Raw genomic sequence first — 57213 nt, forward strand, 5'->3', positions numbered from 1 at the left:
CGAGGTGGGGGTTGGCCTGTTCTCCCACGTGCCTGGTGACAGGACGAGGGGGAATGGGCTTAAGTTGAGCCAGGGGAGTTTTAGGTTAGATGTTAGGAAGAACTTCTTTACAGAAAGGGTTGTGAGGCATTGGAACAGGCTGCCCAGGGAAGTGGTGGAGTCACCATCCCTGGAAGTCTTCAAAAGACGCTTAGATGTAGAGCTTAGGGATATGGTTTAGTGGAGGGCTGTTAGCGTTAGGTTGGAGGTTGGACTCGATGACCTTGAGGTCTCTTCCAACCTAGAAAATTCTGTGATTCTGTGATTCTGTGATAGAATTTATTATTGGTATCATAATTTGTGAGATAGTTTTTGATTAACATGCAGAAGTCTGCCATCTTGTCATTTATAAGTGCTTGCTAAATATGCTTACAAATTTGCTGGGAATTGATTAGAATAGCTGTAGGGAGTAGACAAAACATCTACTTGTATGGTGTATATAATTTTTTACATTGCAAGTCCTCCCCAACAGGTATTGGTACCAAGGAATAGATAGGACTTTGGGGTTTTTGTGTGTACTTTTTTTTTTGTTTGTTTGTTTTGTTTTTGTGTTTTGTTTTTTTTTTTTTGAACGTTGCTCAGGGCCATCTGAGCATCTTCTCCATCAAAAGGTGCCCCTGCCAGGCAGGGTGGAGCTCATTCCTGGTGTGCTGCAGGCTGGTGGCTGTGCAGAGGTGTTAGGCCAGGCTTTGCATGATGCTCCTTAGCAGGAGGATGGAGCCACTGGCACCTGGGTCGAGTCTGCTGCAGGAAAACCCACAGAACTCTGCAGTTACAGCCTGTGACTGAGTGTAGAGCAGAAAAGTGAGAAATGCTTGTGGGAAAAGTATTCTCTTGCAACACTCAGGTTTGAGTATATTTGAGATTGGGTAGAAATTGGTGTGTGCTTGCATTCGGTGCCACAGGAAAGAAACAAAAAGGATTAAACTCCATTCGCCATGGAGCAGAGCCCTCTGCTCGCCCTGTTGTCAGTCTGCTTCAAACACCCGCTCTGATGGAAGCTGCAAATTTGTTGTCCCTGATGTGCTGCTATGAGGGAGGGTGGCTGAGGAGGTGAAGATAAAATGGTTGCATGCGCCCTGAAGCCTCGACCCCTTGAAGAGAAGAGCAAAGCTCCACCAGACAGAGCAGGCTCAGCCTTTATCTTTGGTCCTGCAGCTCCCAGGCTGCCCACAACAATCCTTCATCCTTCATTGCTCTGCTCTGCAAAATGGGAGCAAAGGTTGGGGTGGAGCGTGGAGCATCTTCCAGAAGAAGTTTGTGCCTGTTGCTGGGGTCAGTGAACCTGCACCAGCCCTGCTGCCCATGTCCTCCTGAGGATATCTGCGATCTGCCTGCAGCTGTGTCAGCTGCCAAGAGAAATGACCTCTTGCAAGACGAGATTCGGGAGCTACTTAGCAGGAAATTATCCTTGTGATGTTGCTAAGCAATGCCAAGCTGTTGTGACTGCCCGAGATGATGCTCCCAAGCTGGAAAAGCCAGGAGAGGTTGAGAGGTGGCGGGTGGCCCTGCTCGGAGCAGTGCATTCTGGAGGCCAGCAGGTAACAGTTGGCATCCTGGGGCTGGCACGGCAGCTGTTGGAAGCGAGAAACATCTCCCCCGAGAGCAGCGGCAGCTGCAGAAGGGAAAGGACAAAGCGAGGACAGCAGGAGGTGCACCAAGGGGAGTGAGACCCTGCAGGGGGAGTACAGGGAGGAGAGGGGAGGGAGGAGAAATCACCCCCAGGGATGAGGCTTCTGCAACGGGGCAGCCCTGGGTGCCTTTGGGAATTGAAAGGAAGTGGGGAGCAGGGGCTGCCAGCCCATCCCCGGGCGCTTTGGAAACCTACAGAGCCCAGCGCTAGGGCTTGCTGTGCTGGTGAAGTTAAACTTTGCTTCAGCGAGCTTCAGCAAAGCTCTCGAGGTAACAGCTCTCGAGCTACCTTAGTAGCTGTAGTCAGTGAGGCTCCAAGCCCTGTAATCCTGTTCCCACCCCCAGATCTTCTCGCACTGGAGCAGTAATTTCAGCCCAGCTCATAGTGGCACTGGGGATTGTGGTCTTCCTCTCAGTTCTTGTTAACCAATTTCCTTTGGACAAAAATCCCCTCTTTGCTCTAGCCCTGCCTGATATTAAATATCTCCAGAAGTAGGTACACGTCAGTGCTGAATTAATCTATTTGTGCAGAAGGTATCATATCAATGTTCATTACAATTCTGCCCCAGCAGCATCTAGAAGAAGCCCTTTTTCATCTCTACGTTTTTTCTTTTTCCCTTCCATTCCCTTCCCTTCCCCTTTTCCACCTTTTTTCCTCTTTTCCCTTACATTTGCAGTCTCTTTTTTAAAACAACTTCAGAGGTACTTTCCAAAGCTGTTGAGTATATAAATGTGCTAATAGGACGTGGGGAGTGTGGACACTGCTCATGAGCACGTTTTTCACCCTCAGCCTGGGGACGCTGGGGGTGTCTGGGTGCCCCCCACCACTGGGGTGCCCCCCTAGGTGGGGACGTCCGGGGCTGCACAGCCCCCCGCGGCACACCCGCACTGGGAACCGGCCAGAACCGAGCAGAAACGGTGATGTTTGAAAGCGGAGAGGTGGCGCAAGGTGCCCTTAGGGGCCGAGAGCCTTCCTGCGAGCAACCGAGCAGGGCTGAACCGAGCCGCAGCGCGCCGCGCTCAGGCTGCGCGGTGCTCGGCGCTGCACAGCACCCCGCTGCCAGCGCTCCGCACAGCCCCCTCCCCGCCGGAGCGCGGCACCGCCTCCCTCATTAGCATCCTTCCTCCTCCTCCTCCTCCTCCTCCTCTTGCCGGCGGCCGGGCGCAGAGGGGTGCATGGCAGCAGCAGCCCAGCCGCGCTCCGCTCCGCTCCCCGCGCAACTCGCGCGCCGGGCGGGGGGGGCGATGTGAGCGCGCCCCCGGAGCCGCGCCCCCGGCTGGGAGCGGAGCGGAGCCCCCCGCGCCCGGCGGCGGCCGCAGCGCGGATGTTGCGCGGAGCCCCGCGGCCCGGCGGAGCCCAGCGCGGGGCCGGGCCCTGCCCGGGGGGGCGGCGGCGGCGGCGGCGGCGGGAGGTGCGGGGCGCGGGGGGATGCTGAGCCCCGCCGGCCGGCCCCGCGCCCCCCGCCGGGGGATGCTCCTCGTCGTCGCCCTCTGGCTGGCGTGGCAGGAGGCGCCCGCGGCGCCCACCCCCGCGGCGGACGACATCAGCCGGGGAGTTGTGAGTACCGCGGGCCCCCGCTCCTCTCGCCCCCTCCCACCTCTCGACCTCCCTCTTTTTCCCCTCTCCTCTTTCCCGACCGGCTCCGGCGGCTGGAGATGCTCCGGTGCCCTCCAGCTGGCACCCCCCGGCACCCCCCGCACGCCTCCTCCCTTAGCACCCGGTGTCCCCCTCCGGCCAGCACCCCCCAGAGGTTGCGGTCCCCAGGCACCCACGGAATCCGGTGTCCCCCCGCCTTGTGCCCGCTGTGTCGTGCCCCCCCCTTGTGCCCTGTGCATCCCCTTGCAGCCATAACCCCCCACGCCCCAAGTTTCCCCCAGCCCTGTGCCCACGGGGCAATGGCCCCAGCAGCGCTTCCACCCGGATGGCAATTTTTCTGGCACTAGGAAAGGGCTGCCCCCTCCCAAAGACTCTCCGCCCGTGGTGGTGGCACAGGGATTGGCAGCAGGTGAGGTGAAGTGGCACGTTTGGAGGCAATGCCAGCCCTGGGCCAGGGTCCGGCTCAGGGCTGAGGTAGGGGATGCTCTGTGCGGGCAGGGGGCAGAGGGATGTGGTGCTTCACCCACCTGGGCGTGCTCGTGGTTCCCCTTCTCTGCACGCAGGTGCCTACTCCGCTTGCAGGGAGAGGGCAGGTTTCTAGCAGGCAGCAAGTTTCAGCTCGTGTCCCTCGCACATCACGGTGGCAGCAGGTCCATGTGGCTTCATGGGGAGAGCCCGAGGCTTTTCTCTTGGAGGAAGAAAAGTTTCCTGCAGCTGAAGCCAGCCACAGCGAGAGGAGACCTCGGCGCAGGGAGGAGAATCCCCATGACCCCAGCACACCCAGCTGTGGGGAAGCCGGCTGCCGCTGGGCATGGGCAAGCAGTTCTGGGGCTGGACCCGCCTCTTTGGAGAAATTCCCTGAAATTCAGCAAATTTCAAACATCTGCCTGCGTGCCGCTGTGAAGGAGGGAGGGAGGCTTTTGCGGCACGGCAGGGTTACCTAACGAGGGAGGCTCGCACAGAGCAGTGCGCCAGGACGCTGCCGCTGCCACCGCCAAGCGTTGCTCCCACTCCCAGGCTGCTTCCCCAGCCCCTGCCTGGGCTCTGGGGAGGACAAAGGATGTCCTTCCCCCTCAGTTCCTGGCGGAATAGGAAATGTGGGGAAAATGAGGCACATCTGCATTATTACAGTGCATTTGCTTCCCTCTGTAACCAAATGTTAAAGCTGGGATTAATATTTAATGCAAACAGCACATAAATTGGTGTATTCTGCCCCAATCAATTTGACTCAAACTTCATCTTTGACCTGCTTTTACCCTTGCTACCCTCTGTGCTGCACGCAGCTTTAACAGGTTAAGTGTTAACACTCGAGGGGACTTATTAGTTACTGCTGACAACCCTCGGGCATCAAGGTACTTTTTGTCCTGGGCCAAATCTGAGCAGTTCAAACCCGTGCCAGAGAACTGGGCAGAGCTGGGGCTGTCTCGGGAAGGAAGGGTGCCAGGGACGGTGAGAGCTATGCGGAGGCGAATGTGGGTGAAGGGAGGTACCGAGGGCTGTGAGACCCAGCCCTGTTTTGGCTGGGCAGTAGGGACTGGATGATGCTCGATGCGCATCTCGGTGATTTCTCCCCTCCCATGGGTGTGCTTGCTGGGGCAAATCCATCTCTCTGGCTTGTGGCGGCATGGGAGGGAGTAGGACTGGACTGACTGTAAAGCAGGTCTGTGCTCGTGAGCAGCAGGGAGCAGAAAATGCCAGGTGTTTTCGGAGGTGTTTGTCAGGAAAATACCAATGTGGGGGAAGTGAGCACTTTCAGAGTAATTATTTGACATCCACCTTATGAAGCAACTAAGAAATTAAAGATCTGTGATGCATTTCATCCAAATATTTGAAAACTAGGAAGCATGAAACCATGGCAATCGAAAGCTCCGCTAACCTTTGAAAATCATATCCAGTGGTTCTCTGCAGCAAATAGAGCACAATGTCAACACAGCTCCTGCGTTCAAAATACCCCCCCAGCAGCTGCAACACTTTCTGCGTCGAGCAGGGCTGTGCCTCCGAGCTGCGTGCCCTGCTCCAGTCCTGCACGGCTTTGGGTTGGATGAAACAGCGATGCTGGGCCAAATTAAAGTTCAGCAAAAGGAACGAGGGCTATAATTCAATGGCAGCTCCTGTTAGAGTGCTGCCCAAAGCAATATAATCCTGACTGATTCTACAGATTTCATCACCAGTTGAATATCCTGCCCAGTTTATAAATCTAGCTTGATTATTAATATTTTTATTATTACCCATTAGCTGCTCTAACAAAGAGAGCATAAAATAGCAGGTGGAATGAAGCTTGACTTGAGTCTTTTCCTTGAATTTTAGCAGATTGGGTCTGAGATTTACTACTTTACTATTTGCACTGCTGCCTTTCCTACGATGAACCCCTCACACCCCCCTCACTGGCACGCTGAAAACCAGGGGTACCCGCAGCCGTCCCAAATTGCATCTTTTTATGGCTGTTTGACTCATGAGTCTCAGGGGCCCGGGCAGCAAGAACTTCACACACGTTAGCAGTAACCGAGTAATGAGAGCTCTGCCTCCGCTGGGCTTTGAACCAGGTCTGGAGGGAGGGCTGCCTTCAGCTTTCAGTTTTTGTAAGAGCCGGTGCAATGCGATCTGTGTTGACCCGGAGACGCGCCGGCTTGAAAACGAGCCTAATGTTGAACCTCCTGTAGCTCCTGTGGCTGGGCTGCCTTACCACTGCTGCGGGTCCTGGTGGGGAATGAGGTGTGGGTCGAAGCTGAGCAAGCTTTGTCCCGAGGGAGAGGCTTCACCATGGTGCTGGGGCCGTGGTAGTGGTGGTGGCATCATGAGATCAGCCTGCATGGATGCGGGCTCTGCAGGTGACAAGGGACGTGGAAGTACCAGGGAAGATTTAGTTTGGGTAGGAGAGCGTGGGTGCAAGGAAGCTGAGTGTGAGCCTCTTCTTCTTGACTGCGTAGCTGAGGGTGACAGGGAAGGTTTGCCCATGCTCCCCAGGCGTTTCCCCAGCTGGGGCTCACTGGGCATTCCTGGGCGCTTGCGTATGAGCGATGCCTCCCGCTCACAATGCTGGTCTGTGTTGTTACTGGAGGAGTTGCTCCCAGGGGATGGAGGCATTTGCATTCATCGGTGGAGGCCCCGGACCACGTCCCCCTGCAGTCCCAAGCAGCTCTTTGTTCGGGGCAGGGCCCTCGCCTTTGTGGCCGCTTCTTATTTGAATGACAAGGATGTGCTGGGGGAGAGCGGGGAGGCGCTGAGCCCCCCTGGTGGGCTGGGGACACACAGAGGTTCCTCTGTCCCCACGTCGGGGAGCGAGGCACGAGAGAGAGGGCTACAGAGCAGCCTGTGCCCTGCACCTCCCAGGTGCTGGATTTCAAAGCAAATCCCATCCCTGCTGGGGAGATGGGCCCTGGTTTGGTGTTTCAGTGGTGCTTGCTCTGGCTCTGGAGCAGCTGAGGAACCGGAGCATCCATTTACCCCATTCCTGATCCCACTCAGCTGGGAGCTTTCCTGAATTGCCCCATGGCAGCATCGGGGGCAGGGCACAGCCCCACCGAGGCACAGCGGGTGGTCTGGCTCAGGGTTTGGGACAATTAGCCCTTTGCAGCAAAACCCTAGTGTGGAGTTAAGCTGTTCCTTCTAGTGAGAAACTACCAGACGGGTAGTGTTCTGTTTCTGCTAATGGGGAAATTAAAAATTGATAATCCCAGTTGGAGCTTCCTTCAGCCTTCTGAAATGGCAAGTGTTGCAGGACAAAATAGTAGGTTCCCTAAACAACAATGCATTCAGGCCAGCTGCATAGGGACGAGGAGCTTTGCTTGGCCCCTCTGCCATAAAAGCACTGCCTTCCAGCACAGAGCTGTGCCCATCCCAGGTTCATGAATTCCCTCCAAGAAAGCTTAAGCTACCATGGAAAAAAAAAAATGCTGCTGGTTACATTTTAAGGTACCTCTTGAAGCCAAAGTACAATGCAAACTAAATTGGCTTGACAAAAGGCTGGCTGGAAGCTTCCAAATAGACAGGCTCCTGTGAAAGCATTTAATCTGGTATTAAAGCCCTGGCTGGTTTGAACTGCTATTTCCTTTTCAGATATGAGTTCCCCAGACCTTGAGATACAGTAATGCAATTTTGTCCCATGCTTGGCTGCTATTGTGGGCCCAGCCGTGTGAATTACCCGGGGTAGTTAAGCTAAATTACCCGCTTTAATGTCACTGGGGGCTTTCCCATGCCTGGGGGAGCAGTGCTGGCGATGAAGCAGGCAAGCCCTCGCCTGGCTGGGTGCTGCTGTCCAAACTGTGCCTGGTGTCCTCGGGGTGGGCCAGGATGTATCCAAGGGTCCTGGGACCAAAACTCTCCTCCCTGAGCTGTGACCCGGCTTGGTGGAGGGTGGGAAGGAGCTGTGCCCCTTTGCCATTCTATTTCCCCTAAAATCATCGTGGTGTTCATGCAGTGGAGGTCGCTGTCTGTACCTGACTCAGCCACATCGCTCCTGCAGGATTTTATTATACTCCCTCATTAAATTAACTTGCAAAGAGGTGATGCGAAGCATGGCATGTTCCCATCCCTGCTGTGTCCGGCCAGGGCTCTCCCAGCCCGGCGCCTGCGGCTGGCAGTGAGCTCCAGGAGCTGCCTGCCACAGACATGGGTGTGACATGGGTGACGCTGTCACAAAAGCAGGCTCTCGGATGTCCCCGACACCCTGCTTTGTCCCCGCGAGTTCATTAGCGCTAGCAGCTCGCAGTGAGTCATCGCTGGGCCGTGTGCTAATTTCTCATTATTTACTCATTGGCAAAACCGCTGCAGGAATGAACTGTGCGGCTCGGAAAGGTCACACTGCAACAGAAGAAACCTTTATTTCTGGAGTGCTGCGAGAGAGGGCACATGCCCAGCCGGGACCTTGGGGCTCATCTGGCCTCATGGGGGGGACAACGTGGGAGGGAAGAGCCCTGCTCCTAAATGCAGCACATCCTGTGCAGCCCAACAGCACGTGGGAAGCCTGGGCCACCTCCTTGTCACTCCCAAGAACCTCTTGGTTAGGGAAGAGTTGCACTCGAAAGGCAAGGAATTGCTTTCAAAATAACCTGAGATCTGACAGCAATAGTTCTCAAAATGCTTTCTTTAATCAAAATCGCTTTAAATGGGTAGATTTGGGAGTTTCAGAAGCTCTTCCCAATGCGCGCGTGCATCTGCATGTGTCTTCTTTGTCCCAGATTTTTATGAGGATTGTCTCTGATTTCTGGGTCAGAGAATTAAGAGATTTGATGTTACATTAAAAAAACACACCAAACCACATATGCGAAGTTAAATCCAGTGCAAAAAACAAAGCAGGCGTGTGGGGGCGAGGGAAGAAGCTGCTGAAGTCGAGCAGAACTGGAGAATTTTAGATGAGCGTCATGAGAAACTGCCTCAGACAACAGGTTTCTTCAGAGAGAAGTCCTGCGGTGACTGACACGGAGTAAATACCAGAGTTCACCAAGGAGTGTGGTCTTCAGATGACACTGACGGTTTGATTAGCCATGGTGACTTAATAGAAGTCATCTGATTAAATCTGAGGAATTTCCTGCATCAGAGCACACCATGGGCACAGAAAATCATTCTTCCAAGAAATCTGGAGATGATCTACAGTGCCCAGCAAGAACAATCCCAATAAGGTGATTTGGAAAGTGGCAGAATATTTGTGGGTGTGGGGTTTCTTTTTTTTTTTCTTTCTATTTTTTCCAGAGGGATTTTATGCCTGTTGACTGTCAGTGGTCAGGCGGAGTTGTTCACATCATCTGACATATTATTTCATCCTGACAATATTGATCTTTTGGGTGAAAAAAGCAATTTTACCTGTGTCACAGGGTCCTTGCTGGAAGGTGATGGACATGTTTGGATTATATTGTCTTGTTATTTAACAAACCCTGAATGGCATCCCCTGCGGCTCAGCTCCCAGCTGCTGAAGATCACCCAACAGACAGGCTCTGCTGTTACATCCTCAGTTTACTCTGCAGTTCGAGTTCATCTTTTGAAACCTCCCTATGCACATTCTTCTTTCAGGCGCCACACAAAATCTTTCATCATCCAAAATACAAGAAGGAGATAAGATGTCTTGACTGTTTCAACAGAGATCTGAAATACCCTTTGCAGCCGCTGTCCTGGGTTGTGTAGGTTGCCTGTCCTGCACTGCAGTGGAGGCACCTAACCCTTGTACAGTTTCCCAAGGGCCCCCATCCCAAACCATCCAGCTCTGGACTTTTTCCACCTTTCTTCTCACCAAGTGACCCTTGCTGGAGATGGCAGATTTTTAACAGAGCAAAAGGAAGCTTCTTGGGTTGTCAGCATTTGGGGACCTCACCATCTGAGGGTTTTTTGAGGTTCAGGGAGCAGATCTGGGAGCGCGGTTGGGACCAAGTGACTTTGGAGGGGCCTGAATGGGATAAAAAATGGGAGAGACGAGTGTGCAAGGAAGGCAGTCCCACGGGATCCTTTCCAAGCAGCAAGCTGGACACACTCATTTGAAGGAGGGTTCACGTGGCTGGCAGCTACAGGCTGTCCAAACCACCACACCTCTCGGCAGTACTGCTTGTTCTCAGACTTGGATGGTCGGTGTATCGCTCAACCCTTCATAACAACTCATGTTTATCAGCAGGATGTCACACACAAAAGTACTAGGGCTGGTGTCCCAACTGAATTGCACCTCAGAAGGCTGCTGCTTGCTTTTCATATCTTGCTGAGTGAGAGAGAAATAAAGCAGTCTCTCCTGGTTTTCCTGAGCCCACTGTGAGGGATCTTCTCCAGAGGCATTACAGCCACCCAGCAGTCCTTGTATCCCAGCTGGAGCCTTGCCCAGGCTTGGTGCATGGTGGGGACTGTGGTGAGGTCTCTGGTCCTGTTCCACCTCATTCCCTGTGTTTGGTTAATTGTCACTGTCCCTCTGGCATGTCTGCTACCAGAAGGGTGGCCGGCGATGCTGCTTGAGAAGCGTCTTTGCTTCTTTGAAGTCTTCTCTGCATGAAATTGGCTTTTGTTTGTCATGTTTGTTCTCCGTTTTGTTGTCCCTTGGCAAATTCCCCGTTGCTCTGTACCAAACCCATGTATTTTGCTGTTTCTACTTTTGCACCCTTCATGTCAGAGATGCTTTTCAGTGCAAAAGTAAAAGGGAATGGGAGCCCCCTCACAGACACACTTGTGAAATGGCAATGTGTTTGATAGGAAAGCACAGCTGAGGAGAGCTGGGTGTTTTGGGACTTTCACCACATTTTGTTTATGCTGAAGAAATGTATCCTCCAGGCCTGATCAATGAGACTCTGAAACGAGGAATAATCTTGCTTGGCCTCAGCCAGCACTAAAGTGTACAGCAATCCCGTTCCTCCTCCCGGGCTGGATGCATGTCATATTGCATGACAGAATGACAGCCCCGTCAGACAATCTGCTGCTGTTTTGGCGTTTCTAATACACCTCATGCTTTGGTATGTACTCACTCAGTGTCCAGCAAGATCAAGATAATCTAGAGGAAATCAGCTGTTGTGCTCCAGGGCCCCGACAGGCAGTGATCGGGGAGATCTGAGTAGTCTTCTGCAAGCTCACCTGGATTCAAAAACTCCCCCAAGAAGATCTTATATTAATTTTTCTGTGCTCAGAACCATGAGCGCCAGGTACCTGAGAGACTAGACGTGTGGTCATTGACCAAATTGTGTGGCTCTACAAAAGGCAACCTGGGCTCCAAGCACTGAGCAGCCCAAGAGCCCCTCTCACGTGTTTTTATGAAACCTGGGCTCTAAACAAGGGGATGAGTAAATTTGTAATGATGCTGCATCTCCTCACCGGTTGCACCTCCTCATTTCCTCACCGGTTTCACAAGAGGCCTGGCACCGTGTCTCTTGGTGTGGGCGCTGGCGGGCACTGCTCCCTTTTATCTTTTGTCTGAGTGGGTGCTATACATTTGCTGGTGTCGGAGGTAAAACAGTCTAAATCCTGGCTTGCAGCTCTCCCAGGTAATGCCCTGAAGTGGCTTCTGCCTCCTGGACACTGGGAGATGAGCTGGCTGACACCTGGGTCGGGGTAGGTGAGTCCCTTTGGGTCTGCTCTGCAAAGTCCATGGGCTGAGCCGGGCCTGGCCCTTCTCAGGCAGTGTTTTGTCACCAGGGGGTTTACTTTCCTCAGTCCCTCTCTTTCCAGCTGGGTCTGTCCCCACATCATGGTCTGCCTGGGGCACACCGGCACCCTGCAGACACAGCCGTTTGCCTTAGGAGCAGCTCTTCTGCTCCCTGCAGACCCTGCCTCAAGTAAAGCCGGGAGCTTTGCGGCCTGGCGCTGCGTGCCTGTGGGATGGAGGGGGTCAGCAGAGATAAGTGGTGGTGGCGGTGATGGTGCTGATGGTGATGGGTCACTCTTCCTATCCGAGGCCCCTCTCTGGAGACCTTCAGCACTAGCAGAGTACCCTCCTGCACCTAGGGGCTTTCTGGAAGCTTTCTACGGCAGGGCTTGGCAGGTGCTGCCTGGGGACACCGCTGTGTCCCCGGCGGTGTCGTGCCGGTGCCCTCTTGTGGAAACTGGGAAAATATCCGAGGAAATACGTGTGTGCTGTGCTGGGTGCAGGCATTGGGAACCTGTCCGTGGGACACAAACAGGTGCCTGCCCCTTGGTGCAGGCTTTTGGTCACTAAATCGCTGCACAGTGACAGCAGCCGTGCTTTAAGTAGGTAAAGTGTGCAAAATGATTTATGCACCATCATGCTCTAAGTCTGCAGTTTCCTCTCTGCCCCTTAGCAGACGTCTTCAGCTGTTAAAGGCAACCTGTCTCCTGCATCTCCTGGGCACTTGGCAGCTCCATTCTCTTCCATCCGTGGTTTCCTGGAAGGAAGCGTCTGTAAATTTCGGTGATACTGGTGGAGGTCATCAGTGCCAGCCCAAGGTGGGGGCCGTGCATTGTAGGAGTGGAAAGGGAGCCTGAGCTGTGGCAGCTTTGTGTCAAATTCATCTGGAGTCCTTGGGGTGACTTGCTTGCTGTCCCTGCCACATCATGCCTGTCTGTGCAATCACAGATAATCGTTTTTGCTTGTCTGCTTAGAGGAATTGTTTCTCAGGGCAAGGACATCTGCTTTCTTGTGGCTCTGGGATCATTTCTCAGCCTCTACGTTATCAAGACCCACATGGTGTCTGAACCCTGACAGTCCTGAGTGCATTTCCCTTCAGCTGTATTCCCAATGTTGAGTACAAGGAATTCAGTGCTGGGAGCCAGGCTTGTGCAGAGCCAGGTCTGAATGGGGGCAAGGAGCTGAGCCTATCTTCACGTGCTCACAGAGCCCGGATCGTATTCAGAGCCAATAGACACAACAGTAGAAATTTAATTAATGCTGCAAAAACCCTTTAAAGCAGAGTTTCTGGCAAGACTGCCAGCTCCACCATGCGAGCAGACAGGATGCCTAAGCAGCCTCTGCAGGGAACTGTCACAAAATAACAAATGTTTCTTTGCCCGGATGGTTGCGAGGACAATGGAGGCAATTGATATGGCATGATCTCCTTCTCCAGGGTAGCCTTGAACCCTAGAGAGAAAACGAACCGGCAGCCAGCTCCCAGCACATCACCCTGGGGTGCTCCAAGGAGCTGGGAGGTGTTGGTCGGCCACTGGGGGAGGCGAAGCGCCATCCTGGAACACCTGGGAAGGGCGCAGGGTCTGGGCATCATCTGTGGGTGCTGGGGTACAAACGCAGCAGAGGCTGTGCGCCCAGGCTTCCTTATCTTCAAGGGCCATAAGGGCCTATTAGATAGAAAAAGGGAGTTCCTGCTCTTCATTAAGGATCACAAAGGACTGAGTTGTTTCCACGGCATCCACCCAGCCGAAGGACGAAGCAGAGCCAGCACTGCGCTCTCCCCGGGCCAGGCTGGCAGGCGCAGGAGCTGACCTCGGGATGAGCAGCCACTGGAGCAGCTGCAAACAAATCCTTTAAGGACTCTCCTGACATAAATAAACATGGAAAATAAATGAAGTCCCCGGCATACTGCCCTCAGCTGATGGGAAACAAGCTGCATTACCATCGCAGTTCAGTAACCTGGAAGAGCTTCAAAAGCAACCTGCTCACCAGCCCTGGGAGCCAGGGGAAAGTGGAGAGCTGCTTGGGACTGTGCAAAACAGGATTAGGAAACGTGACAGAGCGCTAAACAGTGCGGGGAGAAAGTACTCAAACACAGATTTACGAGTGACGATGGTTTTCCTATGAGGACAAGCAGAAAGAAGAGGTGGTGGATGTGCAGGGTGAAGGCGAGGGGAGGGCACCGGGTTTCTATGCTCAGCTTTGCAGCTGTGACCTGGGAACACCGCCTGTGTTCCCACAAGCAGTAATCATACTTTCTGCAGGGAAATACACTGAGAGTTAAGATGAGGTCATGTAAATCCTCCTAGAGCACTCAGTGATGCAAATCCTATCCAAAACAGTGCAGAATTAGGTGCCCAGCAAGTTAAAGGCTTTTTTTTTTGGCTGCAGGCCTCCCCAGGGATACCTCTGGCTTCAGGGTACAGGCAGCTGGCATGGGTGGGGGAGACCACAGTGGGATCACCCTCACAGGCTGATGTGCACATGTGGGACATCCTCTGGTCCCTAATGCTCACTGGGTCTTCTCTTGGGGAAACAGTTGCCAAGGGACATGTCCCACTGTTCAGGGACCTGCGAGCACACAGCCACTGCTGGCAAGAGCGTGGAGAGTCGGGAGAAATGGCAAATATTCAAGCTCCGTGACCATTCATTTTCCTTGCATTCTGTGTAGCCACAGGCAGGCATGGTGAGAATGATATGGATTTTAGTTTTTAAAACTGAGAATTTGTCTGGTTGTTGGGTACAAATCTGCAAGAAGGAGAAGCTTGTTTTCATTGCAGAAATCTCCCGGGGCTTTTGCAAGTTTTGTCTCCCTTGCCCCATCCCCTGGAGCCGCTGGGCAGTGAGGAATGTCTCCCCATTGGGGTGTGAGCAGGGAACTTCTGCCTCCCACTCGCTCCCCACTCTGTGCCGGTGCTGGAGGCATCGCTGCACGCTGGGCTGCTGTGTCCTGCTGCGACCTTTTGCAATCTGTCTCTGCCCCACGTGTTTTACGGATGGGGAATCATCGCTTCCTTTCTATGGTGAAGTCCTTTGGCGGTGACAAATGGGAAGTGCGGCTCATCCCACCTTCTGCAAACCTCTGGCTCCCCTATATTAACCAGCGTTTTTTCAGCCCTCCCTGAAAGCTCATCCATCGTAACAGCATCCCAACAGAGCGGCCACATTGCCATTGCTATTATTTAGGCTGCTGCATTTCTCCGGCTCTTTTTGGAACACCCCCCAGCCACCCATCTCCTGGCAGTGCTGAGAAATGGTTGCCAGGCTCATTACTAGTGACCTGCTAATGAGCCAGGCCTCGGGACACAGGCACGCTCATCCCATGCACAACCCATGTTGTATTGGCTGCCCACAGGGATGAGGGGATATTTTGACCTGTAAATCCCATCTGGTTTATGACCTGCCTGCCTGGTTCCTTCAGGAGGGGTGCCAGAAGCTCCTCCTGGCACGGGTGGCATCGCTGGGACTGCTCCATCCAGGTCTGCATTAGCCAGGCACCAGAGACACACCGTTCCCCGTAGGTGAGCAGTGACACAGCTAATGGCTTCTGCCACTTGACAAATGTTCCCTGACACTGCCGGGGAGGTCATTGGATTTCCCCCAGAGCAATTTGTCTTCCCTTCCCTGCCACGCTTGCACTCAGCGCCGGTGAGTAGCGGGCAGCACAGCACCTGGTTCCTGAGCCATGCTGCTGATCCCAGGCACCGCCTGTCCCACAGCCCCGGGGGCGAGGAGCATTGAATCCAGCCCTGTTCACACCCTGTGTTTACAATTATGGTGGCACGTAGATGGAGAATAATCTTTTGGAGCAGCACTGGTGAGCGTGTCGCTACCGATTTGCCAAGGCAGGGAGCCTGATCGGAGGTGACAGCGGGGAAATTGGCAGAGAAGCAAGCTGCAGGCCCAGCGAGCATCCCCACGCTGCAAGGCGCTCGGTTCTGCTGCTGCCCTGCCTGCACTGGTGGGTGCGCAACGCCACGGCCAGCAGGACCTGTCCTTAGCAAAAGATTGAAACTGCTGCGAGCTTGGGAAGTTTTGTCCAGGAGTCAATACTTTTGGCCTCGCTCTCTAATGCTAAATGAAATGCTAACTTCAGCTGTTTAAAGGAAAAACAAGCAGATAAACAGAAATCTCTAAGCAACCACATAGCAAGACCTTGAAAATAAGTCTGAGTGAGATGGAAGAGTCTTGAATTTTAATGTTGGGGTCAATGCTGGGTTCATTTCCCCATGGGAAGGGGATCGTGCAGAGGGCACAGGGTGGGTGCAGAGCCCCAAGGCATCGCTCGTGCTTTCCCTGGGCTTTGCTGCCAAAGGAGCAGAGCGTGGCAATTCCGAAGCCTTCAGGAGAGTGGGAGCTGAGATCCAGGCCTGGAAGGAGGGTGCTGCTGTCAGCAGCACCACTTGGGTCCTGTTGTGCTGCTCTGCAGGGAGGTGCTTGGGCCTTTTCCAAATAGCTCCTCTGCGGACGGAGGGATGGGGTCTGCGTTTCACATCTCATCATCTGTGCGATGTGATTAATTCATCCGTCTGTTAAAACCTCCTGAAATTGGCCAATTTTGCTGAGGTTTAAAATAGATTATATCCATCTCCTAACATCGGTTTTGCAAATAACCACTTGGCAGCTTCTTAAAATGTTAAAGATAGGGGCTAGGCTGCACACTGCCAAGGAGAAGACATATTTAAAAGAGATAATATGTCTTCTGTGTGAGCCCAAATGAGGAAATAGATGTTTGTGAAGCTCTTTAAAGCATGGTTATGTCAAGAGCAAGAAGATCACATTTGTATGCAAGGTGAAGAAAGGACTAGCATTTTTATTTTCCTTCGCCTCTGAACACTTGCAATCTGCAACCAGAGAAATTGGTGGTAATTCCTGCAAACCGATCTGCCTGGGTCAAGGTGTAATTCTGAACCTTGAGTACCTTTCACTTCAAGAGAAATTCAAATGATTTGATTCTGACACCTTGGCAACCCATCACTGGAATAAACAGGGAGATAGAGACGGAATACGCAGATGGCAGCCGGAAAGCTGCATTGATCCGGGCTTCACACAGCCCTGGGAAAGGCCAACTGCTGCTTCCCCAGCACCTGGGAGCCTTTTTTCATTGATTCACCTCCGTTTTGAGTAATTGGCTTCTGCACATCAGGGCACGTGCATTAGAAAATCGGGGTTGGGTTGCTCTTTTTTGGGTGTGTGTGTTTTTTTTGTCATCTTTTTTTTTTTTTTCATTTCTTTTTGGACAATTCTCCCAGTTGTGAACAAAGGAAGAATTATGTTTTGGGTCAGGGCGTGAGGATGAGTTTGTCACAACAGGGTGGGTCCTGGCATTGTGAACAACCAGCCCCAAGCTCCTAACCCATCTCCTCACTCCCTAAACTCCTCTGTAACTACTGCAGCGTGGACTTTGACAGCCCAAATTTCTCATTGCTTTCTGAATCTTCAGCTTGCTGCCAGCCAGGACAATGCCCCTCAGCAAAGGCTGTTTGCTCCCAGGACAGTCCCAGCTCTACCGGGCTGGATTGGGCCCTTCACAGGACTGGGCAGGTGGGACTGGAGGCAACCCAGAGCATCCCCCTGCATTTTGAGGGGACACGCACTGGGTTTTGAAGGAGGGATGTGGAGGAACTTCGTGTTGCCTGAGCTTCACCTTGAAGCCATTGACTGCAAATCGCTGCTTTGCCGCTAGTTTGTTGCATCAGTTCAGAGAACTGCCAGCACCCAACGCGTAATGCCAGCTGCGCTTTCATCAGTGCCGCTGCAGAATCTGATGTTACCTTGGAGTAATGTCTTTATTCCCGGCCTGACTCACTTACAGGAGGCAGTTGCAGCGACTGCACTGCTTTCCGGGCACGGTTAGCCTGGGGGCAGGGGAGCTCCCTGCACCTCTCCCCTTCCAAAAGCAACACAGACGTAAGCAGTGCAAGCAGGTCTTGGAGAAGCAAAGGTTTCTCCCAGGTGGCAATCAGACCGATCCACTTCAATAGCTTAAAAACAGTGCCTCAGCAACCGGGAAAATATGCACATGTGCACTGTTCAGGAATGACTAATTTATTCACACACCTGGAACATAGAAACTTAAGCACCTGCTTAATTCTCATTGACCTCACTGGGTCTGGGACACAACTGCTTGCTGAAGCAAGACCGAAAGAGTGAGAGCTTCCACTGTGAGGCATCTTTTGTCTGACCCATGCATTTTTAATGCAGCCTCGCTGTGGGAATAACTGGAAGGAAGGGAAAGTAAAAGCCTGGCTGCACAGATGCCTGTGGTCCAAGTCTTGTTAGTTGTGTTGGGACAGACATTGCACAGGTGGGATTTTCTCTGTTTTTATGGGAAGGAAAAAGAGAGGTAGGCAAATGAAAAATTAAGGTGTTGTGCTGCTGTGTAATTAGGAAAGCTAGCGAGCCTTGTTAGAAAACTGGTCATTAAGCAGGTGCTGGCTGTGGGCTACAACAAGCTGCTTGCCTCTGGGGGTGAGGCTCTGCCTGCACCTCCCTGGGAGCTGTTTTGGGGGCACTGGCACTTAGCAGTTGCATGCGATCTCCCCTGTGCTGACACGCCGTGCTGGCTTTTCTCCATCTGACCCCGGTGTTGTGGTGCTGAAGGGAACACCCTTGCCCAGCTCTGGCTGTGCTGTGGGTGCCCAGAGCAGAAGGTACCAGGCAGCTGAAGGTTTCCCCTCTTTGCTGTGCAGCTCCTGTGCTGCAGGCTCGCTGCCAGGCTCTCCTGCTCGTGTGCTTGCCAGGGACCTCTCCTGGATATTGATGGTCACCACGAGATGCTCTTCTTGCACAACCTCCTCTGTTATGGCTTCTGAACGAGCACATGTGGCGTGGAGGAGATATATGGTGTTGTCTTCGGGGTACCCTGGTGCCCTATCATAGTGTCAGGCACCAAGAGGGGCTCCAAGTCTGCTGGTTTTGGAGGAATTGGTGCCTCGTGGTGCGTTAAATTATTCACAGGTAGTTTTGTTGGTGGATGGATTTAAGAGTTATGATGTACCTGTAAAAGAAAGGTTTTCAATAATGAAAAAAGGTAACAAAAAGATAAAGCTATTATAGGCACAATTAAAATGATGCATAACTATGTGTTCTCCGTGTAGCTGCTTCAGCTCTCATCCAGCTCGTTAGCCTGAGTAATCAGCCCCCAGGCTGGGTTTGCCCCTGTTCTTGCTGGAGATGCTGCAGAGCTGCCCGGAGCAGGGCAGTGTCAGGTCCCTCAAGGACAGTGCTCCTGCCTACCCCCCTTCCTCTGATTTCTGGGCTTGGAGAGTGGGCTGCTGTATGGAAAGGCAGAAGGGCAAAGTCTTAAAACTTTTTTTTTTCCATATCCTTTCATTAGCATATTCTTGGTTCAAGGCATTCACAGCCTTTGAAGAGGGCGCTGGGGGAGTTTTATACATCCTGTTATGGGAAACAGTAAATATTTCCTGCTCGCCTATTAACTAATCCACTTCTTGGCAGGGTGTAGGGAGCAGGCACAGCGCTGCAGTGCGTGACACTGGGAGCACCTCCCCCAGGAGCAGCCACCCCCCGGGAGACACGCAGTGAGCTGGTGGCCGGGGATGGAGGTAGCTACTGAGCAAAGCTGGACCAGAGCATCCCGAAACACCCTGCAGCAGCCTTTGTCCTGATGGACAGTTCAGTGTCCTGCTACCATGGGGCATATCATCTGCGAGGGATATGGGATGGGAGCCAAGCACCCTGCATGTGCCCTGCCTGGGCTGTGGGCATCCTGCTGGACTTGCACCTTGCTTGGTGGGGAGCCCTGGGTGATGGCCGTGTAGGACCTGTTGAGATCCACTCGGCCACGTAAGACCTGCTCGGTCCTTCCAACCAAGCAAGGGGAAGGACAACATCTGAGGATGCTGCCCCAGTTTTCACGAGGCATCCTGGAGATGCCTAGTTCAAAAAATGCTGCAAAAAGAGCTTGAATAATGGCATATTCAGCCAGCTCTTTAATTTAGAGGGAAAAAAAAAATATGGGGGGTGTCATCACTTCTGTATCTAGTCCCAGCTGGAGTCTGCATTGTGTTAAGTGCAAAAGTGCAAAGAAATCTCATCTCCTGCGAACTTCTTGTCTTTCCTTGAAGCCCCTGCAGCAGCCAGAGCCTGCGTGAGGCTGCGTCTCCAGTACCTTAGCAACATGAAAGGCATCTCTCGAGCCTCCCAGTTCAGAGAGAATAATTTAAGATTTTTTAACCTTTCCTTATCAGATGCTTTTCAAAAGGAGCCTGGCTGTAAAGTCCACCCATACGTAATATTAAAATGCACTCAGGGATGGCTCAGAGGAGGCTCCCTGCTCACCCGCGGCCTTTTTTCTCCCCCTCCCCAGTTTCTCTGCCCAAGCAGCAGAGGTTTGGGCTTCTCCTGGGACATCCCTGGAGTCAGGGTGGCTGGCATGTGCCCAGATCCTGCCCATAGCAGCTGCTTACCAGGGCTGTGAGTGGGGGAAGCCAGCAGAGCCCCCAGCAGTGAAGGGAGGTGGCAGCAGGGTGCTGAGGTGGCTGCCCTCGCTGCTGTGGGCGAGCACAATTTCCCATTTAGCCATGTATTCACCAGGGGCTCTCTTGCTGCTGCTCTCTGCTGATGCTTGTCCTCTTACCAAGCAGTCTGTGAGGTTCCCTATCGGGATGTGCAGTGCTTTCTTCTCCCCTTCTCCGTGTGTTTAATAACCTGCTTCCCCTGCTGCTTTTTTATGCACCGGTGCTGTGGAGGAACCTTTCCCCATACCACCCCGTCAAGCGGGTGCAGAAGCTGCCCTATCTGTCACTCATGCCGTGAGAGCCGGGGAGCTGCATGAGGACTTAAGTGTAGGAACTCGGACACGATGTGAACAAAGAGCCCATTAAAATGGTACCCGCTGAGCCAGTGGGCTGCTGTTCCCATCGGCTCCTGCTCGTGGCTTTTAGTCAGATTAAATGCTGTCGGAGCACTCTGAATGTGTTTTCTGCTGTTCCTCCCTCTCCAGCCATCCATCAGCAGCCATCCTTAGCTGCCGTGCTCGTCCTCAGAGCTTTGGGCTGGGTCTGGCAGCGGTGCCGCAGGACTGCGGCTCCTCCACCTCCTGGTGCAGGGCAGAAATCCCAGCCCCTGCTGAGCTGTGGGGTTTTGCCCTAGTTTTGAAGGAGCTGGGGCTTCACTTGTTCTTCATCTGCTGTGTTTCATCCCAAATTTACCATTCTTGAAAGTGGCAAATTGGAATGGATTTAAAGTTTAGGGGTTCTTTTGGCTTTCACAGAGGGCTCTGGGGGTGCTGGGATCAGCACATCTCAGTGCATTGTAGGTGGATGGGACAGGAGAGCACTGGGATGCACCATCCCGGCATCTCCTCTTTAGCTGTACCCATGTTTTGTTCATTTGTAGCCTAGTTGTGAGCCTCCCTGCCAGCCGGGGATGTGGGCTGTCTGCATCTAGACGGCCACCCGAGCGGTGTCCATCGGATGTGTGGGCGGCCAGAAACACGATGTCCTCGCAGCTGGCAGCAGCCTGGGTGAGCAATCCTGCCCGGCGCTGAGCCACCCCCGCTATCTGACGTGCTGCATCAGGGTCCCCAAAGAGCTGCCCTCATTGTAACTGCACCCACCAGGATCTGGTAGGGAAGCGCTGCTGGTGGGTTATTTCAGGAAGAGCAGGGTTGGATCGGACCTCTGCAGTGGTGGAAGTGCCCCCGGTATTTGGGGACAGGCCAGGTGGGACAGCAAGGGGTGCCAGATGTCCCAGTGTTCCAGCATGTCCCCTGGGAGCACGGCTCTTGCTGCTCCATCCCTGTGTCCATCCTGTGAAGGGCAAATATGCTCTGCTCTTACCAGCCGTGCGTCCAGCAGCATAGGGGATGCTGCTTCAGGACAGAAAAATTCCTTCCTGGCTGTTGTCAGTCAGTAATTAGGGCCTGATATATGTGGATTGATTTGATTTCTTTCTATTTTCCCCCATGTCATTATCTGGCTTTGTGTGGCTTGAAATATTCCTGATGATCATAAAATTATCTTGGCCTTTTTAAAAGTCAATACCTGCTACTTAGTGAAACCATGAGCCTACAGGCTGGAAAAGATTCAAGTCTTGCTAGCTTAGCTAAAAGGCATTAATTCACAGAATATATACATGACAATGCCAGCCTAACTTGCAACAAGTTCTGCCTGCAGGATTTCTTCCCTTGTCTACAAGACAGACTTCGGACGTCTTCTTTTACTGCTTGGAAAGCTCAGCCTGGGGGAAAGATTGTGCAAAGCCGAGCAAGGAGGGGACTCTGCACCTTCCTTTTGGTTGCTGAGCTGGGAACAAAGCCTCCTGGTTTTGATGCTCTGTGTGCAGGTGGAAAATGGGATGAGGAAGCCCCAGGATGAGGACTCTGCTCTGCAGCCTGGCTGAGCTACTTTGGGGTTTCCGGGTGTGCTGGGAGCTCTGCTGCTCCTGCCACCCACGCGGCCAGCCCACAGTCACGCACCCAGGCTAGCGGCTGGCTTGTGAAGCACAAAGGAGAGGGGAGAGAATGCAAAACGTATTAATTGAAGAAGAAACTAATAGGGAAAAAAGGAAAAAAAAAAGGAAAGCCTCGTGTGTCCCCATTCAGCTTGCCCACACAAACCTGGTTTCTTGCTGAAAATCTGCAGGACTTCTTGTGTGCAAAGCTGCCACTTTTCCCAAGGGACTTAAATACAGAAAAGCCAAAGCTCCCAAAGCAAAGCTGCCATGGGTTTGTTAACCATCACGGCCCAAATGTGCACAAGCTGACAGCACAGTTGCTACACCGTCCTGCTTACCGAGGTTTGGTGGTTGTACTGCTAGAAAAGTGTTGATTTGGGTGCTCCTAGATTAAGCTATTAAATAAGCATGTGATGGGCGATCGATGCAAAAGATTAAACTTGCATTAACTTCTGGTTTTACATTTTGATTTCTTGGTTATTTTGCCAAATAAAATTAACTGGGATTAATAGCTCCATCAGTGAAGTTGTTCTTCCTGTGCTTGGGAAGCTGCATCCCTTTGAGGAAGGGGCTGTGTCCTGCTGCTGCTGTGCTTTGCCTGGGGATAGCTCTGCTCAAGTAGGTTAATTGCACTGCTGCAGCAGATCTGCTCGCACCAAGTCTGCATCCCTGCTATGGAAGAAAGCAAGGGATAATGTCTCTGCTGGTGGTTGTGGCTTCTCGTAGGAAAAATCTGCATGAAACAAGCCTGGTTTGTTATCGTGGCTAGACTGGTCGCAGTAGCTGACCTGCTTAGAGCTGCATGAGTGCTCTCCATGCTGCTTCTGCAGGCTGGATGTAGCCCAGAACCCCTTCTAAGAGGCAGGTTTGTGTTTGTGGAAGGTTGCACAGGTATCTGGAAAGGTCAAATTGTTGTGTTTCCCACGTTAAAGAGCAAATAATGCTTATTTACTGGTGCTGTTTTCTACTGTGCTTGCTGCAGTTTGAGCACAGCAGTACTTTTCCTTTCCTGAGCAAAGCAGGAAGAATTAAAATGAGGACAATGAGGCCATCACCGCCCTACTCTGCAGGTCTCTTGCGCACTCAAGGCAAGCCTCGAGCCCAGCAGCCAGCAGAACCTGGTGCTTTGCTTTATTCCCTCCGAGGACATACCTGTTCCACCTTTCTCAACCTTTCTAGAGGGTTTTCTGGCCTCTTTCCGTAGCAATGTCCATCACCACGCTGCAGCAGAGTGTGGGACCTATGGACTTGCTCTGCAGCTGCAGGATGATGCTGGTCACCTTCTCACTCATGCTTCAGCAAGAGAGGACATCGTCCTCGTCTATGGGGCAGGAGACAGCAGGCCTGGCCAGTTGGCTTCCACGTAGCTAACAAAGGGCATGCTAGCCATAGGGCTGAAGTGCATGGCAGGGCACATCCCTGCTACTGCTGGGGGAAGGCTGCGGCTGGCGGGCTGTAGATGGTCACTCTGACATTTTCAATCAAACGTGTTTACAGAGCTTGTGTCATGGGGCTGAGGTAGTCAAAATATATGGGCCTTAAAGGAGAAAAAAAAAAAGAAAGAAAGACAGAAAAGAAAACAAAGCCAGTATGATTAAATGGATCCAATTTAGCAGATGGGTTTTCTGCTCTGCCGTGCAGGATGGCTGTTCCAGGAGTTTCTCGGTGTTTCACATCCATGCAGGAATGCAGAAGGCCTCTCTGTGTAATGAGTTTGGTTGGTGTCAGACATACCCCTGTGGTTCCTGACAGAACAGGGCTGGGGGGTAAATTTCCCCATAAATCTTGGGTAGTACGTCAGCTGCTCGGGGCTGTCCCTCTGTCCTGCCATCACCAAGCAGAAGCCTGCTTGTAGCAGTGATCTGACAAAAGACAAATGCCCATCTCCCTGCAGTGCTCGTGCAATAAAACCCAAGCCTGGTGTGCCAGAGATGTGGCTGGGGCCTAAGGAGAGCAGCCATAGCTGGAGCGATTAGATGGGGTCTTCTTAGCTCTGCCCCAGTGCGGGGTACTTGGCTGGGAAGCCCAGACCCCTTCACCTCGCCATCTGTCTGCAAACAGACCTAATGGGTATGTGAAGTCTGGCTGTTTACACCTAGGAAGGTGAAGGATGCCTCCAGCTGTGTCAGGCTGTATCAACACTGCAGAGAGGCCACAGAAGATTGGGGATATTTTCCCATTAGAGCCCTTTCAAATATATAAGTTTTATAATCTTTTCATTTCATCATTTGCCGCGCAGCGGGGGAGAGATGATCTCTGTGCGTAAATGTGCCTGTTTCCAGCCGCGCTGGGAAGGGGATGTGCGCGCACACAGGCTGGAGGGTGGGGGGAAAAAGGCTCATTTGTCACAAGCCTGGAGTGTAAAATTGCAGGCAAGGCTTTAATTTGCATGTTGGTGCGAGCAGGATGGCAGCGAGTGGAGACACTGCTGTAATTAAGATCAGCTGTGGATCCAAGATGTCCCTCGGGGCTGGGATGGCACAGAGTGCTGTCATGGCAGGAGAGGGCTCGTCTGTGTGTCAGGGCTTCAGATCACCCCCGCCCCTCACCTTGCAAAGCCGATGTGAAAAATTCCACAGGCTGAAGGGAAGAGCTCAGGGATCCCTGGGGAACAGCACCCCAAACTGCACGTGGGCACGGTGGGACGCTTAGTCCTTCAGCTCACGGCTACCGAGTCCCCTGCCCATTCAAATAGGCATGAGTCACAACAACAATATTTTGTAACCGTGTTCTTCAAGGGAACATTAAAAGCCACTGAAATATTATTTATTGTCCGCAGCCGGAGTCAGGCCATGCATAAAGCATCGCCTCTTGCGGGATGACTTACGCGCTGCCTTGCCGCTGCTGCTGCTCACTGCGACACGTCACAGGCTGCTGGCTGCTCCTCTTTGGGGCTGCGAACAGGGACTCCTCGTGAGGGACATTGCTGTTCACGCATGATGCTCAGCATTGTTCATGCGTAATGCTCGGTCAAACACAGACTCAGGCTGCCCTCTGATTTTTGGGAGCACGAGGATCCCTGCTTTGCACCAGGCAATTAACATAAGGTGCTGGCTTCAGCCCTGCGCGTGGTGCGCAGGAGCATAGAGGCGAGTGCCCCAAAACACCTCTGCTTAATTAAACACCCTTCTGTGCCCTGGCCTGTTTCTGCAGCACACCACCAGCATGCGCACTTCCATCCCCCTCTGATAAATGCAGCCCCAAGCTTCCCCAAGGACAGGCAGGGTTCGGAAAGCTGGATGGTTGTGTGCTGACACCAGCATCTCACGTGGCCCTGGCAGCACAGGGGAGCACCGAGGGCTCCCCATGGAGCTGCAGTCCTGGCGGGGGCAGAAAAGGCGAACAGACCTGGTAGTAGTACACAACCCGCAGCTCGTACCCACTTCTGTGGCCATCAGCAGCTGCAGGGGTCCTGTACGCACACAAGCGGTGCTGCATAATTTGGTGCAGCTCGCAGTGCCTGAGAGACAACTGTGTGTGTACCTCTGTATTCATTTTTATGCAGATTGGTGTTTTGTGGAAGTGCTGGTAAAAGCAAGCTCTGGGTTGCAGGGTTCAGCTCTTTGCCAAAGCCAGGTTCTGTATAATTGTAATCGCTCTAGGGAGGTGTGTGAGCTGTGTTTTCGTTCTGCTTCTGCTTTGTTTTGGTTGTTTTCTGCAAAACTGCTTTGGTCCCAGGCCATGATTAACACAAGTTCTCACCGAAAGCAGAGTCTTCCTGGTAGCCATGAGAAAATGCCGTGGACTAATGAGATCAAGTTAAATTATTCATTTCAGTGTGGTTGTTTAAATCGCTAAAGAATTTTGTCATGTTTTGCAAATTGTCCAACATTTTGTCATGTTTTGGGGGTCTTTTTTATCTCCCTCTGTTCAGTGGGCAATTTCTTACAGCTCCCACAGCCTGTGGTTGTTCCTGAAGTATTTCTGAAGAGTTCCTCCTGCCTGCTGTTTTCACCTTAGGGCTGGTCACCTGAGGACTGCGATATTATTGCTTCCTTTTGATTCAATAGCCTTGCTCTTGAACAGAAGGCTCTTTCTTTTCCTTTTTTTTTTTCCTGTTCAGCAGTTGCCCACAGCATCAATAATTGTTCGAGACACTCGTACAGCTAATAGAAAGAGCCTGTCAACAAGAAAAGCTCATTGTAATACTTCTGTTTTAAAGAGCTTGTGGGAAGCAACAGAGCCAGCCAGGTAGCAAAGGTGCTTTTCCTGCAGTCACACAGACCCAGGGATGTAAGTGGGCTAAATTCTTTCCCAGATGGATGCTCTATTTCACACTCCAGCAAAGCTTCGGATGTATTGATTTCTTAATGTCACAATATTTTCTTTGCTAAAAACTAAATGGGAAGGAGCACCTAAGACCCAGCCCGAGGGCTGCTGAAGTGAGTGCAGGGGCAGCATCTGCTGTCGGCAGGCCCAGCATCAGCCCTAGCACGCAGCAATCGGAGACTTTGAATTCCCAGTTTGCAGGGGGTGATGGAATTTCTGCAGTCTCTCAAAAGGAAAAGCAAGCCGTGCTGTGAGCATATTTGAACAGGCAGTCTGCGTCCTGAGGTTGTCTTGAAAACCAAGTGTACTGAGCTGGAGGGAAGCGCAATGCTACAAGGGGCAGGAAGGAAGCCACTGATCTCATAACTAGTGAATGGAGCAGCAATGTGCAGCTGGGAGGATTTATCAAGGGAAAATATTGGCTTCTGAAAGTAGGGGGACAGTAAAGCTGTGATGGAGGTGCCACTCTAAATCCTGGGGTGGAGGCTGCGAGGGAGGCTGTGGATGGCCAAGGCAGATGCTGGTGGTGGCGGTCGTGCTGCAGGAATTCAGGTGCAGAGCCCGTCCTGGAGGGGGCCCTGTCCTAATAAAAGAGCCAGTAAGTGGAGTTAGTGAGAGATTTGCTTTGCTGTATAACAGCCTGTTCAGTTAGCTACCAGACGTGGTTTGTTTAATGACTGAAACCGAAAGAGTAGGAGCTCATCTCGGTGAGACCAGGAGGGAATATAGATGAACGCTGTTGTGTTCTCGATGCGCCATTGACTTTCCCTATGTCCTGCGAGCAGACGTGCTCTTTGGGTCCAATGAGACGGGCAGGCTCGCTAAGCAAAACCAGGACCTCTAAAGTCAGCCCCCAGGAGAGCCTTGCTGCTCATTCTCACTTTGCTCAAGAGCGATTTGTTCTTCTTTTCAAAGAATTCATCATCCCCTCACTCACCTTGGTCCCGATCCAGCTGGAGGATGGAAGTGTTTGGGAGTTCGCTGCACAGTCTGCCACGATGATGTCAGTGGCCCACCATCAAATACTCAGGAGGACTGGAGATTTTAATTAACGTCCAAACAGCTGTGTGCGGAGAGGATCCAAGGAGAGCTGCCCTTGCAGGGTCACAGTCCTGGCTGGTGTGGGTGGAGAGGGCTTGTGGGGGCTTCCAAGGGGGGGAACAGCAGCTGCCCTCCCTGCCAGCCCCCTTGTTTTGGGGAGTAGATGAAGTGAAGGGCTTCAGCTCCCTGTTCCCTCGGTGCCTGTCCAGCAGATGTTTCCTCAGGAGCATTTTCCAGCTGGCTCTGCTTGCAGCAGCCCCTGGCTGCTCTGGACTCTGCTGAGTCTTTTGCAAAATTGTCCAGGAAACCACGGACGTTCCCGTGTCCTGTGCCCAGAAAACCCTGGCTTTGCAAAGTCCTGGCTTTGGTTTTTCTTCATACAGAGATGATGTGATTTCAGGGACAGAACCTCCTGCCTGGATTTATTTCCCCACGTTGAGCAGGGAGAGCTTTCCCTTGGTTACGTGCGGATATCAGCAGGGCACGTGGGGAGAAGGCTTCTCCTGGCTTCACAGCTGCTGGAAGAACTGCATCTGGCGACGTTTCATTTAACTCCTTCACACCACATCCGAGGCTCGGAGTGATCCGGCCGTAGCGGGGAGCTCAGAGCAGCCCTCCAGGTTGCTCTCTGCATCCTCCAGGATGGCAGCAACCATCCAGCCAAAGGGGATGCCCAGGAGCACAGAAGGGGCAGGGCTCTTTTCACGGGTTGCATTCAGTGACAGCTTACGTGCTTTGAGCTATTGCTGTAGCGAGATAGAAGAATGTTAATTCAGTCATGTACCTAGTATCCCTTTGCAGCTCAGTTGACTGTTACATGCCAGGACTTTTTTCTTTTCAAATAACTAATTAGTGACAAGGATGTTTCACCATGACAGGCAGCATTATGCAAAACTATTTGATTAAAAAATAAAATAATATATATAAAAACTATTCCCTGAAACTCCTGTTTTGATGGTTGTCTGGAGTTTCCATTACACAAAAATTTTTGCATCATTCATTGCCTTTGCATGGAAGTTTTTGGAACATGATGAAAAACAAAACAGTGTCTGAAACCCCTCCAAAATCCCTGGCATATTAAATCTCCACAAGGAATAATACAGTTTTATATTGAAAATACAGGAGAAACTGTATCTTGTTTTATGTTTTGTCAGTTTTTCTTGCTCAGGAAAGAAACATAAACCAGCTCTAGTAAACATTGCTCTGTGCTGTGCTATTCTGCCTGTCTCGTATGTATGGGAATTGATTCTTTGATCTGCAGTACAAAGAGATTGAAAACACTGTTTCTTTGGTCCACAGAGAATTCCTTCCTGCTTCTGCAGCATCCCTTGATTACCTCGGTGTTTCTGGGAAGGTGCTCAGAATCCATTCAACCAAAGAGATGCTGATACCTTGTGTAGCACCCACGAGGGCCTGGGGGACGTTGCCTTCCAAATCCCAATAATATCATTTCATGCACATGTTGCACGGCACGACACGTCATTCCTCAAATCCCAGGAGAGCAGCAACACATGCACAACCCTGCAAGCAAGTGTTTGAGGATACAGGGGAGCCTGAGGCATGTCCCACAAGGCCTGCAGGCAGCCAAGCTGGCATCTGGGTGCTGGCCGACAGCAAGCCTTGTTGGAGCAGAGATGCTCTCCTGCAGGTTCCGTACTGACCTGGAGGTGCCACGTCTGACGTCACCAAGTTGTACAATTTGTCTGCTGCAGACCGTGCTGTGGGACCTGCTGTCTGTGAGAGCTGTAGGTCATGGCTGTTTGCAACACCTCTGTTGTTAACCTGAGTGAGCATTTAAAGCAATTGGGAGGGAGAGGGCATTGTTAGCAGCTGCATTAACTTCTACCCTGGACTCTGCACACAGCCAATTAAAAAGCTGTTTGGATTCAACCGGCCCCTCCAGCATGAGCTAATGAAACCCTTCCCGCAGTTCAGCAGTGGCAGAAACAGGCATCCTGCTTCTAACCCAAACGGCACTTTTTCTTCTAATGAATTAATCAGCTGATTACGTGCATGCAATAGCTCATTAGAGAGGTGCGTGTCAACCTTTGGAAGAAAATTATTGGCTTTGCATGGCCCAGAGGCTGTTACATCACAGGAGCACGCTCCTTGGAGTATCGCAGCACCGTATGCGTCGCTCTAATTAATGGGCGTTGTTCCTCAGGTTGTTTGATCTCATGAAAATTACTGTAAAATTTGAATACTGTAAACCAGTGAAAGCTTGGAAGAAAAACTCAAACAGCCAAAAGCAATTTGCCTTTAATCTAGCTTTCAGTGGTGGTGATGTTTTGTTTTGTTTTGTTTTGTTTTGTTTTTTAATTTAAATAAATAAATAAATAAATAAGCTTCAACCCTATTTAATGGTAGCAACAGAGATAAAGTGAAGTGTAATTTGGAAATTAGTTCTGGATGTTTGAGTTGCAGCTTTATTTTAGTGATCTGGGCCATTAACATTGGTGAGTAGGGTGTTTGCCTTTTCTTTCTTGCCCAGCATGAAGCTGGCAGCATCCCATGCCTTGCATTTGGTGGTGCCCATGCCCCTCATCCTGGCAGAGGTTGAGCCGGGTGAAGCGGGCTGTTGTGTCCTGATCTCCCTAAGTATGTGGAAGGCATAAAAATTAGAAATGTATATGTATTTTTCCACATTGCTGAAGCTTTCTGTGTTGCATGGTGGCTGTCGCTGAGGCAGGGCTGGTGTTTTTGTGCTGGGGGTGTCCTGCTGGCGGCACCTCTGGCTCAGGCTAACGCATCAGTGTGGGAGCTGATACAGGGGGGAGCTGGTCCCGTGGTGGCAGAGACTGGTGCGAAGCTCAGGGTGCACAGTGGTGTCTGCAGAGTGCTGTGCTTTGGGGGATGCGACAACTGAAGCGGGAATAAAGATCTGCATCTCTGAGCAAAGGGAGTCCTGTCAACTCTGAGGGATTAAGGCTGTTTTTTTCCTGGATGTTTATGCAATATCAAGACCCTGATGTTTTTGGCTAAGCTTTAGCAACGTGGCTATTTTAATAATACAATAGAACTGGCAGAGTTTTTCTGTTTGTCCTGATTTTGCTGTTTATCCTGTTCATGCTCTCCTCATTATCCTGAACTATGTTGTCTTCTTGTAAGCACCAACCTATGACCCTTAAGAAGAAATCTTCAAGAAGAAAAACTTGCTGACTGAGACTTCTTTTTGCCTGTGGCAGTTGAACGAGCCCATCAGCTTATATAATATTAATATTTGTAAAAGCAAACTTACAGAGCTCATAAATCTTCCATAAAAGAGGGACAATATCTACATCTATTTCAAAATGAAGCAGGTAAGTAGGTTTTAGGACAAAAGGGTATTGATACAAAGGAAGTGGAGATATGAAAGAAATGAAATTGCCATTTTAATCTGAAAATTAGCTCTGTGATACTAAGGCTTTGCTGCTGCTGCTGCTGCTGCTGGAGCCAGCCTTTTACTGTGGCTCTGGAGAGCCCCAGTCCCAGATGTCTCCACAGCAGCATCTCTCCCTGGCCTTTGATTCAAATTGCCTAAGGAGCAAGAAAGTCTGAAGCTGAAACTGGGCTTGTTTTCAGAGCAGAGGACAACTTCATGAGCAGTTTCCCTAACTTTGTGTCTTAAAAAAAAAAAAAAAAAAAAAAAAAACACTACAGTTTTGGCTTCTGTTCCCGATTTTAAGGCATGAAGCAGACTTTTCCCCATTAGGCTATGCTCAGCAGTACGGGGAACTCAGACAAGAAAAACTGATGCAGCTTATTTTTAGCCAACAACACGAGCAAGCTGCCTGCAAACGTGCACATGGAGCAGCTCTGCGCAGGATGCTGCTGTTGTGTCATCATCACGGCAGCCGCTTTGCAAAGGAAGGTCGCTTTGAAGCAGGTAGGACATATTTTGCTGGGCACCACCTGCCCACCTGGAGGGGAGAGGTAAGAGCAGGCTGTTTGAGGGCCAAGGGGACCCTTCACTGCCCCGCATGCCATCGAGGCAGCTCTTTCTGTTTTTCTCCTTCCCGTCTCGTCTCGGAGCTGGGAGCAGCATCAGTTATCAGCTCCATCTGAACGTTCTGGGGAAGCAATTTTTTCCCCTTTTGAAAACAGAGAGTTGCTGAAGCTGCCTCTTCTCATGGGATTAGGTCAATTTGTTTAACTCAGCACATTTTTAAGGAGAAGTTTTTATCGTGTCAACTCAGGCAAGAAATATATTTAAAGAATTTTAGCATTCAGCTGAAATCACGGCTTCATTTAAACATTTTAACTTAATGAGAGTTGGAAAAAAAAAGTTTTTCTTTTTTAATTTAAAAAAGGTTGAAATACGTAGTGAATGTATTGAAGTTATCTCAGCGGAGGATGTTCTCATACTTTCTACTTATGAAAGTTCATCGGTTTAACTTTTGTCCTAATTAAGGACAAGAAAATATCTGAGAAGCTTTCACAGAGCACACCTAATTAGGCAGACAATTCCTTCTGGCATTTGTCATCTCCGAGTCCAGATGCTTTTTTCCCTAATGAAATTGTCTGCCCCAGCAAAGGTAGGATGTGAAAGTTCAGTGTTATGAATTAGTTTATTGGGAGAGAGCGAGCTGGCCATTTCCTTACGTTGGTAGTGAGATAAAGGAGAGTGGTATAGCAGAGGTCTGTAAAACTGTGGGGAAACCTGAGGCATGATAATCATGGTCTAGATGAAAAGCCATGTGCAGGGAAATCAGGTGAAAAGCCCATGCTACTTTCCTGTTCCTTGTGCCTTTTCTTGAGAGCTCTCCTTTTGCTCTGAAGCAGCCAGTGGTGTTTGTGCTCCCTCTGTTCCTTCAGATCAAGAAAGAGACAAAACCTTGCCCTCAGTCAGAGCAGGTCCTTGGCCTGCTGCTACCTCCTTTTCCAGGAGGCAGGGGCACAGCTGAGCTCTGCAGGTCTCATGTACCCATGGCTCTGCTGTCCTTAGAGGAGAAACGGCACCGGCTCCACGGCTGGGGGAGAAACCAAATTAAACCACACCATCCTCATCAACTGGTGGGCCAACCGCTGAGTTCCCTGTCACAGCTGATTTCTCAGGAGCAATCAGGAGTGAATTGTGTCTCTAATTTCTGTCACAAACATTTTTGCGATGCAATGGGGCACAGAAGAGCAATAAGAAGGGAAGCGAGTGCCAAACTTGGCCCTCAGCCTGAGGGCAACAGGAGGCTGAGATGCTGCTGGTGCTTCTACCAGGCACTCGCTAACAGGTTTGTGCCATGAATCAGCAAGAAATGGCAGGATACTCTGCCTTCAGTAATACACAACCTGCTGAAACAAGGCAGCCAGGAAAGGGGTGGGGAAGGAGGAGAACTGCCAGGGAGAAATTCAGCACAGGAGCCATGCTCCCCGATGGCGATGGCTGGTGCCACGGCCTCAGCAAGTGTTGGGAGATCTGTCGTAAACCTTTGTGTGAACGGTTTGATGGGGCGTGCTGGGGACATCTGGGAATGCTGTGGCATTTGGGATGGCTCTTGCAAGCGCAGAGTCTTTTGAATTTTAGTGGTAAGCAGATACAGCCTCTTGGCACTGATCTGACTACCGTAAATTTGTGGCATATTGACCACGGTGAAAGTCGGGATCAATAACAGTCTTCAAGAGGCTCAATGGATCGATGCTTCTTTGATACAGATAAAGCAAATAGAGGGTAGGTGTTTGTGGTGCTCTGCATGCAGTATTATTCTCTGCTGATCCTTCTGCTGAGGTAGGAGATATCAGCGAGCAAGAAGGCAAGGAAGGATTTAGGAAGATAATTCACCAGACAGTTAAAAAGCAGTTGTAAGAAGGAGATTTACTGTGTTATTTTCATCAGTTTTAGGCTGAAAAGAGGAAGAGAGAGATCCTTGTAAAAGCACGTGGTGCCTTGGATGACAAATTCCTATTGAACAGCGGTGTTGGTTTTAATGAGGCGCTCGTGTCAGCGTGACCGTGGGCACGCAGCCGTGCTGGCTCACCACGCAAAGAGGGGTGTGTGGGTCCTTCGCAGCCCCCCCTTGCTTCACCCACACCTGGCCCTAAATGCCTTAAGGCAACAGGCAGAGAGGAGCTAGGCTCACTGCTGGGCCTCCCCGTGGGAAGAGCCATCAGTCGCTAGGAGTGACTTCTACACCTCTGTGGTGTTTGCTCTGGTGGGCTTCATTTGGTGGCAGCTCCCTGACCACCACTGCTCAGAGTCCATCTGGGGGTGCCTCTGGACATGGGGATATTCTCCACAGGGTTTCAGCATGAATCTGTCTGCGGCTCTGGGACAGGGCAGGTGTTCATTTCCTCCTGTGAACTTGGGTCTCTGCGAATCTCAACACTCAGAATGTTGTCCCCATTTTCGGGGCCTCATGGTTGAGTTTGTTTCCAGTCAAAGCCCTGCTGAGGTTCAAGGCAAAGCTCTGCATCCTCAGCCACCGGGCTGCACTGAGGGGACTTCAGAGCCCAGTGCCTGTTCCCTAATGGGTGACAGCCCTGTCCCCACCCCACAGGGATGCTCGCATTCCCCTCTCTGTGCTCATCCCTGCAGCAGGTTCCCCCCAAGCACTGCGAGGCAATGGTGTGACCCCACGGGCAGGGCCCCGCTGCTGCCACTATCGGGGATGGTTTGCAGATGGATGAGAAAATTAGATGTCAACACTGGAATGCATGAAGGTCACCGGGTCCTGATACTTAAGCAATGTATACAGATCTGTTGTGACACCTTCATTTGTTAGCAGGGCCCACGCTGTTCAATAGGGAAGCCGTGTGTAAATGTGTAAATGGGGATGGTATTTCCAAGCAGAACGGGCAGGACCTTCAGCACTCCCCTTTTTATGCATTTATTTCTCTCCTTTCCCTTTCTCACTGCCCTTTACCTGTGTTGCAGGACTGGCTGATGAAATTTGGCTATCTGCCTCCGCCGGACCCCGTCACAGGACAGCTGCAGACGCAGGAGGAGCTGACAAAAGCCATCACGGCCATGCAGCGGTTCGGGGGACTGGAAGCCACGGGGGTGCTAGGTCAGTGGGTGCCAGGCCCTTCTGTCCCTGCTGTGGCAGAGGAGGGGGGATTGGCGCTGCCGTGCAGCTGGGTTGCAGCCCGCGTCTGACAGACGGCCGGGTTTGCAGCTGGAAGAGTAATTACATGGCTCAGGTGCTTTGTTGCCTTGCGCTTTCAACAACCTGAGGCAAGCAATTATTTCACCAGACCCACACACCCTTGGGGTTCCTGTCGTGCTTAAAATAGCTTAAAATAGCTCTTGATGTGTTCAAAAAGAAAAAAGACAGAGAAACTAAAGCTGATAGGTTGTTCTGTTCAAAGCCTTAATTGCAGCCTCAAATTGAGTTGAACAAAAATCTTGATTAAACCTCCCAATTTGTACAGGGAGTATTCTGGTTTCTTGGCCAGTGGGGCACAGGGCAAGGGAGGAGGAGGACAAGTCCTGCTGCTGGTGGCAGTGACCGTGACCGTCTGGGACGGGGCAGGTTCACAGCCCGGCATGGCTGGGACCATCCCCTCCCTATCCTCGTGAGGACAGGAGAAAGCAAGTTTTAACCTGGGCAGTTTATCTCCTCTCCTCCCCACTGTCCCCTCAGCTGGGCTGCTGTGGTGCTTGTGTAGAGCTGTCCCTGCCTCTGTTCAAGGAGACAATTAGAAAGAAGATGCTAATTAGCAGGCTCATCTCCGCGCAGCCCTCGCCAGCCCCTCAGAGCAGCCAGTGCCACTTGAGCAGCTGCTGCTGTGTCCCCAACATACTGACACTAAGACTTTCCCCTCCGCTCTTAATTAAACATGTGCAATCATTTCTCCTCCACCTTATCAGAAGCTGCAGGAGGCCTAGGAGCAAGGCCATACTTTTTATTGTCTCTGAGTTTGCTGCTTGGGAAGGGGGGGTTGCAAACATGACTTGGGTTTGCCCCTTATTTAAGGTAAAGAGGTGAAACCAGTATGAAAATCAGTGAATGTACAACCACCTGTATTTCTACAGGTGAGAATAGGGGCTTGAGGATTTCATTCAGTTTTTAAAATAAATAAGTAATGTGAACAGCTTCCAAATGTGCTCCTAGCTTAACAGGGATATAGTTTATCTACATGCAAACGTCTCTTGGCTTTGCCAGGGGAATAATGGCCAATTCACAGACAGAATAATTTACACTAAGGGGGCAGCTAACGCTTAGCCCAAGTGGCAGAAGGCTGGGTGCTGGAGCTGAGTATCACCTCCCCTTGCCCCAGCTGGTGGGTGTTTAGAGAGTGCTTTCAGCCCAAATCCGTGCCACAGCCGGTGAATGCCGGTGCTGTGGTATTTCTTAACCCAGGGCTGCACCTTCCTCATTGTGCCCATTTTTTCCTTTTCTCTGCCACCAGACGAGGCCACGCTGGAGCTGATGAAGACCCCTCGCTGCTCTCTGCCAGACCTGGCTGGCCCGGTGGCCAGGAGGAGGCGGCACACACAGGCTGTGACCAAGTGGAACAAGAGGAACTTGTCCTGGAGGTAGGAGCTCATCCTCCACCAGTTCCGTGAGGCTGTGAAGAGACAAACGCACACACTCAGCTAAACAAGGCTTTGCAAAGAGTTTCGGTGTGGTGTGTTAGAGCGTGTCCCTCTGTGCTCCTGGGACCCAGAGGACTGTTTGTTTAAAGCCTCCTCCTGCCCATCCCAGCGTGGGTTTCCACCCTCAGCTGTAGGACCCCAGCCCCGTGTGGCTGCGGGCTGGCAGAGGGGTGGATTTGGCCAGCAGGTTGGCTGGGCACTTTTTGCTGCATTGCAGCATGATTTCTCTGGAGTTCTCTGGGACTTTGCGCTCTCTCAAGCAGCTGCCACATTTTTGGCTCAGCACAAATGGGTTTTTTATCTCGCCTCACAGGAGACCAAGGACCGGGAGCGCTTTCTGGTAGTGGATGCATTTGGTCCTTTTCTTCTAGTCCTTGCCATGGGAGAATATTTTTCCCCTAAAGCTGGTGAGCGATGTGTGTGGATCACAGGCCCTGCAAAACACAGAGGTTTAGGTCTGATTTCCAGGGCACCCCGCAGCCACGCTGCAGGTGAGGTCTGGAAATGGGCATCCTCCTCGTCCCTGTCCCACCGAGACCTGCGCTCTGAGACTCGTGTTTCCTCCCTCAAAGACCATGTGTGGTAGCGATTGTTCTAAGAGCTGCTGGTGTGCCCTGAGATGCTCAGGCTGTCCTGAAAACCCTTGTGGAAAAAAATCCCATCAATAGATCTCCTTATTATTAATAAACTTCTCTTTGATCCTGATGTAGTCCCTAGAGCGAGTCCAGCTTCGCTGCAGTCACAAATCGGGTCTCAGCTGTCGCTGTTGACAAGTGTTGAATCCCTGGCCTTAACTGGGATTTGGTCTGCATGCCAGCACATCCCCCTGAGACCATGTCTTCAGAAAAGAGAAATATAGAGAAATATAATTCAGCCATTAGCTTCAGAAAGAAGTGATTTTGGCTTGTGGAGGGCCTCTCGTAATGGCTGGGGCAAGGGTGCTAAGGCAGGGAGAAGCCTGAGGGATGGCCCCAGCCACCAGCAGGCATAAACACTCTGTCTGTCCACCAGCCCTGTCCTCACAGGTAAGAGGAATAACTTTGTGTTTCAGATAGGAAAAATTCCCTTTGAGTGAATTGGTAAAACCTGCCCTGGTGCCCTGTAAGCCTCTGAAGGCAGCACAGCAGCGGGATGTGCTCAGTTTGCTGACACTGGTGGCTGCTCTGAGCAGAGCCCAGTGGGGACAAACCCGAGCTGTGTCCCACCATGGGGCTGGAAATTGTGCTTGGAGCAAGGCACCGAAGGAAAATGTGTCTGGTTTTTCTGGTGGTCACAGCCCCAGGATACACCCCAGCCCTGCTGCAAAGAGTGTCATAAAAAAAAAAAAAAAAAAGAGAGAGAGAGAGACTATTTTATATGTCTGATATAAAAATTCCATCTCCTGACAAACTCATTTCTTCTTCTTTTCCTTTCATCCTTTCCAAGATCTTGGCTTTTGTTCAAGAAAGGGCTGTATTTTATGACTGGGAGCTGTATAAGCCAACAGAAGGCTATAGCATTATAGAAACTCCAGCATGATATTTACACCCAACACTTCAAATTAAAATAGCTTTTTAGAAACTGCCATGAAAATCTGCCAATAGAGGCATAAAGTTTTACATACTTACCTTCTACATATTGATTGAAGATTAAAAAAAAAAAAAAAATCAAACAAAACCAAGCTCTCTTATGCCATGCATTTTAAAGGTGAAGAAAACTTGAACAATTCCAAGGCTGGGATAAAAGGGCAAGCAAAGCGGTACCAAAGGATGCTCTCAGGATGGGCACATGCAGTGGTGGAGGAGGCACTCCCTCACAAACAAGATTTTACAGGCACGCAGGTTGCTCAGCTTTCTTCTTTTTGTCTCCAGCACAAGCAGCCTGTGGGTCTGGAAGGCTCAGGGAGCAAAAACAGGAGAGCCTGCAGCCTGCACAGCCTCCAAGCATCCCAGCACAGCTCTAGGCACACTGTCTCCTGTGCCTCATCTCCATGGGAAGTTTCCAGGATACCAAGACATATGCATCTTATTTGCATGGGATTTCTCATTGTGTGGTACATAGGCACTCAGCTGATTAGACTGAGGTGGCAGTGGGCTAAATTTGGGGTTTGGTGGGGAGCCGTCTGCTGCAGTATCAGCACCAGGAGCTGCACCCCCCAGCTTCCCAGGAGCTTCCCCTTGTGTTTTCAGCCTGGTTTTCCTTTAGCTAATTCTGCTCTAGTGCCACCAGTTGCTTCTGGCAGAGGAGAGTTCCCAGCTTTAACCTCCATTTCTGCTCAGGTGTTCACTGAGTGTGGCAGCAGGGGACCAAGTGGTATAGGAGAGGGGCCCCAGTGGCATCTGTGATGTGTCCCTTGTCATGCTGGGGTAGCACCGGGTCATGGCTGAGCCTGCAGGTGTCCACCCTGTCAATTACCTCTCCTTCGTCCTCGAAAAAATCAATTTGGGTTTGTCAGGCAATCCATGACCCGCTGTGTTTGGTAGTTATCAGCATTTATTCAATCTCTCTGAAGTTTTAGGGCTGCACAACATGAAGGAGCTCTTTCATTAACCAGCAATTGATTTCTCATACATTTCTAATACTCTTTGACTTTCGTCTTTTTGAGGACAACGTCCAAAAGGGAACCTGGAAATCAAAGTAACCATTGGTACGGTTGGCCCTCCATAGCTGCCAGCCAGACCAGCCCTCTCTGGGCTCTGCTCGTAACCAGCTTGGACCCCAAGCTACTTTGGGATGGGACAAGAGAAGGAGAAGAGGGATACGTGATGGACGGGCAGCAGCCGGAAATCTTGATCCACAGCCTGCAGTTCCCACAGGGAAGGGGTTTGCAAAGCTGGCACAGAGCAGAGAGGATGGTGGGGGTGTGGGGAGGGACCGGTGAACTGATGCTGGCCTGCCCTGCTGCCCTCGTCCTCCGTGCCTCCCCGGTGGCCCAGCAGACACCAGCTGGAGGAAGGAGGTTTCTCTCTGATTACTCAAATCAGGCTTTTACCCGAGATGTGAGCTCTGTAAGGGGAGTCTCAGGAGGGATTAACATCTGAGAAGAAGGAACGCTGCTCTCCACTGGGTACCTAAGCACCATTTGCTGCAAATAATAATAATCAAGGTGGGAGGGTGCTTATTTAGCCCTGTGTGCTTTCGCGTTGTGCTGGAAATGTGCCTCCTTTTCAGTGGAACTGGGTAATGCAATGCCAACAAATGTCCTATCAGTATAATAGTCTTCTCTTAATCTCATTGAAAGCAATTAGCAGAGCTCCTGCAATCAAATCAGATACTGAGCTGCAAACTCTGATGGGATTCTCATGAAAAATAATGCTGGTAATGAATAAAGGATGTGGGGGCGGGGGTTCACTCACACCTGCAGCATGCTAATAAAAATGGGTCAGCTCAGAGGTGCAGGACCTTTTATAAGAAGCAAAGTAAGCGTTGATCCTGTTTATTCATTAATCTAACATTTCTGGTGTCAGGGATTGGAATGAATATGAATCATGTTTGTCTATTTAGACGTGGCTTTTCATCCACTGTCCTTTTACAATGGAGATCAGGTTAATTGTCCTAATTCCACAGCCGTAGAAGGTCGAGCAAGGCTTGAGGAGGAAAGAGCAGATAATGTCATCACATCTGAGTCCTTGCCCTGGGCACCACAGTCTTGGAGAGGAGGTCTTAATTCCTAGAATAAGCAGAGTGTGCGTTATGCATGTAATTACTTGTTCAGTAAACATAAGGGATGTAAAGGGCTTAATGAAGCCCAGAGTACTCTTCTGGAAGACAAAGATACTTAGTTAAGGAATATCTGGAAACCAGGTAACCTTTTTTGTATTGCAGAGGTTCACAATGGCACTTTAAATTACAGCAATAGCACGTATATGCTGTGGTGTTAGCGGGCACCATGCTCTCCGTCTAGTTATTGGCAGTCTGCTCTGTAAATAAAAATTTTCCTGACAAGTGTCTTGTCTAATCCCGTGCTCATGCTGTTTGTGTCACCGTGCTGTCTGCTTTACAGTGTGTTTTGTTTGAAGTCCTGTGATTATCCGGTGCTATGTGTATACAAACAGCCTTACTTTAGCTGTAAAGCACCCTCTTTGCCTACAGACAGCAAAGGCAGAGTTATGCCCAATTTTTGCTCTTCTGGCTGATGTCTATTGCCTGATTTCCCATTTCATCCCCAGCATCTCCAGGCTGGGCTTCCCAAGCTCATCCAAGAAACCATTAGGCAGAATTTGGCACTTCTCACATGTCTGTTTTTGCTCTGTCCCGAATTTCATGCTCACTAGCTTTGGCCAGGTCAGGAGGTGTTACCAACCTGGGGCTGCAGCTCTGAGGGCATGCGATAGGAAGCAAACACATGAAATCATGAGCCTCCAACTTCAACCAGTGAGTCATTCCTATTCCCCTTCACTGATCCATAGTGCCTAACAATACCCAAATCATTATTCGTCAGAAGAGCTGAGTGGCGTGACATCCCTTTCTGACACCTGTAATTACCTCTAGGGGTTTAGTCAGGTCATTTCTCCATGCTGGGGTGTAGTACTGAGTGATGTTCTTCCAGCTATATTATGCAGAGGGCAAGTGAGGTGATCATAATTGTTGCTTCCTCTTTTAAAATCTGTCAGGCCATGAATATTTCATGAACACTTTGGTTGGTGTGCTGGTACACAAGAAATAAAGTGGCCATTATTACTGGGGAAGAGCTGGCCAGAAATTTTCCAGCAGATTTGTCTTTTGTCAATAATTACTCAGTTAACAGTATATTTCCCTGGAAAGTGTTTATTTTTGTCAAAACTGTCAATGAAAGATTATCCAAACATACTCTTTTAGAAGCCAAGGTGCCTCATTGCATCTTTGTCTTTTCACCCTCTGCGTTAAATCAACAGTGTTAGGAATTCTTTTTCAAGGTTTGGTTGTACAGGAGGCGTTAGCTTTTTTCATGCCAGCACAGAACAAAAGGGAGGTTTGAATGCTCTGCTGCAGGGCAAACGCCAGCACACTGCTAGTCCCACCTGGCTTCTGTTCCAGAGCAAGGCAGAGCTGGGGATCAGGCGATGCTGTGCTAATACAGAGAAACCATGCAGCCTCTTGGTGAGGGCGCTAGGATGGTAAGCCCCAGCTAAGCAATGCTTTTTCCACCAAGAAGCAAGGCAGGAGCTTCTGAATTACAGCGTGCCATCGGTCTGTCTCCTGCAGGCAAGAAGTTGGAGGGGTTTTGAATGAGGTTTATATAAAATGCATCTTTTCCTCTTCCTCCTTGTTATGGATTGCAGTTTCAGAAATTGCTGGCAGTGTCCTGGTTTTGGAGTACATTTTATACTGCCAGTAGACCTACTGGGAGATATATGGAGGCAGCAAATCTCTGCTGGATTTCCATGTGCGTGTAGGAAGAATGAGCAATAATCTGCTTTGTTGCAAGAAAACCTAGGGGCCTGCGCGTTGTGCAAAGGCTGCAGAAAGTCAGATCCTGGCACCCACGGGGCTCTGGGCCAGCAGGATCTGGTGTGTCAGACAGGATCGGTATTTCCAGAGGACCCAAACTCAGTCTCTGAAATCCTCATAGCCCTGGAAGAGAAGTGGTTCAGAGCCTTGCCAACACGCATCTATGAAGCATGTTGGAGCACTTCAGAGCTACCTCACCGATGCACCAGGCACCTGCAGAGCTCTTCCAGGTGGTCCTCAGAGAAGTTAATTTCTGCTCCTGACCTATCCTCTCTTTATCCTATCCTTTCTTTCAGAGTTCGCACCTTCCCAAAAGAGTCCCACCTGGGCCACGACACAGTTCGAGCCCTGATGTACTATGCCCTGAAGGTCTGGAGCGACATCACCCCGCTGAATTTCCATGAAGTGGCAGGTAACAATGCTGACATCCAGATAGACTTCTCCAAGGCAGATCACAACGACGGCTATCCCTTCGACGGGCCAGGTGGCACGGTGGCACATGCTTTCTTCCCCGGAGACCATCACACAGCAGGAGACACTCATTTTGATGATGATGAATATTGGACCTTCCGATCATCGGGTACGTTCCCATCACCCTCCTGCAGGCCATGGCTTTTCTGGGACCTGGAAGGCTGCAGGCGTGTGTGTGACTATGGGAGCTCTCAGATGGGGGCTGCATTCTCCCACTTTTCTGTTATTTGGGTGGCATCACTGCCACATGCCTCAGTTTTCTGTTTTTAAAGTATAGTGATGCTGAACTACCTGGTGAGGGCTCTGCAGTTTACAGGGAAAAAATAGGCAGGGGAAGCACCGGCTCTGTTTGCAGACAAATAGAGCAGAGGCGAGCACTGAGGTCCAGGAGCTTGCCATAACAGGCATGTTAGTGGTGATTAAGTAAGAAGCGGTGCTCATTTTGTGCCTGGTGGGTGCACCCACCTGGGAAACACTCAGGTGGGGGAACGGGCTCAGCACCACCAAGGGACAAGGGGGTGACCCCGATGGCGAGAAAGCTGCCCTCTGTTTTGAAGGTCTTAGAGCTATCCAACCTTCATCTTTTATTTATTTTGTCCTCCCCAGTGATTCAAAAATAACAGCTCGGTAGGTGATATAAAAATATCCCCCAAGGTTGTCAGTTTGGCATTAAAATGTCAGAAAGCATATGTCTTGTTCTCTCCTGGTGCTGGGGAAAACAGGACAGGTTATAAACACCCCAGCTGTTTACAGGCACTGTAAATAATAGTCATCAAGAAAAAAGCAGATTTCAGCAAAAATATCCCCCAGTGCCCTAGGCCCAGTAGGGAGAGCAAAGCACTGCACAGGGTTCAGGATCATGAGCTTTGCAGAGACGTTGGCTTCCCAGCTTTTTCCAGCCCTTTTATTACACTGCTTGCAGCTGTGAACTTGGTAAGAGCCATACTTAACGTCATTGCCACCTTCTGGTGCAGCTCCGCGGGGCCCCATTGTGCAGTGAGGAGCAGCAATTGTATGTGTGCCTGGCCCAGCCAGCCCGGAGCAGGGTGGTAGGGATGCACCGACCAGAATCTGTTTGGGGAAAAGGGAACAGAGAGAGAGCCCAGGCTGAGAAGAAAGTCACTGGGGAGGTGCCACTGCTGAATAAACTCTCCCTGATGCCCAGTCTCAGGCATCATCAGTGATGTGAGAACAAGAGGGGTGATCCCCAAGCCTGCGCAGGGCTGAGGTTTCACGCTGTGGGCTGCTGTTTGGCTTTCCATTTTCCATGATCCACTTCAATTTCCTTTTTCCAACAGGAGACAAATTCTTTTTCATATTTCACCTATTCCAAGTATTTTCTCCAGTATTTTCAACATATGCCTATTCCTGCTCTTACAGCCTGCCCAAACCCCCGATACATTCAGCACGGAGTGACTTTTATTTCAGCTATGTCTTTATTTCCAGACGCCCATGGGATGGACCTGTTTGCTGTAGCCGTCCACGAGTTTGGCCACGCCATCGGCCTGACCCACATCTCTGCCATAGAGTCTATCATGAGACCCTACTACCAAGGTCCAGTGGGGGATCCTCTGAAGTACGACCTGCCTTACGAGGACAAAGTCCGAATCTGGCAGCTCTACGGTAAGTTTGTGTCCCTCTCCCAGCTGCAGCACATTTCTGCCCCAGGGAGCACTGGAACAGACGTCTTCTGGGGTGAGTGGGCTCATGGGGAGGACGGCGTTCCCCTCTACTGCTTGTCTTTACACGTAGGAGTCAGGGAGTCTGTGTCCCCCACGGCCAAGCCTGAAGGGAGCAAACCTGATGACCATCCTATCCTGCCAGAGCTGCCAGAGAACCGCTCCACTGTCCCGTAAGTCTGGTTCATTTCTTTTCAGCTGTCGGTGATGTTCCTTACTGTCACGTGTAACAGCAAAGCTCCACACCAGGGTCTTGTCTTTGCTATTTCCCTCTGGACCTCTCATGATCTGATAAACACACACACACAGAGTGCCCCTTCTCCCTCACATCTCCCAGTCATTTCCTGCGTACACTGTTGCTTTTTTTAGCAGGGTGTGTGGACACTGGCCAGCCAGACCACAAGTGAAGTGGTTAAGAGCAGCGAAGAGTGGCAGTTGCTGTTTATTCATTAGCTAATTCTTATCATTCAAGGCATGTCCAGAAATTCTGCATTATCTTGGAACGCTTTGCCTTTCCCTAAGACTTTAAATTTGACTTCTGTTAATGGCAATTTGTTCCCATCACCCTTAGGTGAACTCATCCTTGCTGAAATTTTAATCAAACTTCTGCAGGATCCTGATTTGTGCGTGCATAAGTTACCTAAATCTTTCCACGGTGAGCAACTCCCTAATGTACCTGTGGGGGTGAATATTGGAACAAGCGGACCGGCAGCCTGACTCCAACGCAGGTTTGAGTTGGCAAAGGACTGCTTACACTGAGGGTGTCATCAGGCAGCCAGCATGCCCTCATTAAGGGAGGATCTGGATCTAGCTCATTAATAAGCATTGGAGTTACCAAATTACATTACTACCAGAGCAGCGAGGCAGTTAAGAAGGGAAGGGACACTGAACGAAAAGGCAGGAGGTCACGGTCACGCGTTTTGGCCGGGTACCAGGAGCACCCCAAGTGAGAGCAGCAGAGATGGAGCCAGTCACCTTCCCCTCCTGCTCTGCCCCACCCAGGTGTGACCCAGAGGAAGGCACTTCATCTCCCTGCGCCTCGATTCCCCACCTGCAAAGAGGGGATAGCAGCAGTGAGAGCAGGGACAGTGGAATATTCCTACAGCAACGGGGCTGTAGAAAAATCTAATCTTGAAAAAATACCTCAGGCACTGCCGTTCTGCCCATCTCGGCTCCTGTTTCACCCCACTTTGCCCTCCTTGGTGTGGTGCCCGTGGTACAGAGGTGCTGAGCACCTGCACTCAAGGGGTGTCCCAGCTGCCAGGGATCACAGAAGGGCTTTCCCATTTGAATTCGCCACTCTGGGGACCTAGTGAGGACCCTTTGATGAATGCAGGTGCCACATCTGTATGCCTGTGGTACCAGAGCTCCTGCAATGAGTGCCCCAAGGAATTAGCAGTCACAGTGACACAAAGACAAATGTCCTCCCTGCACTGCTTTAAGTACAGTGAAATCTTGGATCCAAATTGTGCCTGAAGTCTGTAGGGACTGCGAGTAAAGAGAGAGGAAAGTGCTACATGTGAGGTCTTCAGTAATGGCAAATGCCAGCAGTGTGTCCCAAACGTGGGACCTCGGTGGCGTTACGACGTGGTTCTTGTGTACTGCTGCACGTGAGAGTGCTGCCACCAAGCTGGTCTCCTCGAGGTCAGGGATACTTTGCCTTAGTCTGGAGCCTCCACCTCTCCCAGCCTAGTGCATGTCCAGTTTAAGCAGCCAGGTGAATTTGCCATGCTGTAGGTGACCTGTCTTCCTGTGTAGGGGAGCTTGTCCACGTGGCTTTGCGTGGCCAGATTTTGGCTGGAGCCTCTGGGTGCTGGGCAGGGACCCAGAGAGAGGAGGGCAGCTCTCCTGTGATGCAGGAGGCCATGGTCTGGTGACACCAGCAGGAAACTTCGTGGTGACCTCTTCTTCCCATCCCACATGTGACTGTGAGGGTGAAGGGCATTCATGGCCACATCCCTCACTTTGTGCGAGCTGGTGCTGGCAGCCCAGCACGAATCTTCCATCAGCAAATTAGATTTATGTTTTCCTGACACCCACCACCACTTTTCTCTGCACGGTCCCAGCATCCTCTCCTTGTTCTCTTTCAATCATCATTTCTCACATGGGCTTCGTAGCTCTTGGGCCCTTCATACCCTGCGCCTTTCCCACCCACCTTGTTAAAAGCAGCTCAGCCTGATGCTTGCCAGGTGGCTTTCCCCATACATCATGCTGCATCACCTCGCCTCTACGTCTCTCTGGTTGGTCTCGGCTGCCTTCTGCGTTGCAGCTCTGGCACCTCTCACTGGTGTCTGACACCAGCATCCCCAGGTGCCGGGGTGACATGCTGGTGGGTCTTTTCCATCACAAGTCCTGCTGCCTGGGGACAGCTGGCCGCGCCACACTGTGCCACCAGGGAGCGGTGAGCCATCTCTGCCCCCTCCCCACGTACAACTGGTGGATGAAGAACATGTCCCTGCTCGACTCCTAGCGGTGGTCACCGGTGGCCCAGGGAGAGCATCTTCCGCAGAGCTGTCTGTGGGCTGGTGTTTGCTTGTGCCCACCTTGGAAATCCACACATGTGGCTGGGCTTGAGCAGGACGAGTGCCAGACGGACACAGCCTGTGGTCTTCTACTCCCCTGTGCTTCAGCCTGTGGCTTGGGGCAGGGAGGGGGCTGCAGGACGGGGACCCTGGGCCACAGCCCCCGCTCACCCGGCTGTCTCTGTGCAGGCTGCGGCGGGACGTGCCAAACAGATGCAACACTCACTTCGATGCCGTGGCTCAGATCAGGGGAGAAGCTTTCTTCTTCAAAGGTAAGAGATGGCCCCAGCGTGCCCGCAGCCCTGCGGTGACGTTCACGTGACAGCACTGCAGAGGCAGTATTGGTCAATAAGTATAAATTGGCTCTGAGTTTGCAGGCTGCAGAGTACTGTGGGTCCTGCGGGACCTGCAAACCCAGGAAGATGGCCCATGTGCTGCTGGCTCTTTCCGACTCAAATAAAAGGTCTGAGACCTTTAATCAATCCACCAAGGCTGGGAACGGCTGATGAGGATGTATCAGTGTCTATGCAAATCCCAGAGCCCAGCTCTGTCCTGCCAGGCACAGCGCAGTGACAGAGGTGACAAGACGCTGGTGGCCAGGAACACACAGTGCACTGTGAGTGGATGGGCAGAGATCACAGCTAAGTGGGGACTGCGAGGGAGGAGGAGGAGGAGGAGAGGGATGTGCTAGGGCTACCCAAAAGGTTGAGCGGTAAAGCGAGCGGGTTTGTTTTTTTTTTATCCAAAAAGAAGAGAAATCCAGTGAAACTGAAACAATTTATTTTCAAATTATGAAAATGGATATTTTTTTCACCCAGCACAAATGGATTTTCTTTGACCTTTGGGGTCTGTGACCAAGGGCAGACTAGGGGGCTGGCAGATGCTGGGGATGGAGAGAGCAGAGGCGCCTGCAGCTGCACTGGGACAGTTGACCCCTCGTTGTGACGTGCACCATCAGACCCAAAATACGGATTGAACCAGGGAGCAACAGGAGCTCTCCCTTGCTTTTTTCCTGGATGCCTTCAACTCTTCTCCCACGCTTCATCTTCTTTAATGCCGCTTGCTGTGCATCGCTCAAAGACAACACGCGCACAATTACAGAGCCATCTGGTTCCGTGTTAGCAAACACTTGCTGGCAGTGAGTCCCCGGGGTGCCCGGCTGCCGACAAGGATCCCATCAGCACCTCCTCAGCTGCACAGAGACCGTCTATGCCGGCCCCCACAGGCTTTCTTTTCCATTTTCCCTTGATGGAAGAGTTCCCAGTGGGCAGTGCTTTCCATCCCTGGCCACCTCTTGGTGACCCCAAAGCCATCCAGCAGGGAAGCAAAAGCATCTCTGCAGGGGTGAGGAGCAGCCTCCAGGCAAGTGTAACCCGCAAGAGCTCCAGAGAACTCGGTATTGTCTGTGCCCCCGAGGGAGCACAAAACAGCGGCTGTTCCCCTGTGGCATTTGTACAGATGCTGGCTCCAGAAAGCCACAGTGAAGAAGGGAAAATGAGAGATGACAAGAACTGGTGTCCAGGATAAATAGCTGTCTGTCTTGCAGAGGGGATTAAAAAAAAAAAAAAAAAAAAAAAAAAAAAGATGAAAACTAAAGAGAAATCCATCTCGGTGTCTATTTTTGGATATATTTATTGTGGGCCAAAATGCAAATTCGAAGAGCAGAGTGTCAGCGCGTGCCAGCTGTGCGGCTGCCTCCGGAACTCAGCAGCCAAGGCCAGGGAGCGGGGACATCGCCTCTGGGGCAGGGACCTACAGAGCCCCGGGGCTGAGCTCCCTCCGTCGATGGACATTTTGTTTTGTTCTGAGCTGGCCCAGCTGGAGAGAAGTGTCAGCCAGTGCCCCCTGATGCAGCCACCCGGGCTCCCTAGGGACTTGCCCTGTTGAAGGCAGCGGTGAGTTTCCTGCGCTTCTGAAACGCTGCCTGCTTTGCTTTGGGTGCCTTGCTGCAAACTTCGGAAGTTTTGGAGCAACTTTGGCCCATGTGGGTGTTTGCAGGCAGCAATCTTGCCAGAGGCATCCGAAGTACTGATAGCGTGGTGCACAGCTGGAATCAAAATCACCTGGTGTTAAGGAAAGCAATTGCCTCAGCCCATCATCCATGGAAAATGAGACGCTCGGGATGGCAGGAGTTCACACTTGGCTTTCATCCTTCTCCGTCTGCCAGCTTGGAAGATGGTTTTAAATCAAGCTCTTTAAACAAACATGGGGTTTGGGAGTTTTTATTTTATTGTATTTCTGCATGCTGATGGCAGCAGTTCCCCCGTGGCTGGCTCAGGCAGCTACTGTCCAAGCAGCCGCAGCACTTGGGCAAGCAGGCTTAGCTGTGACAAGACACGAGCATGGGCAGAGCGGGGCTATCATGTTAAGAATTCATTGCTAGCTCAATCGCTACCTTTCGGGTGTTTTTTTTTCTGATAGCTTTCAACAAAACTAACAGATGACCCGGAGTCTGCCTGCCTTTAGATGTAGATGTAAAGCTTGCCGGCTGCAGCTGCACACCCGCTGAGTCCATCGCTGGGAGAGAGCTAAAAAGTCAAAAGCAGCTGGGGTTTCCTCCACTGTGCCAACGAGCACCCAGCCCCCAGGAGCTCAGATACACACCTACTAGAAAAGGAATTATGTTGGGATGTATTTCTTGTGAAAAAAGCAAAAATGTATCTTTGTCTAGTGCCTTTCTAATTAGAGATGCAGAGATCATCTTTATTTAATTACATGTGTTTCCATAGATATACAATGGCCACCAGATTTGAATTCTCTTCTTTATAACATTCTTAAAAAGAATCTGTAATTATAGCAATTCCTACCACATCTGAATACATTATTCATTTGTAGGTCTCAGTCAGATAGAGCAAATATGCAAACTGGAGCAGAAGAACAGGAATGATATAAATCCTTATAATTATAATAAACCCCCCTCTCTGCAGATGTTTAAGTGTTAGAGTTTTGCCTCCTGCATTATTAGGCTAAGATCCAATTTCCATAAAATTTTGAAAGACGGTGTCACAATCTGCCAGCTCTGGGGAAAGGGCTGAATGCCTTGAATGCAAATCCGAAGGCGCATCTTCGGTTTCTGTTGCTCGTTTCCCTTGGGAACCCAGGCAAGAGCAGATGTAAATAACACGCAATGATTTCTAGCAGGCAATTACCAACATGAGACAAAGTTGAGGGTTTGTTCTCAGACGTCTTGTTCTGACTGGGATCTTGCCACGTGGAGCTCCCCAGGGAGGACAAAAAAGTCCGGCTGAGAGTCCCAGGTAGTGCGGTGTCAGGAGGATTGTTTGGATTCCCAAAAAGGGGATTTCTTCCAACGGCTGCCAGGAATAACAAGCGCCAGCAGCTGCTGCTGGGAAGCCGGTAGCTCCCACCTTCTGCCTGGCTTCCCGCTGCCGACGTGCGGCGGCGCCAGCTTCTCCCGCAGTGCAGGCGGGTGGCGGGGTGGGTCAGTAATGCCCGGTCTGTCCCTCCAGGCAAGTACTTCTGGAGACTGACCCGCAATAAGCACTTGGTCTCCCTCCAGCCGGCTCAGATCCACCGGTTCTGGCGGGGCTTGCCCCTGAACCTGGACAGCGTGGACGCAGTGTACGAGAGGACCAGCGACCACAAGATCGTGTTCTTCAAAGGTGAGAGCAGCGCGGGTGCCCCGGCGTGCAGCCCCGTGCCAGGGTCCCCCTGGGCACTGAGTCCTCCTGCAGAGGGGACAGCGGTGCCCCCCTCCTCCCGGGGCACGTCCAAGAGTTGTCCACACCTGAGGCCAGGAAACACCTTGGGGAGGGCAAGCAGAACATAGGGATCACGTTCTGCAGAAAATGGGGGAAATTTCACTTAGGATAAACTGCAGCCACACCTAATTGAAATCTCTGCTTTTCAAGAACCAAATAAAGCAGAAACTGCCCTTCACATACTTTACAGAGTTGGGGTTTTCTTCCTACATTTTTTTTTTTTTTAAAGAAAAGAAGCCAGAGGAGACAAGAATGAAACCTGAAGAGCTTGGTTTTACTAATTCTGCTACTTTGATTTTTTTTTCCTAAAATACGTGATATAATTCTCTCTTTATGTAAATAAGCAGCTCTCCAGTTTCTTCCACAAGAGCTGGAAGAAAGAGATTAGCTCTCGGTTCCTAAATGAATGTCCTCTGAGCATCCCACATGTGCCATGGTGCTGGCTAAACCCCCTTGGTGCCGCTGCCCCACCATGTTCCTGTGCTGCCCCCACCAGGTCTCTGTGTCACCCCCAGCCCCACTGTGCCCGCCGTGGGGCCCTGCAGGCAGGCAGCAGCTGTGTAGGAGGAGTCGGTGATGCTGAGCTCGTCCCAGCTGGAAATTGCTTTTTGTCTGCCACTCGGCTGTGAACGCAGGTGAATTATTGATTTCAGAAGTGCTGAATCATGAGAGCCGGGCTGCAGGCATGGGCTGGGTCTCGGTAGCGGATCCCACACCGCCTGTGTGCTCGGGGAAGCGTTTCCAAGCCCAGATGATGCCCAGGTGCCTGGGGACCCAGGTCCTCCAAAGCCATGTGTGCACAGAGCAGTGCCTGGCCACGGGCTCACCCTGCAAACAGCACGATGGGGACGATGGGGATGTGCCTTCCCCTGCTCTCATCGCCCAGCCTGTCCAGATTCAGGGCTGGCAGCTTCCTTGCCCTCCTGCACAGCCCGCCGAGGCCACTGGTGATGTGTTATTTAGCCCTGTCTGCCTGCTAAGATGAAATGAGAGGTTTACTTTCTAGCTATAAAATATTGTCTCATTCTGGCTCTCCAGTGCTGTTTCATTGATCCCTGGACACAAACCAAAGCACACAAATTACCCCTTCCTCTGAGTTCCTGCTGCTGATGCTTGGGCATGTGTTTAAGCGCCTCTTCACGTTTTCTAGAAAACCAAGGAAAAAGCCTGACATTTAAAGTAGGTCGGGTGAGACCCACAGGGTGCTGCAGAGAGGCTGCCACGTAGCAGGTCCCCAGGGAGATCTCATGCAAGCAGAAAGCCTGTCCCAGTGGCAGAGCATGAAGTGGGAAGTGAGAGATGCGGGCTCGTTCTCCCTGTGTGGCCATGGGGACCTTCAGCTCAGCAGCCTGGCACAAACCCAGCCGCTGTTCCAGGGCAGAGGTTCCCCAATGGGCTGCTCCCCTCCGACCCATCCTTCAGTGCCAAGAGCTCACCCTGAGGATCATCACAACAGATAACAAAGCATCAGCTCGTCTGCAGGGGAGGCTGGCCTCAGCTGTGAAACTAACGCACTCGTGCTCCGTGCTTCTTTCCTCAGGAGACAGGTACTGGGTGTTCAAGGACAACAACGTGGAGGAAGGATACCCGCGGCCCATCTCGGACTTCGGGCTGCCGCCAGGAGGGATCGACGCCGCCTTCTCCTGGGCCCACAATGACAAGACTTATTTCTTTAAGGACAACCTCTACTGGCGCTACGATGACCACGAGCGGAGGATGGACCCCGGGTACCCCTCAGAGACCATTCTGTGGAAGGGAATTCCGAGCCCTTTAGATGATGCCATGAGGTGGTCAGACGGTGAGTCCGTATGCTGGTTCGGAAAAGAAAGAAAAAAAAGCAATGCCTCGTTCGCACTTGAGATACAGCCCTGTCTGAGGAGCCTGCACCGCTGAGCCCCAGATGTGCCGGCACTTTCCCTGTCTAAAAGCTGCAGAGAGGGAGGCAGGCTTTGAGCCAGAGCTCCCTCTGCTCACTAAAAGACATTGTAAATTCAAGCAGGTAACAGAAATATCCTGGGTGCTTAATAATTTGATTTTACTAAAAGAGCACAGTTGATGTTGTTTTGTGGCAATTTTATCTTAATACCTGCTGATTTGCTTTTCACCGAATCTGTTGTTGTTGGATTTTTTACCTAGATACATGAGATTGTAGACAAAAATATTTTTAAAGGAAGTGTTTTGCCCAGACTTAGCACTTGTTTTCCAGGGATGAAATTTCTCAGTGGCCCCTTCCCTCTGCAAAGACCACAAAAATATTGTCATAGGAGGTGTTTAAAGCAGCCATTCACTCACAATAAAGTGGCGCTTCCACAGTTTATTTGCTGGCAACCTAGCAGTGTAACTGCAGCCACTAAACCAGGCACGGGAGGGATGTTTCCAGAGGCTTTCCAAATTTCAGATGCTGTTGGGCATAACTGGCCACCCATGCAGGGAGGATGAGTCAGGCTCAGGTTGTTATCATCTGCAGCCTCACCATGCCCTGTTACAAGACTGGGATGTGTGTGGTGTGTGTGGCTGTGGGCTTTTAACCCTGCATTCCTGTAGTACCAGGGGATGCACCTGTCCCAGGACCTGCCACAGGAGCCAGCATCTCACCCCAGTCTGGCGGCTCGTGGCTCCATGGGGTGGGAGCGCTCCTTTGCGGCTCCCGGTGCTGTCATCCTCCTGGGCCACTGTCCCTGCTCATCTCACCTCTGGGCTTTGGTCTCTTCCCAGGTGCAAGTTACTTCTTCAGGGGCAAGGAGTACTGGCGAGTGCTGGACAGTGAGCTGGAGGCCGAGGCTGGCTATCCGCAGTCCATCGCCCGGGACTGGCTGGTGTGCAGCGACATGCAGGCTGACTCCCCAGAAGCAGCCGGCAGCAGCAGGACTGGGGCGCGCTCCAAGCCCGGGCAGCACGACGAGAGCCGCTCGGAGAACGGCTACGAGGTCTGCTCCTGTACCTCGTCCTCCGAGTCCCTGCGGGCCTGCCCCGTGCTCAGACTGTCTGCCGGCCTTGTGCTGGCGAGTGTGTGGACAGCAGCACTGGTGCGTGCAGCCCTATGACATCTCACCCCACAGGGAAGGCAGCGTTGCAGTGCTCCACTGGAGGTGGATGCGGTCCCATGCCACTAACTGTTGTGAGCAGAAAAACATTCCTAGGAACATGCCAGTGAAGGTTTTGAATTCTCCATGAGAAGTGAACCGTGGTTGGTTTTTTTTCTTCTTCTTCTTTTTAATTTTAGTTTAAAGGTCTAATAACAGATTTTGAGTTCTGCACCTCCTTATTCCCCCATCCAGTTAAAATGAGAGCAGCCTAACGTTGAATTTAGAAATGCCCCATACAGATGTGTTGCTTTGGATGTTAGAACACCACAGACGAGAGAGGGGAGTGCTGCTGTGATCAGATGAGGACAGCAGAGGTGGCAGCACCCCAGCAGGAAGGTGGCAGGGCTGTGGGAGCGGTGCAGTAGCTGCGCTGACATAACATGCACATCCCATTGGATGTACTAGGTAGAGAGAAACTTTGACTCTCCTAAGATTAACTGCAAGGTGGTCGTTATACTGTCAAATCTGCTGTGGTAACTGATGTCTTGGTAACCTGAACAAGTTTCTACAGGTCAAAAACACCTTTGCCTTTCAGAAGGCAGTGCAACTTATCTTTGTGTCCAGGTCATTTGAATTTAACAATTTATCTAATAAACCTTGGCTGCCTACACACAGCTCTCCCGCTCCTCTGCCAGATCAAGCCTGCCACCTTCAGTAAGGTGCTGACTGTTCAGGCTCGGGCACAGCCTTACCACCACGCAAGCAGCAACTTGCTGAGCTCAGCCTTACGGATGGGATGCAACTCCAGCCATCCCACCAGCCTAATCCCTGCACAGAAACTCCTTCACTCTTGGAGCTTCTGTTTCATGTTGTATTACGCTTTGGAAGGGATTGAGATGTACAGAGTTCAGTTGTGGTGCTGTCACACCTGGCTGCACCATGGAGGGTGGGCTGGGGTGGGAAGGGAGGGATGTGCTCCTCTCAGTGCCTCAGCCAAGGGCTCAGAGCAACAGAGGTAAGGCCAAGAAGTGCATTAGGATGGTCCTGGACTTTTACTTGCTCCTACAGCGAGCCCATGGTGAGCCCTGGGACAGCCTCTTGTCCCCAGGCCTTCGCTGCACTGGCACATCCCAGCCTGCTCAGACCATGGCTTCTGTTTCTCTTCTGAGGCCTGATGCAATTTCGGATCAGGCCCTTTTGGAGGCCCCCTTGGACATCTGTCAGTGCAGGAGGAGTGCACCATTGTCCCATGACTCCATCTGCAGATAATAAATAACATTTCAGTGGCTTTCAATGTTCCCTTGAAGAACACAGGTACAAAATATTGCTGTTGTGTCTCGTGTCTGTTGGAATGGACGGAGGACTCGGCAGCCGTGAGCTGAAGGACAAAGCGTCCCCCTGCACCAGGGTCTGGCAGGCCCCTGGATAGCTCTGTGCTCCGCAGAGGATAAAGGCCCTGTTGAATGTCTCCATAAATTCAGCGTGTAAAGCAGTTGAAATCCACCCCAAGCGGTGCCTAATCACTTTGTCAACTGCAGTGTGTAACTGTGCTAGGTGACGTCTGCTCCAGGCCCCCCTTGTCCCCTCTCTGTTCCTGCTGACATGGAGAATGTCCTGCTGCGACACCAGTGCAACCTGCTGGCCCACAAGCATGCTTGCAGTGGTGCCAGTACCCAAAGTGCCGGGCTGAAAGCTGAGGAGGACATGCACTGTGCCGCCGTCACAGCCCTGCCTCCAGTGCGGGCCCTGAGCAGCCGCTGGCAAAGCCGCCCCATGGCCACAGTGAGCTCCAGATGTGGGACGATCGCATCCCAGGACACAAATGGCAGCTGGAGAGCTTCCCCGGGAGGTCACGGGTTCACTGTGGGGCCAGAGGGGTCAGTGCTGCCTGAGGGTCACTGCCGGAGCGATGCAAGCAGATGTCCCTGGCACAAAGACATCACTGTACTGAGAGCTCTCAGCAGCAGGCGTGGAAGGAGCCGAGGGTTTGGGCAGTGCCGGGGCATCCCTCCAGTGTGGGTGGAGGGCAGGGTGGCCGGATGGCTCCTCCAGCCCCAGGAGGACGAGGAGATGCCTGTGGAGGTGGATGGGGCCATCGTGGTGCTGGGCAGAGCCCCCTTAAAACAGCGGGTTCGCCCCCCATGGGGCTGCTGCGGTCCCGCCTGGTGGGGCTGAGAGCCCCGAGCATGCCAGAGGTTAAAACCACCGGGCCAAGACCACTGGGCAAGAGGGATTTTACCCCAAACCAGAGCTCGGCCTCGGGTGAGGCCTGAAGCCGGCCTAGCCCGGCCCCGCCGCGGCCGCCGGAGGGCAGCAGAGCCCCGGCCGCGGCCCGGCGCCACGGAGAGCGGTGGGGATAGCTGGGGGGAGCGAAAAAGAAAGGGGGAAGAAAAAAGGGAGAAAGGAAATGAAGAGAAAGGGGAAAAAAAAAAAAAAAAAAAAAAAAAAAAAAAAAAAAAAAGAGAGAGAGAGAGAGAGAGAGAAAGAAGTAAAAAGAGAAAAGGAAAAGTAAAAAAGGAAAATAAAAGGGTAAAAAAAAAAAGGAAAAGAAAAAAATAAATAATAATAATAATAAAGAAAATAAGAGAAAAAGATTTAGGAAAGAAAATGAAAAACTAGGTTGGGCAGGAGCAGTTTTCAAATGCCAAAGCCATGGCATGCCTAGATTTAAAAAACAAGAATAACATTAAGAATAATTTATCTCGGACAAGACCCAGTGTTTAACAGCTTGAAAAACACAAAGCTGTTGAGAAGGAACTCCTCTTTACTTGCTGATTCAAATCATATGTCACACGTGTGTGTAACAGAAGGCTGCTGCCTGCCACAGCCCCAGAATAGCTGAGTGGATGGCTGAACCCTTATCCCTGAGGGCTTTTCTCAAATGCAACTTTCTGATCTACATGTATTATTAATAAAGAAATTTCTCTCCTCAGCCCCAAAGTTTAACCAGCAAATGTCCCTGCACAGCTGTGGGCCAGGAGAGCAGGCCCTGGGGATCAGCCCCTTAGTTCAGGTGGAGCTCTTCCAGCCGGTGCCCCCTACCAGGAGGTGGGTAGGTGTTCCTAGCCTCTTCTTGCCTTGCCACAGACCCTGGAGGTGCCTTCTGCTTCTCAGATGGCAGGCTAGGAGAGGACAAATCCCAGAGCTGCCTCGAGCCCAGCCACCTTGCTTTTTCCATCTCCCCTGCCAGGCACAAGTGGTGCATGAGCCAGGCTGAACCCAGAGCTGCTGGAACAGCAAGCCCGGGGGATGCCTTATCCAGGCAGGGGGACTCGTACTGGCTCTCTGTGTTCCAGCAGTTCCTGGTAAGCTCAGTGCTGTGGATCATTTCCTTGCTTTTCCCTGAAATTTCTAGACAGGGGGAGTTGGCTGGCCCTCGTGGGGCTGTAACAGGCCAGGAAGGGATTTAGGACAGCCAAAGCAGGGAGTACATGGCACTGCAATAGTCTCTAAGTAGGCAAGTTTGTGCTAAGAATAGGAGAGGCTATTAAAGCTGGATGGTATGTGGAGGATTTCTGTAGGCATGTGCTGGGGCCGTAAACTGGGAAGCAGTCTCCTGCAGTACAAGTTATTACTGGCCTCGTGGTACCAACAAGATCATTACAAGAGCTGCCAGAGCAGTTCCCTGTCCTTCACCCAAATTTCTGGTGTTTGGTTGGGAGAGAAAAAAAATAATAATAATAATAATAAAACAAAATCCCAAACCTCTGGCAAGATTTATTATCCTGTCAGCAGTGAAACTCTAACCTGATGTTGGGTTGCCAGCTCTGGTGGACTTGTTCTTCAATAATATAGAAGGTATCTGGGATGTGTTTTTTTTTGTTTGTGTGTGTGTTTTAATGGGCTTTGGGCTTGACTGCACACCCAAAACAGTCAAAAAATAATAATAAAATAAAAATAAAAAATAAAAGCCCAGTCCTGGCTTTTGCTGGAGACTACTGTCTGCTCCAAGCAGCTTTCAGCAAACACAGCTTGGCAGAGGAAATGCTGGTCTTCTGCATCGACAAGGGCACTCTGTTGCGGTGGGGACCAGATGGGGGAAAAATACTTCCAGGGGAGAGGCCTTCCCACCCCACATCTGAAAAGCTAAACCCAGCCAGTGTGTTGTGCAGCTGGAAACCTTGGGGGAGAGAGGGTCTCACTTGGGCTCAGATGTTCAGTGTGTTCCTGTCTCTTAGGACAAGAGGTGATTTGAAGGTGGGAGCACCTGTGATGCCTGCAGAAGCCTGTCTGTATGCAGAACCCATCCTTTGAGCTTCAGAGGGTGGAAGTGTCCTATTAACTCAGCTGTGCTGCACAAACCAGTGTTCTCTGACCCATGACATGCTTCACCTGTGGAGCAGGGCAGGGAGCTTGGTGATAACAGGGCAACTCGGTGACAATGTCTCCCTCCCATCTCCAGCCAGTTTGGAGAAACTGATGGCTGGCTATTGGGGATCTGGGGCTGTTTTTATCTGGTGAATATGAATTTATGGTGCTGGGTAGTCTTCATGTGGAGCCTCTTCATTACCAGCTGTGTAAAAGCATCTTGCATCCTGTGGCTCCTCTGCTCCTTGGGGACCCAGCCTCCTGCTCCAGGTAGGTGGGGAGGCAGCTACATGCTGCACACGTCGGCTCCTGTGTATTGGCGAGGAGGCAGAGCCATAGGACGGGTTTGTTTGTTTCTGAAGTTGCCAAGTAATGGGGTAACTGTGGCCAATGAAGGCTTGTGGCCATGAAATTATGCTGGTGCCTTGAAACCCTGCCTTCAAACAGAGCTCATGGGGAGGGATTTCCCCAGAAGCACTGGTAGCTCTTTGTCCCACTTATTTGCATCGCTGTGCTTGAACTTATC

General features: G+C 51.3%; 1 protein-coding gene across 1 annotated transcript; it reads left to right on the plus strand.

Annotated features, from left to right (window-relative positions):
- Nucleotides 1–2897: 2897 nt before the first annotated feature.
- Nucleotides 2898–53667, plus strand: MMP17 (matrix metallopeptidase 17). The gene is made up of 10 exons (XM_084538809.1): nucleotides 2898–3229; nucleotides 33886–34018; nucleotides 35364–35490; nucleotides 41256–41539; nucleotides 42877–43053; nucleotides 43183–43282; nucleotides 45821–45903; nucleotides 49102–49254; nucleotides 50894–51151; nucleotides 52069–53667. Exons 1-10 carry the CDS (start codon nucleotides 3101–3103, stop codon nucleotides 52395–52397), a joined length of 1773 nt encoding a protein of 590 aa, XP_084394935.1. The 5' UTR covers nucleotides 2898–3100; the 3' UTR covers nucleotides 52398–53667.
- Nucleotides 53668–57213: the final 3546 nt, after the last annotated feature.

The sequence above is a fragment of the Aythya ferina genome, assembly GCF_964211825.1.
Source record: "Aythya ferina genome assembly, chromosome: 17".
Taxonomy (NCBI): Eukaryota; Metazoa; Chordata; class Aves; order Anseriformes; family Anatidae; genus Aythya; species Aythya ferina.

What these genes read in the sequence shown, in the direction of transcription:
- MMP17 (XM_084538809.1), top strand. Translation starts at nt 3,101, where the DNA reads ATGCTGAGCCCCGCCGGCCGGCCCCGCGCCCCCCGCCGGGGGATGCTC. An exon ending in ACGACATCAGCCGGGGAGTT is followed by an intron (nt 3,230 to 33,885) that starts GTGAGTACCGCG and finishes CCTGTGTTGCAG; the next exon opens with GACTGGCTGATGAAATTTGG. An exon ending in CAAGATCGTGTTCTTCAAAG is followed by an intron (nt 49,255 to 50,893) that starts GTGAGAGCAGCG and finishes TTCTTTCCTCAG; the next exon opens with GAGACAGGTACTGGGTGTTC.